The following is a 72089-nucleotide window of genomic DNA, read 5'->3' as shown; positions in this document are numbered from 1 at the left end:
AAACATAGTAAAGGCAATATACAGCAAAACTATAGCCAACATAAAACTGAATGGAGAGAAACTTAAAGCAATCCCACTGAAATCAGGGACAAGACAAGGCTGCCCACTCTCTCCATATCTCTTCAACATAGTTCTGGAAGTCCTTGCTAGAGCAATAAGACAGTTGAAGGAGATCAAGGGGATACAAATTGGAAAGGAAGAAGTCAAATTATCACTATTTGCAGATGATATGATAGTATATGTGAGTGACCCCAAAAACTCTATCAGGGAACTCCTACAGCTGATAAACACCTTCAGCAAAGTGGTCGGATACAAAATTAACTCAAAAAAATCAGTAGCCCTCCTGTATACAAAAGACAAAAAGGCTGAGAAAGAAATTAGGGAAACAACACCCTTCACAATAGCCACAAATGACATAAGGTACCTCAGAGTAACCCTAACCAAGGAAGTCAAAGACTTGTATGAAAAAAATTTCAAGTCTCTGAAGAAAGAATTAGAAGAAGATATGAGAAGATGCAAAGATCTCCCATGCTCATGGCTTGGCAAGATTAACATAGTAAAAATGGCCATCTTACCAAAAGCAATCTACAGATTCAATGCAATGCCCATCAAATTACCAACACAATTCTTTACAGACCTAGAAAGAAAAATTCTCAACTTCATATGGAATAACAAGAAACCTAGAATTGCTAAAACAATCCTCTACAATAAAAGATCTTCTGGAGGTATCTCCATCCCTGATCTTAAGTTGTACTATAGAGCAACAGTTTTAAAAACTGCATGGTACTGGCATATAAACAGAATGGTGGATCAATGGAACCAAACACAGGACCCAGAAATAAACCCACACACTTATGGACACGTGATCTTTGACAAAGAGGCCAAAACCATTCAATGGAAAAAAGATAGCATCTTCAACAAATGGTGCTGGTCCAACTGGATGTCTACATGTAGAAAAATGAAAATAGATCCATACTTATCACCCTGCACAAAACTGAAGTCCAAGTGGATCAAAGACCTCAACACATTAAACCAGACACATTAAATCGGCTTGAAAAAGAAGTGGGAAATACCCTAGAACTCATTGGTGCAGGAGAAAACTTCCTGAACAGAACACCAACAGCACAGGCTCTAAGAGCAACAATCAATAAATGGTACCTCATGAAACTGAAAAGCTTCTGCAAAGCAAAGGATACCATCATCAAAACAAAGCGACCGCCTACAGATTGGGAAAGAATCTTCACCAACCCTTTATCTGACAGAGGACTCATGTCCAGTATATATAAAGAACTAAAGAAGCTGAAAAGCAGCAAACCAAGTAATCCACTTAAAAAATGGGGAACAGACTAAACAGAGAATTCTCTGTAGAGGAATACCGAATGGCAGAGAAGCACTTAAAGAAATGCTCAACCTCACTAGCCATTAGGGAAATGCAAATCAAAACAACCCTGAGATTTCACCTTACACCCATGAGAATGGCCAAGATCAAAAACTCAGGTGACAACACATGCTGGAGAGGTTGTGGAGAAAGGGGAACCCTTCTCAACTGCTGGTGGGAATGTAAACTTGTACAACCACTCTGGAAATCAATCTGGTGCTTTCTCAGACAACTAGGAATAGTGCTTCTTCAAGATCCAGCCATACCACTCCTGGGCATATATCCAAAAGAGGTTCAAGTACACAAAAAGAACATTTGCTCAACCATATTTGTAGCAGCTTTATTTGTAATAGCCAGAAGCTGGAAACAACCCAGATGTCCCTCAACTGAAGAATGGATTCAGAAATTGTGGTACATCTACAGAATGGAATATTACTCAGCAATGAAAAAAAAAGGAAATCATGAAATTTGCAGGTAAATGGTGGGATCGGGAAAGGATCATCCTGAGTGAGTTGTCCCAGAAGCAAAAAGACACACATGGTCTATACTCACTCATATAGACATACAACATAGGACAAACCCACTAAAACCTGTGCATCTAAAGAAACTAAGCAAGAGAGAGGACCCTAACTAAAATGTCCAATCCCCATCCGGAAAGGCAAAGAGGATGGACATCAGAAGAAGAAGAAAACAGGAAACAACCTAGGAACCTACCACAGAGGGCCTCGGAAAGCCTCTGCCCTACAGACTATCAAACCAGATGCTGGGCCTGATGGGCAACTGTTGGGCAGAGTGAATGGAATTTTAGGTAAGAACTGGGAAATAGTAAGAGCTGGAGAGGACAGGGTCTCCACAAGGAGAGCAACAGAACAAGAAAATTTGAACACAGGGAACTTCCCAGAGACTCATACTCCAACCAAGGACTATTCATAGAGATAACCCAGAACCCCTGCACAGATGTAGCCCAGGGCAGTTCAGAGTCCAATTGGGTTACATAGTAATGTGAAGAGGGACTGCCTCTGACATAATCTGATTGGCCTGCTCTTTGATCACCTCCCCCTGGGGGGGAGCAGCCTTACCAGGCCATAGTAGAGGACAATGCAGCCACTTTTGATGTGAACTGATGGACTAAGATCAGAAAGGAGAGGAGAACCTCCCCTATCAGTGGACTTGGGGAGTGGCATGCATGCAGAGGGAGGAGGGTGTGTTGGATTGGGAGAGGAGGAAGGAGAGGCTTATGGGGTGATGCAGAATGAATAAAGTGTAATTGATGAAAAATTAAAAAAAAAAAAAAAAGAACATGTCTGATCGTATGCGGGTTGATGCCCCAGGTCCCTCTTCTGAGAAAAAGTATCGGAGGGGTCTGATGCTCTTTGGGTGAATGACACCTAAATGAACATCGGTACAAAGTCCCAATGTATTTCTAATATCAGAGATCAGACCTCTACTCTTGCTTGATGCGTCTAAAACAAAAAGTGGGAACTGTAGAGAGCTGCGTAATGCCGTTCCTTACAGATGGAGCTGGTTTCCGCCTTCCACCTTCCAGATGGTGAGCGCTCTCTGTCACGAACAATTCCACATTTGGCTAAGGCCGAGGATCTGGCTTGCTTCCATGTATGTGGATCTATCTGCATTGCCCACATGGCACGCTGGGGTTGGCTACCCAGAGGCTATTTAAGCTGTGGGCTGGCTTTCCCCTGGGTCAGAAAATTGTTCAAGGTTCCTGAATAAACTGCATTGAAAAAAAAAAAAAAAGAAAGAAAGAAAAATGGGGTTCAGTGCTAAACAGAAAATTCTCAACAGAGGAATATTGAATGGCAAAGAAACATTTAAAGAAATGTTCAACATCTGTAGTCATTTGGGAAATGCAAATCAAAACAACCCTAAGATTTTACCTCACACCCATCAGAATGGCTAAAATCAAAAACTCAAGGGATGATGCATGCTGGAGATGATGTGGAGAAGGGGTACCCTTCTCCATTGCTGGTGGAAATGTAGCCTTGTACAACCACTCTGGAAAGCAATCTGGCATTTTCTCAAAAATTAGGAAGAGTGCTACCTCACAGTCCAGCTATACCACTCCTAGGCATATACACAAAAGATGCCCACCATTCAATAAAGACATTTGCTCAAATATGTTCATAGCAGCTTTATTTGTAATAGCTAGAATCTGGAAACAACCTAGATATCCCTCAATGGAAGAATGAATACAGAAAGTATGGTACATTTACAGTACGGGATAATACTCAGCAATTAAAAACAAGGAAATCATGAAATTTGCAGCCAAATGGTGGGAAAAGATAATCCTGAGTGAGGTAATGCAGAAGCAGAAAGACACACATGGTGTAGCCTCACTTATAAGTGTATAAATAGCCATATAATATAGAATAAACATTCTAAAATCTATAGTCCTAAAAAAAAAAAAAACCTCAACAACAAGGAAGACCCTAGGGAAGATGCTTAATCCTCATTCAAAAGGGCAAACAAGGTAGACATCGGAAGTAGGAGAAGACAAGGAACAGGACTGGAGCCTTCCAGAGGACCTCTGAAAGACTCTACCCACTAGGGTATTGAAGGAGATAAAGAGATACTGAGACTTATAGTCAAACTTTGGGCAGAGTGCCAGAATACTAATGGAAGATTTGGGAGATAGACCTGGAGGGGACAGGAACTCCACAAGAAGACCAACAGAGACAAAATACCTGGGCCCAGCAGTTCCTGCAGAGACCCATACTCCAATTAAGGACCATGTATGGAGAGGATCTAGACTCCCTGTTTAAAGGAAGCCCATTGGCTGCTCAGCTTCTAAGTGAGTTCCCTAGTAAGGGGCACAGGGGCTGTCTCTGACATGAACTCGGTGGCTGGCACATTGATACCCTCTCCCTTGGGGGTGCAGCCTGCCATGCCACAGAGGAAGATGATGCAGCCAGCCTTGATGAGACCTGATAAGCTAGGGACAGATAGAAGGGAAGGAGGTCCTCTCCTATCAGGGGACTCGGGCAAGCACATAGGGAAAGAAGAAAAAGAAAGGTGGGTGGGACTGGGAAGAGACAACTGTGGGGAGGCCTGAAGCAGGGATACAAAGTAAATAACTTGTAATAAATAAATATAAAAATAAAATTTAAGAAACCTGTTGGGTTTAAGCATTTCGTTTTTGTATTTATCTATGTAAAATTCCTAAAATGTATTGGAGTGTGATTTGTATGACAGAACAACTTTTTTTTTTCCGTTTCAAAAAAGTGCTAAAACCAATTATTATATGTGTGCATGTATTCCATCTCCAGCAGAGGCCAGAAAAGAACTCAATCCCAAGAGACTGGATTTATCAGGTCATGGTGGCTCACAACCATCTGTAATGAGATCTGGCATCTCTTCTAGCTGAGAAGTGTATATGCAGACAGAACTTTGTATAAATAATAAATAACTCTTAATTTTTTAAGTAAAGTATTTCACATGTTTGTGAACTCTATTTTATTTAATAACCTGCAAATATAGTCAGTCTCTTTCTGTATCCCTGTTTCTCTCTCTGTCTCTTTCTGTGTCTTTGTATCTATCTTTCTCTCTTTTTAGTGCATAAATGTTTGTGTATGTGTGCTAATGCAACAGGAAAATTTTGAGACACAACATCAAGACCTTACGATTTTGGTTTATGTGTTTAAATGAAATTATGTGTCATTAACATTGTGATTTGCATTGGACTGTGATTTGAGTTTATATGTATTCCATTTGGTGAGAATTATCAAATATCTTTCTTAAGAAAAATAAATAGAACTAGTGGAACTGGTGCTTATTTTGTTTCTTCTTCAGATGCACCAAAATATTTTAATAGAAATATAATAAGAACAAAACAATAACATAGAATAACAGGACAGCTCTCTCAAGGTAAGTTAAATGTTCCTGTAGCTTTTATTTGAAGAATTTTTGATTCACTTTTCCTTTCAGTCCTTTGATGTTTGTAAGCAACCACCTCCAAGTTCACAGAGCAGATAAATCACTTTACCCTGTAGGTTTTAACTTCTTCTAAAAAGCCTTTAAGATACCATTAGTTTGGTACTGACCATCAATTTTACTTTTAGTATATATCCTAACTGAGTTTTTTCAGTAGATACTATGAGGGTTAACCTTCATATTAACATGTGGGTGTGATCTTGAAATAAAGCAAACACTCTTTCATAAAATTTTATTCAGTTGGGAGACACATGTAAGTCTTCCTGTATGTACTTGTAATTTAACTTTTAAACTTCATTGTTTAAAATTTAAACGTTTGATTGGATATTGACAAATTTGATTAGTTCTTCTACTGTAGACAAGAGTTCATTTTAAATACTATCTTCATCTTTCAGTTTTAAAATAAATATTTATTATATATTTAAATGTTTTATTTATTGATAATCTTATACAATGTGCTATTGAGATATTCATTCACCTCTCCAAAACCCTTCCATTTTCTCTCCAACCCCTTACCCACACAGATTTATGGACTCTTTTTGAAAAATAGAAAACATAAATCATAAATTCCATTTTATGTTGGCCAACTACTTCTGGGATTAGAACTGCCCTGGAGTGCAGTTCGTATACCAGGTGTCATTTCTTTGAAGAAGACCAACCTTCCCTTACCCAGCAGCAATCAAATTCATAGAGCTCATTTGTATCCACTCCCCTCCTCCAAGCTGTGATTTTTTTTTTTTTTACAGCTTGAGTCTATGCAGATTTTGTCCATGTTGTCACAGACGCTGTGAGTTTATATATGTATCTGTCTAACTGTATCCGAGAAACATTGATTTCTTGTAGTCATCACCACCTCTGGCTCTTACAATCTTTCCAACCCTTCTTTTACATTGGCCTCTGAAGTTTGAAAGGCACGGAGTGACATAGACATTCCATTTGAGGCTGAACATTTCACTGCCTCTGATTACTTGAACACTTACTAGTTATGGGTTTTTGTGTTAATTGCCATGTACTTCAAGAAGGCTGTCTGATGAGGGTTTGGTGATACACCAATCTCTGGGTTTGTAAATAAGTCATTAGGAGTAATTTTATTGCTATGCACCTTTATCAGAATAGTAGCAGATTTTCCACTCAGACCCATGATATACCTAGTTTCATGCTCTTCCTTTCATTGACAATGTCAGGTATTGGTTCCATCAAATGGTGTAAACTTTTAATAAAGTAAAAGGAAACTGTTTGGTTACCCCCATAACACTCATGACACTATTGCAACCACCATATATCTTGCTATACAGGTAGTTATTATTACTTTCAGTGTTCATAAATAGATGAGGTTCATAATGAATTTGCTCCTCTGGTAGTATGTACAATACCTTCCAACATTATGAAAGAGAGACAGGAGGGGTGAAAATTCCAGCTGATTACAAGCTAGATTTCTCCAGCATCTATGACAATGACATAAATGTGTGATTTTTTTTTCTTTAACAATATACTATATTGTCAGGTTCTGGAGGATGACCAACAGTATTGGTTATAGCCATTTTTTTTCAGTTGTTTATATGTTTATTTTTAAAAATTCTTTATTAATTACACTTTATTCACTTTGTATCCCCCCTGTGGTTCCCTCCCTCCTTCTGTTCCAATCCCTTCCTTCCTCCACCCTCTGCATGCATGCCTCTCCCCAAGTCCACTGACAAGGGAGGTCTTCTTTTCCTTCCTTCTGATCCTAGTCAATTAGGTCTCATCAGGAGTGGCTGCATTTTGGTACATCTACACAATGGAATATTACTCAGCAATAAAAAACAAGGAAATCATGAAATTTGCAAGTAAATGGTGGGATCTGGAAAAGATCATCTGGAGTGAGCTATCCCAGAAGCAGAAAGATGCACACGGTATATAATCACTCATATAGGCGATAGACAATTTGGAAATTTTGCAGGGTCTATGGGACCCAATGGACAAGAATTCAAAAGCAGGTAACTCATTTTTAGTACTTGGAGTTTTATTTATTAGAATGCAATATCTATTTGGGGTGTTAAATGCTATTAGTCTTAATATCACCTTTCATCTTTCAACATTTTCCTGTGTATGTTAAAATTATGAACCTATTAGGAAATAGTTGAAATCTGTATATTTTACTTGTTTCCAACATAATTACATACCTATTTCCCTACAAACGCTTCTAGTAATGTGATTAATAGACACATTAAAAGTTCATAAACAAGAGATGTAAAGTCTACAAAATGTTTAAAATGGCCTTGCTACCATTACTTGAAATATTTGCATTTTTATAATCTCCAGTATTATATAACCTGTGATATTTTGGCTGTTTGAAATATAGTTTCTCCTGCCAAGAGAACATTAGAATGTAAATTGGTTAATACTTTAGCCAATGTTAATATGATATGTCAAAAACGAAGAATTTGAACTCATAAGCTTTAATGGAACTCCAATATAACAGAAGATAAAGCTCAGAATTTTCTTTTTGCCCAGGTTCACATTTTGATATGATGGCATTTGCAATATATAACTTTGAGCTGGTAAGGTAAAAAAAAAATTAGTATAGATCTACAATAGAAAGCTGAGGCCCATTAATAAATAGAAGGTTGAGAAAATCATAGCCATTAGTTGTTAAGTTCATACACCATTATTTAAAACTCTGTGTGTGTCTGTGTTTTCTGGTTAAGAGAGTTGAATTCCAGACTTAGGGATGTACCATGTCTGGTTCTTATGGTGGTAGAGCTCCCCATTCTTTGGGTTGGCCCTTTAACCAAAAGAAGTTGAGATCTTCCTAGATGTTCCCATGAAGAAGCTTCTTTGTTTCCTGCTCTCTTTACATTATCCAAGTTTCATAAGTAGAGCAAACACAAAGCACTTCCCTTCCGTTTCTTTTCATCCATTTAGGAAGAAAAGAGATGAAGTACAGTTAAAAGGATGAACACAGGATGATCCTTTCCAGGTCCCACCATTTACCTGCATGCTGAGTGAGTTGTCCCAGAAGCAAAAAGACACACACGGTATATACTTACTCATATAGACATAACATAGCATACACCTACTAAAAACTGTACATCTAAAGAAAATAAGCGAGAGAGAGGACCCTGACTAAAATGCTCAATCCCCATCCTGAAAGGCAAAGAGGCTGGACATCAGAAGATGAAGAAAACAGGAAACAACCTAGGAACCTGCCATAGAGGGCCTCTGAAAGCCTCTGCCCTGCAGACAATCAAAGCAGACTCTGAGACTTATGGCCAACTGTTGGGCAGAGTGCATGGAATCTTATGTAAGAAGTGGAAAATAGTAAGAGCTGGAGAGCAACAGAACCAGAAAACTTGAACACAGGGAACTTCCCAGAGACTCATACTCCAACCAAGGACTATTCATGGAAATAACCTAGAACTCCTGCACAGATGTAGCACATGATAGTTCAGTGTCCAAGTGGGTTACATAGTAAAGGGAAGAGAGACTGCCTCTGACATAATCTGATTGGCCTGGTCTTTGATCACATTCCCCTGAGGGGGGAGCAGCCTTACCAGGCCACAGAAGAGGACAATGCAGCCACTTTTGATGAGAACTGATAGACTAAGATCAGAAAGAAGGAGAGGAGAACCTCCCCTATCAGTGGACTTAGGGAGGGGCATGCATGCAGAAAGGGGAGGAAGGGTGGGATCAGGAGGGGAGGAGGAAGGGGCTTATGGGGGGATACAAAATGAATAAAGTGTAATTAATAAAAAAAAATAAAAAAATATGCCAATTAACAGTCATAAAAGCATACTTCTATAACTGTCATCACAAATCATCTCTTTTTATGAAATTAAAATACTGAAAGTTAAAAAAATAAAAAGGATGAACACATTCTTTGCCCAGGTGAGAGCAAGAGTTGAGAGCATATCCATGTGTCTGATGGCACAGCACTTCTTTCTCTTCTGTGATGATCTGGTGTGATACAGGAAAAGGGGTTATTCTCCATTGTTCCTGTCTTTCTCAGCATTCCACAAAGTCCCCATTAGGGATTCCTCTCCCAAATCCCTCTCAGTCAGCATTCCACACAGGCATCACTAGGATCTTCTTCCTTTACCTTACCTGCTGCTCTTCAATGCTAGTGGCAGCAACTGAGGAGGAGAAAATAAACCTAGAATTTGAGGTGAACAGAACAGACTTACTCAAAACAGCATTCCCCCCGAATTCAATGAGTGGATTTTGCTTCTGTTTTATATCCTTGAACTGAAGTGACCTAGTTGTGGCATTGGGCCCACTGAAAACATCTTCATGGTGAAATAAGATTTTTTTTCCAATCAAAAATAAGAAATCATTACAGTGCCTGGAAAACCAGGAATAAAATATTTGTCAATCTGGATGTTAGATGTTTTTCTGTGGAGAAGATACAACAGGAAATTTTTAAAAAGTATTACATGAAAATTTCAATCAGCTGCATACTTATGATTAACTAACAAAAATATATTTACTGAGTTCCTAATATTTGGTGATGGAGACAATTATAAGCACATTCATAATCTATATTCAAGCACCATTTTAATTGCAATGTATTCTTCTCTCATATAATACATCCCAACTACAAATTCTCCTCTCTCATTTCCTCCCAGCTCTCATCTTCCTCCCTTCTTCCTCATCTTAACTCCAAATCTGTCTCCCATCAAAAAAGAGAAGCCCTCCAAAAGACAACCAAACACAACAAAAGAAAGTGCACTACTACAAAGCAAAAGCATTAATACTGAAGCTGAACATGGCAGTCCAACAGGAGGAAAAGAGTTCAAGGGTAGGCAAATCCCCAGATGCACACCCACTCCCACAGTTTGGAGTCCCCCCCCCACAAATCCAGCTGCACATAAAACACGAAGCTAACAGTGACAACATATATGCAGAGGACCATGCAGGACCTGTGCTTGCTGTTTCAGTCTTTGTGAGCCCATGTCAGCCTTGATTAGTTGATTGTGTGGGATATGTTCTCCTACTATTCTCCATCCCCTCTGGCATCTATAATTTTTCCTTCTAGTCTTCCACGGGATTTTCCAAGCTGCAAAAGGAGGGGTGCCATTGAGATCTCCAATTTAGACTCTTTCAGTGTAATATCTGGCTGTGAGTCTCCGCATTTGCTCTAATCTGCTATCTGAAGAAGCCTTAATGATAACAATTGGACAAGGGATTGATCTATGAATATAGCAGATTATCATTTATTTTTTTATGGGGGCATTTGGGGTGTGTGTGTGTAAACCTAGTGCAGTAGAAACTTCCTGGAGTCCACGAAGGTGATCCTAATGAGAGCTCCTATTAATGGTAGATACAGAGTCTCAACTGGCCATCTCTTGTAACCAGCCAAGACTTCCAGTGACAGGATTGCTTTGCAATTGGTCGAGTTGTTAGGTGAGGGGGTCTAGTGGAGATCCCTAACAACTGAGGTTGAGGCGATGATGATAGAGGGTTGCACTCTGCAGACTGAGAGCAGACCCCATACTCAAGGACAGCATCAGCACAACTCATTGACTATGAAGAGGGAGAGGCGATGCCTGCCTGAAGCCTTCACCCTATGTTCTAATCTTTTTAGTGCAAAAATACCAACTGAGAAACATGGACACCAACCCAGACACAAAACCTTTGACTTACAATCGTCCTGCTGGAAAAATATGCTAGGACTATGATGGCACAGAACTTACAGTAGTGGCCAAGCAATGTCTGATTTAACTTGAAGTCCATTCCAGGAGAGGGAGTTCATGACCTACACTGCCTGCATGGCTTGATAGACCAGTGACCTAATTTAGAACCAAACAGGACTGGTCAAAACAACAAAGAAATAAAGAAAACAAAACAAAACAAAAAACAATGAAATTATCCAAGCACCATTTTTAATATGACTACCCTCTGTGCTTCTGTGCTTAATTTTCAGAATTATGAAATAAAATATTGATGGATCAATTCCTTCTCAAAAATGTGTGCACATGGTGACTGAAGAGATGACTCCATTTCTGGGAGTGAGTTTTATCCTTGCTGAGGATCTGATTTGGTTTTCCAGATGCTGAGTCTCCAGCTTCAAGGGAATCTAACATCTTTCATGTCTTCCAGACCTGCATTCATGTGCACATAGTCCTTGTCACCATGACCACACACACATAATTAAAGACAATAAAAATACTTTCTAAATAAAACAAGTATTTGGTATTGATGTTATTTTTGTAGGCAAGGCATTCAAGTATTGATTAAAAATCCATTAAGTGTAAATGTATTAATATCTTTTTATAAAAAAATATTTTTATTACAGTTTATTCACTTTTTATCTCCCCTATACCTCCCAGTCCCACCCTACTTTTTCCCCACCCATGTCCCTCTCCTAGTCCATTGATAAAGGAGGTCCTCCTCCCCTTCCCTCTGATCCTAGTCTATTAGGTCTCATCAGGAGTGGCTGCATTGTCTTCTTCTGTGGACTGGTAAGGCTGCTCCCCCCTCAGGGGACAGTGATCTTATATACACTGACAATGCTTAAACATATACATTAAGGTTTGCTCCAAAAATATCTATCAGTTTTTTTTTCTATCAGTTTTTAAAGTATGTGCCAGAATTCAACAGCAGCAATGAGAAAGTTGGTTTTTATGTACAGTTGTATGATTTAGTAAGGAAAAGATGCAAGAACACAAGCAAATAAAGTAAATTAATAAAACAAGGTGTAACCTGACACATTATCATGTGTCAGCCGAGCAGAGATAAGGAACTGACAAACAATCTGGTTTCAACTTTTTTCACCAATGTTCAAAATAATAATATCCAGATTAAGTATATGAATACATACTTTGTGTGTGTGTGTGTGTTTGTGTGTGTGTGTGTTTGTGTGTGTGTGGTGGTGGTGGTGGTTTATAGAGAAAACAGACATCCAAGAGACCCAGAAATGGGGAGAGAAATTGACAGTTGAAAGCATTATTGTTCGTATGACTTAGTGTAGAGGAAAAGAATGAGGAATATAAGTCATAAACCAAACACCGACCACCTTCTTATGTTTTTGGAAAAATCAGAGTTTTATCTTATATGTACAGTTTTATTATATTATTATTATTATTATTTACAGTTTATTCACTTTGTATCGCAGTTGTAGACCCTTCTCTCATCTCCCCCTAATCTCAGGCTCCCTCCCTCTTCATTTCCTATCTCTCTCCTCTAGTCCACCAATAGGGGAAGTCTCCTCCCTTATTGTCTGACCCTAGCCTATTAGGTCTCATCAGGATTGACTGGATCCTCTTCCTCTATGAGCTGGTTAGGTCACCCTGCCAGGGGGAAGTGATCAAAGTGCAGGCAATAGAGTTCATGTGAGAGACAACCCCTGCTCCCCTTACTAGGAAACCAACATGGAGACTGAGCTGCCTATGGGCTACATCTGAGCAGGGGTTCTAGGTCCTCTCCATGCACAGTCCTTTGTTGATTCATCAGTCTCTGAAGGCCTCCCTGGGCCCAGATTTGTTGGCTTTGTTGATCTTTTTGTGGAGTTCTGTCTCTTCTGGGTCTATCTCCCCCTTCTTCCAGAAAAGTTACTACTCAGGAAAAAGAATGTCATTGTAATGAGTGGCTAGTTAAGGATTAGGGTAGAGAAACAAGGCAGATTGACATAAAGTCTTTAAATATTTAGATTTCCATTCAGAATTCTTTCTGGCCTTCACTGTTATCTAATAAAGTTGTTTCTCTATCACTTGGGTTTTGCTTTGACAAGAGAGAACACTGTCCAATGATAGACACAAAGGTTACTCATTGCCTGCATTAGAATAACAGCAATGAGTATGGATACTTGCAGATAAAGCTATGTTTCATTATTAAACAAATCGACCAAATCTTCTGATTCAGTGGCTCTCAACCTTCCTAATGCTGAGACCCATTAATAGAGTTCTTTATGTCATGGTGACCTACAGCCATAACATTACTTTGTTGATACTTTGTAACTGTAATTTTGCTACTCTTATGGATTATAAACATCTGATATGAAACCCAGCTAAAGAAGTCTAGACACATAGGTTAAGAATGACTGTCTAATGTATCAGATATGCAGTTATACAAAGAGTTGCTATATAGTTACTACTATTAATAAGGACTGCCATGCAACTCTGTGAGAAGATACCTGGTTGACATGAATCAGGAGTTCATACTTTATGTGCATTAACTCTAAGACTAAAGATTTAAAGGCTAAATCAAGAAGGATATGCATGCAGCTGTTAAGGACAATGTCAGAGAGGAATCAGGTCTGACATACATATTCAAACTGTCAGAAGAATGGAACGCTTTACCTGTGAGGTTGGTTTGTTCCGATCACTACGCTCTATAATGAACATCCTTTAGTAATCAAATTCTGTCCTGTTGTATAGAACATACACTACTGAAGAAGGTAGAGTAGTAAAGACATGATTATTATTAGAGATGGATGGGAATATAGAGGAAGGCCTGGAGTTGATATGTGATAAATATAGCTATTATAATCTGCTTCAAAGATAACTCTAGGTTCTAAGTACCAAACAGGCGCAGTGGCAGAGAACTTGTGGAGCAAGACAGAGATCCTGTATTTGACCCCTTTCATTACAAAAATAATGAAATAATGATTACAGGATAAAACTAAGATGATATAAAATAGAAAGCTAAGTCCCTTTAGTAAGTAAAGCCAGGTAGCTAAATAATATAAACAACAAAAACAAAAGACTCCCTCCGCTTGGCCTTTAGAAGCTGTTGGTGCTCTAGAAAGGTTTATTATTGAAACCAGTGGCAGACAATGTAGAGCAGAGCACAAAGCGAATATAAAATAATGGGAAGAAATGCACAGTGTGCACATCAGGGCTTTTATTTTGTTTTGATTTTAAAGTAAAGGACTGTTGGAAGCAGTATCTGCAATTTTCAGAGTAAATTATTTTGCTCCCCCTGACTTTAAACTTCACTTAGGAGTTCTAAGTCTACTTTAACAGAAAGAAAAGACAGAAAAGAAGGGTGAAGAGCCTCCTTTTAGAGGTATTCCATTAAACATTTATCTTAACATTTATAGCATTATTTGGAAGTTTTCCAAATAAAGAAAAATCTGTTCACATTTCATTATGTAGTGATTATACTATCACAAAACTATGGTCAATCAATTACATATTGAAATTGCTGTGATTTCAACATGCTACTGTTACATTCTCTAATTACTGGAGATCCATATTGGTATATGTTCAACATTTAACAATGTTGTGCTCATATATAGGATACTTTTAATTTTCCTATAGCATTTTCACAGCAGAATACTTAAGACTGAATGTTGTTGATATCGTAAAGACTTCCTCTGTTTAATGATAATGTGCTGCATTATACTATCATTCCCCAGTCCATAATTTCCCTATCTTAGATAGTTACAGTAAGCTACCATTCCACTGTGGCTTTGTAGCAGCCTTTTCAATGGTCTTGCTTCATTTGGATAAGGATGTTTACTGAAGGGGATGTGTCATTTTTCCAGTTAAAGCAATGTTTAAGTTTAGAAAACCCCATTAAGTTTGGGTAGCTAGTTGTATGTTTTATTTGGCTTAGAATGGACATATAATTAACATATTAGAAAAAAAAATAAATATTTTTTTCAGCTGAAAATATGTAGAGTTAGAAAATTTAGTGAAAATATAAAAATTTGTGTTGGATTTAGCTCAGATACCTTAAAATTTTGATATTCATATCACCCCTTGACGAAAAATAATATATATAACATTCTTTCTTATAAGACAAAACCCTTGATATTGTAGGTGGTGAGATAACTGAGCCCTGTTTTGTCCAAAGAATTTAAGAACAGAGTCTAAGAATCATTGGTCAATATATTAGCTCAACATCTACATGTAAGGAGAGCTGCAGTGAAAAATGAAACTAGTTTTCCCTTTTATTTTTACACTTAAAGTGAGATTGCATGTGAATTCTAGATTTTCAAAATGTCTCATAAAATGACAAAATACGTAAAATTCCAAACTATATACCTACCCTGTCTTCTAAATTCATTTGTGTGACATATTCGTGATTGGTAATGGTTTAGACTGAAGGACATAGCTTTATCAGATTACTCTTGCTCAACAATGGTCGATGATCTCACATATAGGAGGGGTTTTGTTTTGTTTTTAAACACACACAAACACAGGCACATATTTTATGTATGTATGCATGTATGTATCTATCTATCATCAAACTGTCCGTCTACATATATTTATAGTAAAACTATAGTATATGTAGTTTTACATTTATTATATATGTATATATATATAAAACTGAGGAGTACAATTCCATGAGTCACAGAACATATATACCGATGCAGACATATCTCTAATGCAGATGCCAAATCACTTCTTGTGGAGCGAAATATGATATGTAAAGTTTAGAGTAAGCTGCGAGTGCCCCACTTTATTCTGAATGACTATATGAATGATGTGTATAATCCAAATGCAGAGGATGATTGGTGGGCATTATAGGCAAGTGAATAGATGTAGATGTGAATAAAAGAACATCACTGGAAAAAAAACCCTTGGAAGGCATCTGGTTTATGTTTGTAGATAAAGTTATGAAAAAACATGACTACAAGAGGTCTCTTTCTTCACCTATGTTTGGCAGAAGTTGCCCCTGAAATCAGGCATTTATTCTTCTTTAACAGAGTTTTAGGATCACAGATCCCTACCTTACCTTAAGAATAACTCACCATGCAGCAGCCGCATCAGTCATCACCCTAATATGACCAGAACATCTCCTTTGCAGAGTGATAATAATTTAGCTGGCACTCTTACAAACTATGATTTTGTTGCTGTTGCTTATTTTCCATGTAGCTAAATATTTTAAAAGAAAGACTTTCCTCTAAAAGAAAGACTCATAATATTCTCTAAAAAATAGATAGAGGTACCTTAATTTGTAATTTTTGAAACTATGTAAAGGAGCAGAGAATTGTACACTTCTATTGTCCATGCTTACCTAATAACCACACAGGAGTTCATTATCTGTAGCTGCATTCACAGTTGGACCACTGTATTACAGGTTTGAGAAGGCCTGAAGTCATCAAGTAACCATAAGTTTGCTTATACCAGCTTGTTTTATGTCAGGAAGCCCACCTGCTCAGATCACTGTAGTCTTTCTATGAATGTATGTAAGGGTTCACATCTCCTGCATGTCTCTTTATCCCCGGATTCTTAATGATCTGACCAGATGGGCATCTGCTTGTTTTCTGAATAGTGATGCTCTAGAGCTTGCCTCACTGAGAGTTTTTGAAAAAGCATTTGTGATGAATTCCTTAATGAACAGTATCAGGGGATGCTAGAGTTCAGCCTGCTAATTAGTGATACAGGTTTTGGCTAGTGTTAGGTTGAAAATAATTGATTTGTGTTACAGTGCTACACTGTCACATGCTTTTACACAGGTGTTTGAGAATTTTACTGCAAAGAGGTTTTAAAATAAAAATCACCCTCTGAATCGCATCTATTTTCAAAGAAAATGAGGAAGATTGCTACTTGTACTCTTTGCATGTAAAAGATTTTTTTTCTTCTTTTAAAGTGTCGTCCACTCTCATAGCCTTAATAAATTTTTCTTGGCTGTTAAGTGTTATAAAAAATTATAACTGGGGTCAGAAAATCAGCATTAATTTTGCCATTGTCAGGATACATAATTTTGGCAAGTAATTTTAGTCACTTTGTTTTGTTTTTGTTTTTTATTTTTGATTAGAACAATGCAGCTGATCTCTAATTGATGTAATATTTTGTATTTATTTATAAAATAACATGAACTGAAAGTTTATCTGATCATTCCTTTCCTTCTATCCTATTTCCAGTAACTTTAATGATGAAGCAATATCCCCTAGTTTCCCCATTTCAATGCCCAACGCTGAATTACATTTAATGGTATTTGTGAATTAAAGCAGTTTCTAATAAAGTTTTCCTGATATGTTTCTATTACCATTTTAATTTTATTTGTAAACAATAGGCTCTACCAACATTTATTAGAGTTCATAAACATATTTGAACACTTGTGCCCTTAGACTTTTCCATTCACATCTCTGCACAGAGAACAGCTGCATTCCAAAGAGTTTTGTTACTTTATTGTAGAAGTAATTATATATGGAATAAATGTGACATGATTACGCTACTCCACATATCTGCTATAAAGAAGCTTATTTGGGGGAAGGGAAGGGGAGAGGAATTAGAGCCTTCAGGAGGAGAGGTAGAGGCAGATGACTGGCTGCAGGTGATTACTTAAGAAGTTGCAGAGGAGGACTTTGCAGCCAGGCCTGAAGATACCTCATAAGCTAAGGTCAGATGAACTCAGAAAGGGATATGGAGAAGATGAGGGAGGAAGGGTGGGAATGGGAGAGAATGAGGGAGCAGAATACAGCTGGGATACAAAGTTAATAAACTGTAACTAATATTAAAAAAATTTAATAAAAAAAAGTTGCTAGGACTCTGAAGGCAGGCTAGGAGGATCACCTGTACACTTAGAGTAACCAGACACCACATTTTCTTTCTCATTATTTAATTCATCAACTATAATAAACGGCAAATTTGATAAAGAAACAAATGTTATGCTTGTCGATGTTGGCCATTCACATATTAGAGAACAAGGATTCACTGCTGGAGAACATCTAGAAATGATCCAGGGTATGCAATAGAGGAAAAAATGCCAAATCTTGCAAAACAACAAAATCAATATGACAAAATTGTGACATATATGTATTCTTTTAATCCCTAGGGATAAGGAGTGAGACAGTAAGTACAACAGTGCATTAACATAGGTGGACTATTCTGATGTCAAATAGGAATTAACTAACAATGTCATATTTGGTAAACATGATTTAATATTTTTATATTTCCTTTACCCTCTCCCATTTCTATTTGCTTTTGAGATTCTTATACAGTGTTTCTTGATCATATTTACCCCATATACCCCATTCCTCCCAGGTTAATCCTGCCCTGTTAGTTACCCTCCCAACTTTGTATATTTTTGCAGTTTTTTTTAAACCTGTCAGTCACTGATATTTGGTGTTGTCCACATATTTTGGTTGCTTGACCTTCCACTGGAGTATGATAAACCAACTATGGACCACACCAATAAAGAAAAAAGTTCATTCACTCAGCAGCTTTATCAACAGCCAATAGACATTAGCTAAGGGTGAGACTTAGTGCCCATTCTCCCTGTTCTCTGACCTCCATTTTTGGATTGTGTCTAGCTTGAGCTTTTGCACAGGTCTTGCGGATTCTGTCTCAACTTCTATGAATTCTTTAGACTAAAAAGATACAGCCACATTTTAGTAAAAATCAATGCAAGAAAGAAGAAGAAGAAGAAGAAGAAGAAGAAGAAGAAGAAGAAGAAGAAGAAGAAGAAGAAGAAGAAGAAGTTGTTCCCAACTTGGGCTGGCTTTCACAACTCTCTGTGAAGATTTCTAAAAATAAGTATAGAAAGCCTTCTCCTTAAGAGACACTGCTAGTAGGTTGGTAGTATGTGCCAGGTAGGTGAATTTTCTATATGCTAATTCACACACAGTACCACAGGTCTAATCAGAAGGCTTTGTGTTCCAAGCCACCCAAATAAATACAAACTACTTTCTTTTTTTTTAATTTTATTTTTTTCTGATCAGTTATATTTTAACTCTGTATCCCAGCCGTGTCCTAATCCCTCATTCCCTCCCAGTCCCTCCCTACCTCCCTCATCTCCACCGTGCCCCTTTCCAAGTCCACTGATGGGGGGGACCTCCTCCCCATTCATCTGATCCTGTTTTATCAGGTATCATCAGGACTGGGTGCAAAGCCCTCCTCTGTGGCCTAACAGGAATGCTCCTCCCTTGGGGGTGGAGAGGTCAAAGAGCCAGTCATTGAGTTCCTGTTAGAAATAGTCCTTGTTCCCCTCGCTTTGGGAAACCAATTGGTTACTGAGCTACCACAGGCTACATCTGAGTGGAGGTTCTAGGTTATATCCATACATGGTCCTTGGTCGAATGTCAGTCTCTGAAAAGACCGTGTGCCCAGATATATTTGGTCCTTGTGGAGCTCCTATCCTTTCCCCATCAGACTAACTCCCCTTCTTTCTTATGATTCCCTGTACTCTGCCAAAGGTTTGGTCATGAGTCTTTGCTTTGAAAACACTGCTAGTTAGAATCTTTCAGATGTGCTCAGTAGACTCCTGTCATACGTTCAATGCACATCCCATCTGTCTTTCTAACCGAGGATTGATCATCTTACCCCATGTCAGCTCTCTTGATTATCTTTTTTAGGTGTATAGATTTCATTATGTATATCATATCTTATAGGTCTATATAAGTGAGTATATACCGTGTTTGTCTTTCTCCTTCTGGAATATTTCACTCAGAATGATCTTTTCTAGATCCCACCATTTGCCTGCAAATTTCATGATTTCCTCTTTTTTGATTGTTGAATAGTATTCCATTGTGTAAAAATACCACAATTTTTGTACCCATTCCTCCGTTGATGGACATCTGGGTTGTTTCCAGGTTCTGGCTATTACAAATAAAGCTGCTATAAACATGGTTGAGCAAGTATCCCTTTTGTGTACTTGAGCAAACTTTGGGTATATACCTAGCAGTGGTATAGCTGGGTCTTGAGGAAGCACTATTCCTAATTGTCTTAGAAAGCACCAGATAGATTTCCAGAGTGGTTGTACCAGTTTACATTTCCACCAGCAGTGGAGGAGGGTTCACCTTTCTCCACAACCTCTCCAGCATGTGTTGTCACTTGAGTTTTTCATCTTGGCCATTCCGATGGGTGTAAGGTGAAATCTCAGGGTCGTTTTGATTTGCATTTCCTTGATGGCAAATGAGGATGAGCATTTTGTTAAGTGAACAAACTACTTTCTCTGACAGTGATATGAATACCAAGGATTTCAATGACTTTGATGGATTGTAAATTTCAGGGTGCCAATCATTCCAAGAGTGATCTTTTATACTGATATTGAGCTTTCATGTTTTTAAACTATTTCGTCCTGAGTGGTATATTAAGGAAGCCCCTTTCTTGATTTCAAAGATCCTTGGCTTACTTTAGACATTGCACAGTGTCACCAAAAAACATACTAATACATGAGGGGTATGATGCAGGGAAGTGTGGTTGTGAGACACACAGCCAACAGATGCGGGGGGGGGGGGCGAACTGGGTGGGTAGAGGAACTCAGCCAGAGAAGCCAAAGGAATGCTGGGATCCTAAAAGTTATCCAGAGTTACTGTTAAGCCACACATCTCTGTTGAGACCTGTGTGATGAAACAGACCTATAGAATCCCTCCTTGCAGAAGATAATTTCACCTCATCTTTGTGATAGAAAATTCTCTAGGAGAAAAAAAGACTATCTATCTATCTATCTATCTATCTATCTATCTATCTATCTATCTATCAATCAATCTATCATCTATCTATTAAATTAGCTTACAATGGAACAGTTTTCTTTATTGCCTTTTATTTATGTATGGTTTTATTTATGAGTTTTCACTTATGTGTGCATTTATTATGTGTGTATATCTTGGTGTCATGGGTTTGCAGGCACCCTCAGGAAACAGAAGTGGGAATCTGATCTGGATCTAGGATGCAAGTAGTTTTGAAACAGTGAACTCTGCCCCTCTTGAAGAGCCACAAGAACTCTTAACCAAACCAACGAGCCAACTCTCTAACCCTCTTTTAGGACATTTTAGTGCGTTCCTACTTTTGTTTCATCCTCCCCCAGCACCCATTCTTCGTCAGCTTCTCCTCGTCCCATCTGTATTCTACTGCCCCACCACAACACGCTCTTTCTTATATTGTGTTTTGTCCCACCACATTTTTGTAAAGTTTTTTCCACCCTATCCAATGAGCTCCTATTTCCCTGCGTTCTCCTAGCATTCATCCCCCTCCAAATACACACAAACTAATACATAAGAAGCATACGTAAGCATTTACATATATAAATATACAGATTCAAAGATACATACATAAAAACGTGCATATATGCAGACATATATAGATACATAAACACATACATACATATATACATATGTACACGCCCTATACCAATTAAGATCTAGGACATATATATAAGAGAGAAAACATTTGGTATTTGTCTTTCTGAGACTCAATTTCTCACATAATGCACTATTTTACAGTGTCATTTCCCCTGCAAATCTGGTAATTTCATTGTCTTTATGACTTAATAAAATTATGCTGTGTATAGGTTTTTCATTAGCTATCTATTCTTTCAGTGACATTTCCCTGCTTCTGTGAAGAGAATGAAATAAACATAGGAATGCAAGTATCTCTGAAGTGCTGTTTGGAGTCTTTTGGGTATGGACACAGCTCAGGAGTTGTGTAGGTGAGTCACTCGGTATTTGTATATTCAGTATTTGAGAAGCGTATACACTAATTTCCATAGTGGCTGCACCACTTTAGACTCCCAAACAGCCATGAGTAGAGGTATCCTTTGAAACTGTAATTTATGTTCTTGTTGTAGAAAAAAAGACATTTTAACAGAATTTTTTTTTTTCTTTTTTAGAAAACTACACTGGGAACAGTAATAAAAAACAAAGCTGCTCGTGTTGGGGCTTCCAGTTATTTCTACAGAACTGCTTATTCTTTACAGACCTGGAAAGAAATATTCTCAACTTCACATGGAATAACAAGAAACCCAGAATTGTTAAAACAATCCTCTACAATAAAAGATCTTCTGGAGGTATCTCTATCGCTGATGTTAAGCTGTACTATAGAGCAACAGTAATAAAATCTGCATGGTAATGGCATAGAAACCGACAGGTGGATCAATGGAACTGAACAGAAGACTCAGAAATAAACCCACAAACTTATGGACACCTGATCTTTGACAAAGATGCAAAAACCATACAATGGGAAAAAGATAGCATCTTCAACAAATGGTGCTGGTCTAACTGGATGTCTACCTGTAGAAAAATGCAAATAGATCCATACTTATCACTCTGCACAAAACTAAAATCCAAGTGGATCAAAGACCTCAACATAAAACCAGACACATTAAATCGGTTAGAAGAAAAAGTGGGGAATATCCTAGAACTCATTGGTACAGGAGACAACTTCCTGAACAGAACACCAACAGAACAGGCTCTAAGATCAACAATTAATAAATGGGACCTCATGAAACTGAAAAGCTTCTGGAAAGCAAAGGACACCATCATCAAAACAAAGCGACGAAAGAATCTTCACCAACCCTTTATCTGACAGAGGGCTAATATCCAGTATATATAAAGAACTAACAAAGCTGAAAAGCAGCAAACCAAGTAATCCAATTAAAAAATGGGGAATAGAACTAAACAGAGAATTCTCTGTAGAGGAATATAGAATGGCTGAGAAACACTTAAAGAAATGCTCAACCTCATTAGCCATTAGGGAAATGGAAATTAAAAGGATACTCAGATTTTACCTTACACCCATCAAAATGGCCAAGATGAAAAACTAGAGTGACAACACATGCTGGAGAGGCTGTGGAGAAAGGGGAACCCTCCTCCCCTGCTGGTGGGAATGTAAACTTGTACAACCACTCTGTAAAGCAATCTGGTGCTTTCTCAGACAACTAGGAATAGCACTTCCTCAAGATCCAGCCATACCACTCCTAGGCATATATCCAAAAGAGGCTCAAGTACACAATAAGGACATTTGCTCAGCCATGTTTGTAGGAGCTTTATTTGTAATAGCAAGGAGCTGGAAACAGCTCAGATACCCCTCAACTGAAAAATGGGTGCAGAAATTGTGGTACATCTACACAATGGAGTATTACTCAGCAATGAAAAAAATAAAGAAATTATGGAATTTGCAGGTAAATGGTGGGACCTGGAAAGGATCATCCTGAGTGAGCTGTCCCAGAAGCAGAAAGACACACACAGTATATACTCACTCATATAGACATGTAATATAGGATAAACCTACTAAAATCTGTACATATAAAGAAGCTAATCAAGAGGGAGGACCCTGACTAAAATGCTCAATCCCCATCCTGAAAGACAAAGAGGAAGGCCATCAGAGGAAGAAGAAAACAGGAAACAAGCTAGGAACCTGCCACAGAGGGCCTCTGAAAGCCTCTGCCCTGCAGACTATCAAAACAGAAGCTGCGACTTATGGCCAGCTGCTGGGCAGTGTGCATGGCATCTTATGTAAGAAGAGGGAAATAGTAAGATCTGGAGAGGACAGGAACTCCACAAGGATAGCAACAGAACCAGAAGTTTGGACACAGGGGTCTTCCCAGTGTCCATACTCCAACCAAGTATCATGCATGGAGATAATCTAGAACCCCTGCACAGATGTAGCCCATGGCAGTTTAGTGTCCAAGTGAGTTACATAGTAATGGGAAGAGGGAATGCCTCTGACATAATCTGATTGGCCTGCTCTTTGATCACCTCCCCCTGAGGGGAGAACAGCCTTACCAGGCCACAGAAGATGTCAATGCAGCCACTCCTGATGAGATCTGATAGACTAAGATCAGAAGGAAGGAGAGGAGGACCTCCCCTATCAGTGTACTTTGTGGTGGTGGGAGGCATGCGTGAAGAAGAGGGAGGGACGGTGAGATTGGGAGGGGAGAAAGGAGGGGCTTATGAGGGATACAAAGTGAATAAAGTGTAATTAAAAAAAAAGCATCTTAGAGTTGGAGATATGAATCAGCAGGTAAAAGCTCTTGATGTACAATCCTGAGGACCTGAATTTGATCCCCCGATTCCATAGTGAGAAAAACACACTTTCAAATGTTCTTCTCTGACCTTCACATTCACACTGTGGCATACAAACATTATCATGTCTACACACACTAAAACTGTCTTAAGTAAAAAAAAAAAAAAAAAAAAAAAATCACGTTGGAGAAGAGACTCCAAATTGTAAGTTTTGAGTTAAATAAAAAGAACTATGGTTTTAATTAGCCTACTCCATGTGTGTATGGACAAGGAAACATAAAACATACAGAGTGTATAAGAATCACGAAGAGGAAATATTAATTTTCATAAGAGTACTGTCATTTAGTATACATTTTGAGAAAGCTAATTTTTTCAAGTACTACATTTTAAGCTTTTAATTCATTAATTAACAACTTAATAGCATTTTAGAAGAAAACAACATAAATATGCTTTATGAAAGTAAAACATTTCTCTTCAGTATCACATGAACAGTAAACAATTATTTCAATAAAACAAAGACATAGAATGAGATTTAGTTGCACACACACCCATTTTTTTCACTAACATAAAACATCTCTGGGGTCAGTATACTTGATCTATCTATCTTTTCAGAAAACCCTGGAATAATTTATATTAATCAGGAAGATTCAACCAAAGAAAATTTCCATTATTATGACATTGTAAATACAAGATCTATAATTTTCAAAAATTTGAAGCATGTAAACAATCTTACTGTGTGCTGTTTGTAATGTTGATAGAACTTAAAACTTCTATCACAGGGACCTTGGCTATACCTGGGATGAGTTTAGCAACATTCAATGCAAACTCAGTACATATTTTAATATGATATTTTATTCAATACATTCATGGCTTAATGAATAAAAATATAATTACTCTAATATACAAGGTTAGATTGATTTGGTTGTGTCAGCATCAAAACTTTTCATTTTATATTTTCAAGACAAACAAGATAATTCAGTTTTCTTGGAATGGTATACAACCAGTGGCTCTTCTTTAACATTACCCTCACTTTACTAAAATGCCACAAATGACCAATGAAAGCGCTGAAATGACTTGGATCAAAGTCAGTGCCATTAACACGTGTTGTATTTTGGGAGGAAGATAAATGTTAAGAGTGAATCTAAAGTTGTGTGTGTGTGTGCTCGTGCACATGTGTGTCTCACAAGTACCCAAACTTCTACACACACACACACACACACACACACACACACACACTCACTTAAATATAAAGAGAAAAAAAAAGCTTAGGTCTAGACAGTGAAGTTCTAAATGCCCTACAATATTAAAGTTGTGCTTTAGTGAGCTTAGAAATTGGTTTAGAGAATATTAAGGCAAAAAATCAATAGAAATAGATTGTTTTATATAGAGAGCGAGCATGCTATTGCCCAAAGAATTACTCATATTGTGTTCTTAACTTTTAAACAAAGTATTTTAGTATCATCAAAGCAGAAAGTACAATAAAAATATATTCCGGTCATTAAAATCTCTTGTGATTTCATGCCCTTAAACAAGTATAATTTCATAACTTATTAGGTACATCAAAATTATTCTTTCGGTGCTATGCCCTTTGAGTATATATGATAAAAATGATAACATTGATTTGTTTGAAAGGATATTTCATTATTCCTTTATTAAAGTAAAGATTTTAGCAATGTTATAATAATAATAGTAATAATAACAATAAAATTGTTGTAGAAGAAGATGATGATGATAACAAAAACAAACAAATGAAATGGTGGTTTTAGTCTCAATCCCAAAGGCTGACTTTTAGGTGCACCGGTAACATTTTGATGATTGTAAGTATTAAGTACAGGAACTTCCAGTAATTGCTTCAGGAGTAGTTTGCAGCTCTGATTGTTTCATTATTGAAGGTAATGACTTTCTATATTTTAAGATAATTTTTAAAATCTGATTTTGTCAGTTGAAAGTACTGCTGTGATAAGACTCCATGATCAAGGCAACTTATGAAAGAGTGTTTTTGGAGCTCATACTTTCAGAAGGTTAGTTAAGAGTTCACAACCATTGTGGGAAGGAACACAGCATTAGGAAGGTATGCATAATCCTGGAGCAGTAGCTGAGAATGTATATGCTAATCTACAAGTACAAGGCAGGGAGAGGTAACTGTGAAAACTGTGGGCTTCTGAAACCTTATAGTTTGGTCCCAGCGACAGCTCTTTCTATAGGCCACACCTCCTAATCCTTCCCAAACATGTCTAGAAACTGGAAACCAAGTATGAGTTTATGGACAACATTCTTATTCAATCTGCCACAGGCATGATTATATAACATTCTATTTGTCAAATACAAGGCATCGAAATATGTAGGAAGAATATCACTTGACTTCTTACATATAACGTTTTATACCCTTCCCCTTTCTTTTGATGAACCACAGTGTGGGTCTTTATGATGTTTTACCTCTTCTGTATTTTTCCTGTTGCTGATTTCCTCTTCTTTAATCCATCCTAGCTTGTGATACATTATCTAAAACCTTTCAGTGACATCTTCCCCAGTGTACTTTATATTTACCTGCAACATACCACACAGAACGAACATATGGTACCTGTTCCCTTTCACTGCTATTCCTCTGCTTGTTGTAATCCCTAACACCATCCGGCTTCTATGTGTCTGCAGAGATACAATGTGAATATAAGAGAGTGAACCAACATTTTCATCAGCTTCCCGAATTATCTGTATGAGAGACCCACATGAAAGACCAGGGTGTTCATGCTACAGATTGATACGGGTCTTTTGTGAAGAATGATGTTTACAATTATAGCTGAGTGATAGCATGTTTGTGGTCATAGGTATTATTCTCCATTCCACAAAATGAAAACCAACTGTGGGGGGCTGTGTATAGCATCTATATCTTTTGTTTAAATATAACACATCATGAATATCCTGGGAGAATTTAAATAAAATTTTAATACTTACCATTTTTATTGTTAAACTTTGTGATTTTTTAAACAACTTAACCATAGATTTATTTTCTTATCATTAATTTCAAATAATAAGCATAAAGTTTTCTGTAGTATTTCTATATATCCAAAGCAAAATTATGGAATAACCAATATACAAGATAACAAAATAATGTTAGTGGTAATACTATCTATAATTATAATTTTTTTCTAAAGTAAGCTTAAAATGTTTCACTGGTTGCTATTTCCACAACCTTTTGATGTTTTTAATAATCAAAATTTCATAAGATATATGCCCATCTCTATGGATGTAAATTGTCATCATCATAAAATCATTGGTGAAGTGGAAATTTCTGGTTTCTTTGAAAACCGAGTTTTGTCATGTGATGTTTTGCTGGAGGTTGGCTTGTGAGAAGGCACATGATGTTTTGCTCTGAGCTCTCATGTGAGAGGAGCATGACTTTGGCCAGCTGAGAAAAATCTGTGAGGCATCATGTTTTCAGTCGACATCACTGTGCTGATCTTCATGCTTCAACTCTTGACTTTCCAGAAAGAAACGTTTCAGGGAACTTCTTGGGACAATCCAACTCAGTCTTGTGGCTTTCTCTGAGTTTGTGCTGCTGCTTGGTGTCGGCCTTTGGACTGGACTGCTGGTGTCCTCACGACTGACCTTCATAATCCCCTAAAGACTCATGGGCCCTAATCAGCAAGAAGTAGATAAAAGATGTCTACAGCCCTTTTCCTTACTAATCTACCTAAGGTTGTTGGGGGGAAGGGTTGCAAGGAAGTTACTGTGCTTAATAACTCTAAATGAAGAAGGTTTGATGAAAAATGTAAGCCTACATATTGGTTTGCTTAACTTGACCTTACTCAGCTTAAAATTGCCTCCCTCTTTTTCTCCTTGTAACTTTTCTCATCCTTCCTAACGTCCTCTTGAGTCCTCTTCATTGATGTTACATTACTGAAAATTCAGTTTTGGGGAACAATTTCTATTTCAGATCAGGGAACTTACTGAGAAATGGCAAAGAGGGCACACAGAATGGATAGTTATTTATTAATTTATCATTGCTCAAATTCTTTATATCTTATTCTCAAACTATGTGCTTTATTCACACTTTGGCAGTTTCCTTGTTTGAGGTTTCTTAATTTTGTTGGCAACTTTTAAAAACTTATAAGTCATTTGAATTTTTTTCACTTAAATTGCTTTCTTTTTTACACAGTAGTGGCAGTCAGCTCCGCCAACTCTCTCCTTTGTAGGATTCCTGCTGATATTCAAGAATTTTAGGTTCATTTTCTCATCACTTCAGTTTTTAGTAAATGACTTGAATAAATACAGCCAGAAATAGCTATGCTTTTATTGATTTATTGACTCTTACAGTTAAAAGTTGATATAATGTTGACCTATTACAGTTATAAGTTGCACCTGACATGTGGCTTTTGTAAGTGTCTCACTTCCAATGTCTTTTGCACTCCTCTGGGTAGCTATAGAGAAAGAGCAAGTATTAACTCAGTAATGTCCTGATGGTTTGGAAATATTGAAACCTTCAAGGTGACTCCATCCTAGAAACATCTAATAGAGACATTTTCCTTTAAACAGAGTATATCAAACTAAGACTTAACTTGTGATTTATTATTCATCCTCATTTTGTTCCACTGACCTTGTATTTCATTAAGGAATCATCCAATAACAGAGGCAGAATCAATATATTTCTTTCCTCCAATCATAGTATTTTTGGCCTTGATGCCTAAATTCTTTCTCTAGATGATATCAGTAAATTTCATATCTAATATAGACCTCTTATTATAATTAGAATATCCATTTGGTAGAAGCCACACACTGATGTTCATTTGGTCCGTCATGTCTCACATCAACCCTTCACGTAGTAATAAGCTCCAGTTTCTGAAATTTTCTAACTCTCACCTCCAACATCATGATTTTGCTACCTCAGCTACAAGTTCCTCTGGCCCTCTGTGGCAGGCTCCTGTCCTGTTCCCTGTTTTCTCCTTCTTCTGATCTCCATCCTCTTTGCCTTTCTAAGTGAGGACTGATAATCTTACCCAGTGTCCTCCTTCTCACTTAGCTTCTTTAGGTGTACAGATTTTAGTATGTTTATCCTATATTATATGTCTAATATCCACTTATGTGTAAGTGTATACGCTGTGTGTCTTTCTGCTTCTGGGATACCTCACTCAGGATGATCTTTTCCAGTTCCCACCATTTACCTGCAAATTTCATGATTTCTTTGTTTTTTATTGCTGAGTATTATTCCATTCTGTAGACATACCACAATTTCTGTATCCATTCCTCAGTTGAGGGACATCTGGGTTGTTTCCAGGTTCTGGCTATTACAAAAAAATTTGCTACAAACATGGTTGAGCAAATGTCCTTGTTGTGTACTTGAGTGTCTTTTGGATATATAACTAGAAGGGGTATAACTAGATCTTGAGAAAGCGCTATTTCTAATTGTCTGAGAAAGTGCCAGATTGATTTCCAGAGTGGTTGTACAAGTTTACATTCTCTACCCTGCAAGGTATCAAAGCTGATGCTGAGACTTATGGCCAACCTTTGGGTAGAATGCAGGGAATCTTATAAAAGAAGTGGAAAATAGTAAGACCTAGAGAGGACAGGAGTTCCACAAGGAGAGCAACAGAACCAGAAAATCTGGACACAGGGGTCTTTTCTGAGACTGATACTCCAGACAAGGACCATTCATGGAGATAACCTAAAACCTCTGCATAGATGTAGCCCATGGCAGTTCAGGATCTAAGTGGGTTCCATAGTAAGGGATGAGACCTGATACACTAGAATCAGAAGGAAGGAGAGGAAGACCTCCCCTATCAGTGGATTGGAGGAGGGGCATGGGTGGAGAAGCGGGAGGGAAGATGGGATTGAAAGGAGAGGAGGGAGGGTGTTACAGGAGGGATACAAAGTGAATAAATTGTAATTAATAAAAATAAAAAATAAAAAATAGTTCCTTTGGGATCACAAAGCTCACCATGGCCTAAACAGACCCTTCTGGTAGAAAGGAGGGAACTGTTAATTACACTTGAAGTAGATAAGAAGCAGGACAATCTCAGGCAGCTAGGACAAATAAAAACTCTACTTGTAAACCACTCAAACGCTTTTATTCTGGTCAAAAAGTAAAGTCACGGTTATCTTGAAAAAATTCTAGAAAGCACTGAGAAAGAGGAGTAAGACTGTCTTGGTCAAACAAAAGAGACTAATGAGGATGCCAACACTCCAAACAGAGCATAATTTCTTAATATGAACTTCTCCCTGGATTTCTATCTATTTCTTACTGAATGCTTACAATATAAAAACAGAGAGAGTGACTAAAATAAACAGAGTTAGTAACCTTTGTAGAGTTGCAGTCTTGTCTTCATGCATTGAGAAAGCTTGCCTGACAGAATGAGATCACATTAGTTACTACAGATGTCTCTTTTTTTAATTTTTTATTTAACTTTTATTAATTACACTTTATTCACTTTGTATCCCCCCATAAGCCCCTCCCCTCCCGATCCCACCCTCCCCAAGTCCACTGATAAGGGAGGTCCTCCTCTCCTTCTTTCTGATCTTAGTCTATCGGTTCTCATCTTCATCAGTGTTTTGTTCTTTTTCTCCCCACCCCCCCAACAACCAAGCACCCAAACTTTCTCAAGTTCATCAGCTCTAATTATCAAACAACTTTTCTAGTCTTACCTGTAATTTTGATCTGGTTTAACACAGCTGCTCTATGTATACTGAAGGTACAAAGTTATGATGTTGAAAATTCAACAGTCATGACGAGGTCTAGTCTCGGTTGACAGCTGGCAATATTTGGGGAGGATTTAGAAGTTTTAGAAAGTGGTTCCTTTCTGAAGGATGTAGGTCACTGGAGTATTTTCTTCAGTTATTTGTCTCACCGTGGATGCTCCCTGTTGTCTCTTGCTGTTTATGGTTGTTAGGAAGTGACTCTCTTCACTCTTTCCTGCCATCCACACCTCATCCCTGAAATCAATGGAGCCAATCAACCATGAAGACCTCTGAAACTGTGAGTCAAAATAAATCTTGATTCTTTTAACACTGTTTATGCATTTTTCTGTCACTTTGGCAGAAGTTTTAACTAATAGAAATGTCAAGATTTTAAAATGAATAGGATAATCCCACCATACAAATTCAGAAAAACACTATAAACTAAATGTATAGAATGCTTGAAATGTGTTTATAATTATTTGTGTAGTTGTTTGGAAAACTTAGTCCTTGAGTGAGAGATTGGCAAACAATTGCTTAATTTAAAATAAATGGACTAATAAATGGGCTCATTTCGGCTACCAGTACAAAGTAGCTGACTGTGGAGAAACAACACTGATAAAAAAACCAGGAGGAGTTATTGTCACAATTATCTTCCTCATCAGAACAGGAGTTCCACACAGAAGATACTGCAGATCATACAGCACTATCCTAGAAAAGAGTCTCCCAGCTGAAATAGCTACATATTCCTGGGTCAATTTCAACAACAGGGACTATTAATATCACTGAAAAAGTGAAATGAGTGTCTTTCCCATTCATAATAAACCTGTGGGGGCATGTCAGCAGGTCCAGGAGAGAAGGGAAAGTGACAGTCTTATCTGAATCTTAGCTAAACACGCTAGTCATTATTCCAGGTTTTGGGGTGGATAAAAGAAGAACAGCAAAATGATATTTTCATTTCTAACAGGTAGTCTATTGTAGCATGGTGAGTAGATCAGATCTTCTGTAAAAGGCACTTAAGATAGTCTCATACTTTTACGTATATGTTTGCCAGGCGTCCAGGGAAACTATTAAAGTAGAAAAAGTTTTCTGCAGATATATTTGAAGTGTTGTACAAGCCAGTAGCATTTTATCCCATAGAAAATTCTTTTTTGTTGCATTTATTCTAATTTATAGGTTATAAATTATTATAACACACTGAATCTAAATAAACAGAAGTATGACTGGAAGGTTTTTTTTTTAATTGATTACATTAAAAAACATATGTGTTATCACCTTCTGGTTAGACCTTCAACACCCTACATTCAAGTCAATATATAATTCTCCAGATGTACTTTCTTCTGTGGGGTGGTCAATGCATTGCTGTGTAGCCTCTGAATTTCAAAGACAGAGAGGCAGTGTAGCAGTTCAATTGGGGACTCTTTGAGTAAAAGACTGAATGATTAAGCTGGTCACTTGTGAAAATATATTGATTTCATGATATCCTTTCAGGAAACGATTTTTCTTGTCTGAAACTGTATGTCAAGACATTCTATTTAGAATTTCTCCTCCTCCCAGAGGAGCACGGCACAGCTATCAACAACTGAAATGAAGAAATAACAATGAGAAAAAGGAATATTGTGCCATTGTTATAGTAGGCCTCTGACTTTTTTAAGAGAAAAATCCACAGACATGGTTTGTGTAATTTTTATGTTTGAAAGATTGTAAGGTAAATATATTTCATGTTGTTGATTGCCCATACTACTCAGAAGTACACATTGTACTATATTAAAATGGCCTTTGCCGAAGAGAAAATAAAGGGTTCCGTAATGACACGTGGTCTGGGTCATTCATGTAATCAGTGATTTAGTCAAACGAAAACCTATTGTTTAAACTCAGTGGCTAGTTTTTGTTGCAGATATTCTTGATGGCAGAATAAGTGATTTTCCTTTGTGAATACATTTTCTTTTGGAGGTAGGAAACATGAGTATTTAAAGAGAAAATTAGAAAGGAACTTTTAAGATAATGCTGAGTATTGATGAATTTAATCTCACTGTTAAAATTTTTATTTATATCTTTGTTTTTTATTTGATGACTTATTTTACAGCATGTGCTATTAAAAATCCCCTTTTATAAAATGTCCTACAATGTCCATGTTAATGTAGCATCCTGTATATTTTGCATATTTTATGTTAGTCCAAGATTCTTTTTATTTATCTCCATTTATGGGAAATGAAACATTTAAGATACTTGATTTTTCAGGTTTCTATTTATAGAACTATGTGTGCCTAATGACATAGTTCTCTAAAGTAAACAAAGAATTTCTTATGAAAGGTTAGGATCTGTATTCCTTCCTTCCTTTCTTTCTTTCTTCTCTTATTAAAAGCAGGTAAGAAATGTACTTTCAAAGGGCGCCCATGGGAATTCCCAAACAATCTAGGCTGTTACTGAGACAGTAGGTTGCTTCCCACGAGAAGATAACAAGGTCCGTTGCTGAAGACAGCGCTGACACAACACATTGAATATGGAGAAGTCAAACTGGCACATACATAGGACATCATCCCTAACTTCTAGAGTCTTCGATACAGAAACTTACCTGCACCCTACCAAAGAGAAACATAAACAACAACCCAGCCACACACTCTTCAATCTACAATGGTGTTCTCCTTTAAGAAATGCTAGGGCATTGGTGGCACAAAGCTAGTGGGAATCACCAATCGATATATTTTTTGACAATAAGGTCTACTCCAGGAGGTGGAACCCATACCAAACACTAAATTAGAATCGTATATGTGTATGTATATGTGTGAATGTCTAAATATATTAATGGCATATATATGCATATACATATATACTATATATCTATAAACATACACACATATACATATATAATATGCATATTTGCCATTTAATATATGCATGCATATATATGCTTTTAATTTAGTGTTTTTTATGGGATTCTTCATGTGTGCATGAGCTGTTCTCTTATCCTTGTGACTTCTTTTTTTTCTTATCTTTGTCTTATTATAGTTTGTTATATATTATTATTATCCCTCAGAAGCCTGTTTGTTTTATAAGGAGAGACAGAAAGGGAGTGAATCCTGATGGAAGAGAAGGTGGGAGAACCAGGAGTGGTAGAAGGAGAGGGAAATCTAATTAGTATGTTATGTGAGAAAAAAATATTTCCCATAAAATGTATTCAAAAACCATATCTATATGACATTTCCTTGTTTTTAGTCCAATTCAATATTAACTGGTGTGGAAGTAATGATTTCATCATGTGAATGAATTTAAGTTGGGTTTAAATAAAATGTCTTAAAAAATTAACATGATTAGTTCAGAAAAAATAACCCAAATACTCTTTCCCAGTTTCACTTTCTGCTTTCACAAATTAATTACTTATTGCCATCAGTTTACATTCTACTAAACTGTGTGATATTCTTTGCAATTACAAAATAAAATTAGCTTGAAATTGAGTGCTTGAATGCAGCAGTAAGATTATGGCCCACAACATTTGCTCTGATATGCAATATATTTGTTAATTTATGATATAAAATTTTTTACTGTTGGTAAGTACTACATTATACAGTGAGTTCCTGGATTTTAGAACTCAACCAGTGAAAACAAAATTCTTACCTACGAAAAGTAGTTTTCCTGTGATGCTGTTTCAAGTTCTCATCACAGGTGTAGCAATGGGTACTAAACAAGTACAGAGCAGTAGGAGTGAATTACGTTAAGTCCTTTCAAAATATCCTTGGCATTCTCTGTATTCATCTCTGCAGCTCTGCTAACCAGGAAGCAAGTTGTACTTTTTTTTTTTTTTTTTTAGAAAAAGAATAAGAGGAAATGACTATGACTATGTGCCAACAAAGAAAGTTCAATGCACATTTTAGGAATTTTAAAGAATGTCCATAAATTGATGGATGATCCATAGACATGGCTAAATTTTGTTAATGTATGGAACTGGAAAAAAAATATATCAAGTGAGTTATATATACAAGAAAACAAATGACACATTCTTCCTCGTGTGAATGCTTTTTTGGAATTAATGATTCCAAATCATTCTACTTGTGGTTCTAATGTGCATTCTACTTGGGGTTCTTCAGTAGTCAGGAAATTAAGCAGGATGCTGTAAAAGAAGAGGGATAGTTAAAAAGAGGATATATGAGAGTAAAGATGGCGAGCACCATTGAACAGTGATGAGTAAAGAAACTCATGGTTGAACAAGGTACTGAGAATAAAGAAATAAGTAATTATCCCTAAATAGTATATTTATACTATTTCCTCTAAGGTTCTGTAAATATAGTGGAAGAGGATCAGAAAGTATTTTGAAGCTAAAAGACAGGAGAAGGGCTAAAATTGCCATGTTCTAGAGGTAAAACGTAGCCATTATAATCAGGAACTCAAACCACTGGCTGATGCCTTCACTGGTCTGCCTCAAAATTTACGAGTTCTTACCCCTTAATATTGAACTACTTACTGCTAATATATTCAGGGACAAAGGGAGTTATTGCCTTCAGTTTTGTACAAACTGGTAACTCCAACAAAAGTGTGTAATATATAGCTCCTATCCAACCACCACACAGACATCCCTGGTTAAACTAAATGGGCAATTACAACAACAAAAAACAAAACAAAACAAAAGGTGTGAATCAGCACAAGTGACTTCTAGGGAGGAAGGGGAGTTCATAATGAAGGGAAGGGAACAGAGTCATCAGGCTTCACTCTAGTCATCTAGGAAGGGACAAACATAGTTTATAAAAGAGGGCAAAAGAAGTTTAAAGTTGAATGAGTCAGATTGATCAAGTTCCTTTGGTGATCTGGTCAATGTAGAGAGTAAAACTCAGAATGTGATTGACTAAAAATCTTGGAATTTCCTGTCTCCAGTTCAGGGGTTCAGTGAGGTTGATAATTCAAGGCTTTTGATTTTCTGGCTTCCGAAGCATAGTATATCTCAGAGGGGGAAGAATTCCTGCCTCTCACTTTCTCTAACTCTCATTTTCTTTGTTGCCATTCTTCTCCTCTTCATCTCATAATTTGTGTACCATCTATACATTTAGGATATTTTCATCCTGTCTCATTTTCATGTGTTGTTCTTTCTCCCTTTATAACATAATAAAATCTGATTTGAATTCATGATGTTTTCTGGTTATTATTCTAGTTTTTTGAGCTGCCATTGAAAAATTTGAAAGTGGCAACTTTTCTGAAGAGAAGATTGCAAGAGATAAACTGTAGAGTTCTGGTTTTTCCTGTAAAAGTATGAATTACATTACTTTCTGAGAATTATCTTGGAAGACAATATGTGAGCAAGAGAATAAGTGGATAAATGAGAAGGAATGACAACTAATGTTTGCAGCTCTACACTATACAGTATGAACCCCTGTTTGACAAAGGATAAATTTAAAGTCACTTCTCACACAATTTTCATCTTTCCTCCATAAATTGGAAGAAAATAGGAGGGTCATGGTTCATATAACATTTTTTCCTTGCTATTATAGCAATTTAAAAGCAAATCAAAAGTAAGGCCAGACAAGCTGACTGAGCCATTTTAAACATCCTTTGTATTTATTAAATAGAATCACAAATATCTACACACAAAGCATGATCTTTTAAGACACAGTTTGGCTAGATGCGTGGAAACATTTTGAAACTGGACAGATTAGAATCACCCCTAATAATAGACGGATGGTGTGGTGATAGGTCATGATCTTATTAAATGAGGAAAATTCCAGTAACGGTGTAAAACCAGACCCAAAATAATAATGCTATGCTTGCAAACGTGCTTTGTAGGTAAGCGACTGCTAGTGAACAGATGAGAACTCCTTGGCATTTTGCTGGAAACACTATCCTCCAAGCAGATTTCCTGTTTCTCCCTTTGAGATTTTGAGGAATGAACTGAAGAATAATGCCAGCTGCAAAAGCATTTTTAAGGGGGAGATAGAAAGACATGGAAAGGACAGGAGCTCCACAAGGAGACCAACAGTGTCAAAATATCTGAGCCCAAGGGGGGCCTGCAGGGACTGATGCTCCAACCAAGGACCATGAATGGAAAAGACTAGAACCCCTGCTCAGATGTAGCCCATAAGCAGCTCAGTCTCCAGAAGAGAATGCAGCCAGTCCCAATGAGACCTGAAAGGCTAGGGTAATAGAGTGGTCATATCAGTGGACTAGGCGAGGAACATGGGCAGAGAAGGGAGAGGGAGGGTGGGACTGGGATAAGATGAAGAAGGGGACTACAGCCTGGATACAAAGTGAAAAAATCGTAATAACTTATGAATAAATAAAAATTTAAAAATGAGATGTAAAAATTAAAATTATCTGTTTTAATTGTTGTGAAGCTATGAGGGAATCTGCTATTTCATCAGAAAAATTCAGAACTATTCTTTTAAATTTATATTTTATTTTCTTACTGATATTACTCTTTGTTCTCAAATTGTGCTTATCAGAATTTAATGATGACCATTGCTCCTAAATTTCTTCTAGTACTAAATTTCTCAAAGAGAAAATTAAGTCCCTAAAAATAAGAGTACAAGACACCCAAATTAAGTGCATTAAGGAAAATCTAAGTCAGAAGACTTAATTTTTCAAATTAATACTTTGTTTTAATCTTGTATAGTTAGGCAAATGTTGTTATAATTTTTACCCCTTTATTTTCCAAGAACCCTGTTTGCAAATGTATTTCCCAAGAAAATATAAGAATGAAAGAACGTCCATGGAGAACAATTGGTGATATAGATATAAAAGGCGTATAAACTGAAAAGATGAGAAATGAATATTTTTATGTAAGATACAAGAGAAAATATGTAGTAAGGAAAAATGTACTACCTGTGACAAACAGAGACTTCTGTCTATATTACCATGAACAGCACAGTGAATGAAATATGTTTTAGTCTTCAAGTAAGTTGGATAAAATGCAACTCAGAAAAAATATTAGTATTTATGCATGATAGTTTGCACAGAATTCATGAACCATTTTTCATTTATAGTACATCTTTTTATTCTATAAGAGCTATTTTAATAGATTTTACAGATTTATAGAATTTTTATACAATTTTAAACAGAAAAAAATTACTGTCATGATGTTTTGAGACCAGGAACCTGCAAAGACTCCTTTGAGTTTACTTTCTTTTAGCCATCTGCAGATGGGCATGTGGCCTACCCTTATGAGTTATTCTTGGAGAATAATAAATTTTCATTTTTCAAGTGCTTATAAATTGGATATTGCTTCTGGATTAGGTACGGAGGCACGTGTCTACTTCTTTCAGCTTTAGGAGTTTTCTCTGGTACAGACCTGTTTCAGGCTCTGTTCATACTGCCTCAGTCGCTGTGAGTTTATTTGTGCATTGATCCTGTTGATATTGATCCTGTGCATTCTTATTTCCTTGGTGTCCTCCATCCCCTCTAGCTCTCACGATCTTCCTGACTCCTCTTCCACAGGGATTCCAGAGCCAAAAGGACAGGAAGCAAGGTTAGTGGGTACTAGTGGATAGGTTCTCCTTATCACTAAGGATACAAGATCTCTCACACTTTACATATTCCTAGCTATGAGTCTCTGTATTTGTTCCTACCTGCTGTAGGAGGAAGCTTTTCTGAAGATGGTTGACCAAGGCACTGATTTATAAGTATAGCAGAGTCCCATTTGCAGTAATTTTATTGCTATGCTTATTTGCTTAGTTATTAGAACAGTAGTATTTGGTTATATCCTAGATTTCTAGGCTATCTAGTCTCTGGTTCTTGGTCATCTAAGTAGTGTTTGGCATGGGCTTCATATCCCGGATATTTGTCTTAAGACAAATCAGATATTGAATGCTTCCTCCCACAAGTATTGTGTCACCATTGCACGATAATATTTTGCAGGCAGATCAAACTGGTTTTAGCTGGATTGGTGTTTATGTTTCTCCTGTGGTAGCATGCAGAGAAAGAAGCTAGGCCATATGGGTAAAGGCTCTATGTAAGTGCCGGCTTGATTTCCCCATGTTCAGTGAGTATTTTCTTCAGCAATAGGGCCTTTGCATCGGTATGGAGAGAGCAAACTATAGCCATGGTACCAGATTTTGTTGTCTAGGATTCCCATGAAAACCCTTTGGCCAACCACTCACTTAGATGTAGCCTAATCCCAGTACTGGAAGCTTCATTTCGTGACATGAGATATCCACTTGGGACACTGTGTTCTGCATTACTTGTCAATTTCATTTATATGTGCATGTGTCTCTGTATTTTGTTTCTGTGGTGGTTTGAAAGAAAATGGCTCCCATAGGCTATAGGGAGCAGCACTGTTGAGAGGTGTGGCTTTCTTATTATAGGTGTGTGGTTGTTGAAGGAAGTGAATCACTGGGGACAAGAGTTGAGGTCTCAGAAGATCAAGTCTGGCCAGGGTGTCTCAGTCTTTCTTTTGCTGACTGTGGATCAAGATGTAGAACTCTCAGTTCCTTTTCTAGCATGTCTGTCCGCATTCTGCCATGCTTCTTCCCTCCATGGTGATAATAGACTAATCCTCGAACTGTAGGCCAGCCCCAATTATAGGTTTTTCTTCATAAGAGTTGCCTTGGTCATGGTATCTCTTCATAGCAATAGAAATCCTAAGACACTTTCCATGCTTCCTCTCAAATAGCCCTTAGTTTTAGAATTCTTTTTGTATCCCCTCCCTCTTCCCTCTTTTCATTCCCCTTTCTCACTCATATAATTCATTCCAACCATTCTACTCCATCCATAAACATTGATACTCTTTCTCCTTCCCAGGGAGATCTATCTACAGGATGTTATTTTAATTTTCTTGTATCTGTTGAGATGGCTTTGTGTTCATGTATGTGTCCAGGGAAAAAGTCCCATGGGCTGTTGAGAAGAAGATATATTCTTTTGTGTTTGAGTGAAATATTCTGTAAACCTTTGCTAGGTCTATTTAGATTATGTTATTTTTAGCTGCTGCATTTCTGTTTAGTTTCTGTCTTGATGACTTGTCATTGGGTGAGAGTGGTGTATTGAAATCTCTCTCTATCAATGTGTGAGTGATATATATGCTATAGTAGTGTTTCCTTTATGAACATTGGGTGCTCTTGCATTTGTTGCGTAGGTGTTAAGAATTGCAGTTTCCTTTCAGTGGAGTTTTGCTTTGATGAGTAAGTAGTGTTTTTCCCTGTCTCTTGTCAGTAATTTTTATTTTTGCTAGATATTAAAATGGCTGTACCACCTTGGTCTTAGGACTGCTACTTTCTAATACACTATTCCATCCTTTTAGCCTGAAGTGATTTCTGTTCTTAATTCTAATGTATGTTTCTTGGATTCTGAAGAAGGGTGTCCCCTTTTTTCAAAAGTATTTTGTTAGTCTGTAACTCTTTACTTGGGAATTGAGACCATTGATTAGGATGTTTTCGATGAGTCACATTTGTTGATTACAATTATTATTATTATTAAATACATTTTTACTTTTTATACTAATTACAGTTTATTCACTATGTATATCAGCTGTAGCCCCCTCCCTGATTCTCTCCCAATCCCACCCTCTCACTTTCAACTCCTCCCATGCCTCTCCGCAAGTCCACTGATATGGGAGGTCCTCCTCCCCTTTCATCTCTCTCTAGCTTATCAGGTCTTATCAGGACTGGCTGCATTGTCCTCCTCTATGGCCTGGCAGGGATGCTCAACCCTCAGGGGGGGATTGATCAAAGAGCCCACTACTGAGTTCATGTCAGAAACAGTCCCTGTTTCCCTTACTAGGTAACCCACTGGATACTCAGCTGCCATGGGCTCCATTTGAGCAGGGGTTCTAGGTTATATCCATGAATGCTCCTTGGTTGGAGTATCAATCTCAGAGAAGGCCCCTGTGCCCAAATATTTCGGTTGTGTTGCTCTCCTTGTGGAGCTCCAGTCCTCTCCTTTGCCCACTATCTTCCCCTTCTTTCATAGGATTCCCTGCACTGTGACAAAAACTTGGTTAAGACTCTTGGCATCTGCTTTGATACACTGCTGGGTAGAGTCTTTCACAGCCTCTGTGGTAGGCTCCTGTCCTGTTTCCTGTTTTTTTCCTTCTTCCAATATCCATCCTGTTTGTCGGTCTGAGTGAAGATTGATTATCTTACCCAGGGAACTCCTTCTTACTTAGCTTCTTTAGGTGTACAGATTTCAGTATATTTATTCTATATTATAGGTCTAGTATCCACTTATAAGTGCATATATACCATGTATGTCTTTCTGCTTCTGGGACACCTCACTCAGAATGATCTTTTCTAGTTCCCACTATTTCCCTGCAATTTTTATGATTTCCTTGTTTTTAATTGCTGAGTAAAATTCGTTTGTGTAAATGTACCACAATTTCTGTATCCATTCCTCCATTGAGGGACATCTGGGTTGTTTCTAGGTTCTAGCTATTACAAATAAAGCTGCTATGAACATGTTTGAATAAATGTCCTTGTTGTATACTTGAGCATATTTTGGATATATGCCTAGGAGTGGTATAACTGGATCTTGAGGAAGCAGTATTCTTAATTGTCTGAGAAAGTGCAAGATTTATTTCCAAAGTGGTTGCACAAGTAGACATTCCCACCAGCAGTGGAGGAGGGTTCACCTTTCTCCACATCCTCTCCAGCATTTATTGTCACTTGAGAGTTTGTTCTTAGCCATTCTGATGGATGTAAGTTGAAATCTCAGGGTTGTTTTGATTTGCATCTACCTGATGACTAAGGACTTTGACCATTTCTTTAAGTGTTTCTCTGCCATTCTACATTTCTCTACAGAGAATTCTCTGTTTAGCTCTGTACCCATTTTTTAAGTGGATTACTTGATTCATTGCTGTTTAACTTGTTTAGTTCTTTATATATTCTGGATATTAGACCTCTGTCAGATGTAGGGTTGGTGAAGATATTTTCCTAGTCTGTGGGCAGTCATTTCGTTTTGGTTTTGACAACATTATCCTTTGCTTTACAGAAGTTTTCAGTTTCATGAGGTCCCATTTATTGATTGTTGTTCTTAGAGCCTATGCTGTTGGTGTTCTGTTCAAGAAGTTGTCTCCTGTGCCAATGAGTTCTAGGCTCTTCCTCACTTTTTCTTCTAACTGATTTAGTTTATCTGGTTTTATGTTGAGGTCTTTTTATCAACTTGGACTTTAGTTTTGTGCAGGGTAATAAATATGAATATATTTTCATTTTTCTGCATGTAGACATCCAGTTGGACCAGCACCATTTGTTGAAGATGTTGTCTTTTTTCCATTGTATGGTTTTGACTTCTTTGTCAAAAATCAAGTATCCGTAGTTATGTGGGTTTATTTCTGGGTCTTCTTTTAGGTTCTACAGATCCACCATTCTGTTTCTATGCCAATACCATGAAGATTTTATTATTATTGCTCTGTAGTAGAGCTTGAGATTGGGATGGAGATACCTCCAGATGATCTGTTGTTTGACAGGATCGTTTTGTCAATTCTGGAATTTTGTTTTTCCATATGAAGTTAAGAATTGTTCTTTCAAGTACTGTAAAGAATTCTGTTGGTATTTTGATGGCAATTGCATTGAATCTGAAAATTGTTTTTGGTAGGATGGCCATTTTTACTATGTTAATCCTACCGATTCATAAGCACAGGAGATCTTTCTATCTTCTGATATCTTCTTCATTACTTTCTTGAGAGATTTGAAGTTTTTTTTTTTCTTTTATCTTTTTCTTTTTTTAAACAGGCCTTTCACTTGCTTGGTTAGAGCCACACCAAGGTACTTTATATTACTAGTGGCTATTGTGAAAGGTGTTGTTTGCCTAATTTCTTTTTCAGCCCTTTTTTCTTTGGTATTCAGAAGGGCTTCTGATTTTTTTATTTTTTTATTTTTGTGTCTAGCCATTTGCAGAAGGTGTTTATCAGCTGAAGGTGTTCTCTGGTTGAATTTTTTGGGTTGCCCATGTATACTATCATATCATCTGTGGATAGTGATGCTTTGACTTCTTTATTTCTGACTTGTATCCTCTTGATCTCCTTTAGTTGTCTTATTGCTCTAGCTAGGACTTCAAGTAGTATGTTGAAGAGATACAGAGAAAGTGGGCAGCCTTGCCTTGTCCATGATTTCAATAAGATTGATTTAATTTTCTTTCTGTTTAGTTTGATGTTGGCTATAGGCTTGCTGTATATTGTCTTTACTATGTTTAGATAGGTGCCTTGTATCCCTGATCTCTCCAAGACTTTAAACATGAATGGGTGTTGGATTTTGTCAAGTGCTTTTTCAACATCTAAGAAGATGATCATTTGTTTTTTCTTCTTCAGTTTGTTTATGGGATGGATTACATTGATGGATTTCCATATATTGTACCACCCCTGCATGCCTGGAATGAAGCCTACTTGGTATACTCCATTTGGTTGTTTCTGCTTCTTTTTTACTCTAGGGCTTCCAGGTGAGCCATTAAATAGCTTGTTTGAGATGTTTCTTGAAGGCACTTATTGCTATGAATTTTCCTCATAACATGGCTTTCATTGTGTCCCATAGTTTGGGCATGTTTTGCTTTCATTTTCATTGAATTCTAGGAAGTCTTTGATTTCTTTCTTTGTTTCTTTCTTAACCCAGCTGTCATTGAGTAGCAAGTTGTTCAGTTTCCATGTGTGTGTTGGCTTTTTGCTGTTTCTGTTGCTGAGGTCCAGCTTTAGTCCATGGATGGTGGTCAGATTGGATACAAGGGATTATTTCAAATTTCTTGTGTCCTTTGAGGCTTGCTTTGTGACCAACTATATTGCCTATCTTAGAGAAGGTTCCATGAGTTGCTGAAAAGAAGGTATACTCCTTTGAATTTTGGTAAAAATTTATGTAGACATCTATTAGGTCCATTTGATTTAAGATCTCTGTAAGTGCCTTTATTTCCCTATTTAACTTCTGTCTAGACGATCTGTCCCTTGGTGAGATTGGAGTGTTCAAGTTTCCCAGTATTAAGGTGTTGGGATCAATATGTTATTTCAGCTTTAATAATGTTTCATTTACAAGTGTAGGTGGTCTTGTATTTGGAGCATAGATGTTCAGAATTGTGATGTCCTCCTGGTGGATTTTTCCTTTGATGAGAATGAAGTGCCCTTCCTCATCTTTTTTGATTAATTTTGGTTGAAAGTCTATTTTATTAGACATTAGGATAGCTACCCCAGGTTGTTTTCTGGATCCATTTGCGTGAGAAACTTTTTTCCAGCCCTTTACTCTGAGGTAGTGTTTATCTTTGTTGCAGAGGTGTGTACTAGAGAGTGTAGATGCCTGGAATGTGGGAAAAGGGGTAGTGGGAGGGTTTGCAGGCACTATTGCTGTTTCGCTAGTACAATGAGCATGCACAGATTCCCTGAATACTGTCGTGCCTTCAGGTATTTAGCTCTGTCTGGGTTCCAGGAGTTGTTTGCTTAGACTCAAGTGGTAAACCCACAGAACAGGGTCTTCAATGTTGAGGACATTGTCCCAAGTATCCCTGTGTTGCCTACAGTGGGTGTGTGGGTGGGAGAGATACAATGTCTGGCTGCTGGCTTAGAGGGACCCTGGATCTGGGGCTCTGCAGGCACTCAATTGAAGGGGCACTCACTCTCTAGTAGGTCTAATCAGAAAGCACAGGGGTTCCTCCTATTTTCTACTCTCAGATTGGGCCTGCTGGGGCAAATGCAGGTGTAGTCAGCTCAGTGGTGCTCCAGCTGCAGAATTTAGGCTGTTACAGCGGCCCACTGTGAGTCCAGTCACAGCAGCAGAACTGGGAGGCCAGTACTGATGCCCCCTGGGAAGTTATGAGAAGTCCCTGCAGTGGTCCACAGATCTTGGTGGCCTGGTGGGCCTGGTGGGCCTGGTTGACCTAGATGTCGAGTACAACTGTCTGGCTGCCACTGAGGGACTGGGTGGCTGGCACAGTCACTGGTGGAAAGGCCCTGCGGAGCTATACAGCTTTTGGATCTGGGACCTGGAAGGCTGGTAGAGGATCTGGGACCTGGAAGGCTGGTACAGCTGGCAGCTGCTGCTGCTGAGGAACTAGGAGGCTCACCTCTGCTGTCACAGTCCCCAGGCAAGGGGTTCTGGTCTATGAGACATGGGAACTGTGGACTGGCTCTGCTGAGGAGGAGGGATGCCCAACAAGGGGAAGTGCAGGGGGATTGAATTTTCACCACTCTCCACGCACAGAGAAGTCTGTGGGTGATCTGCATCTAAATGGTCTCAGCTCATTTGTTGTCCCCTCTGGACAAAGAAGCCTCAATGTTGATGTTCTGGCTTCAGCCACCCCTCCATTCAACATCAGTGGCTTCAATGTTGAGGACACTGTCCCAAGAATCCTATGTTGCCTACAGTGGGTGTGTAGGTAGGAGAGATCCAATGTCTGGCTGCTGGCTTAGAGGGACCCTGGATCTGGGGCTCTGCAGGCACTCACTTGAAGGGGCACTTACTCCCTTCCCCAGTCCACTGATAGTGGAGGACCTCCTTCCCTTTCACCTGACCCTAGCCTATCAGATCTTATCAGGACAGTCTTTTATAATCTTCCTCTGTGGCCTGGTCAGGCTGCCCCTTCCTCAGGGGGAGGTGATCAAAGAACCAGACACTGAGTTTATATCAGAGACAGACCTTGCTTCCCTTAACAGTAGCAAGTGTAAGCATCTTAGTAGCTAGTAGTGAGCATGTAGAATTGAGTAGCACTGCAAGAGTCCAGTAACCAAAGACTGAGAGATGCATGGTGGGTGCCCATGAAGGTGTATTAGACTACAGGAGACAGAGAGACTAAGAGGACAATTACTGAGTAGACAATGAGAAATCAGGAGAAGGGAGAGAAGGAGTCTTTCCATTTGGCATATGCCTAGGCAGATGTGGCAAGCCTCAGGAGCCAGAGATAGATATTCAGAGATGCCTTGAATCTCAGTGGAAAGGTATAGCAGGTGGAGGGAAGAAGTAGCTTGTTGTGGGTATTAATATTTACTATTGAATTATCTTTTAGTTAATCAGCGGTTATTCCTAATCCAGCTGAATATCCACATCACCACACAGAGACTAGTTTATTTGATTAACCTAGAACACAATGTTGGGCAATAGTTGCTCCATCCTAAACCTCCAAGCCTGCATAGTTTCCTACCATTCAGATTTTACACATTATACTTGCCTTTTGTCATATCTTAGGTCCGATACATCCTTCTTCCTGATTCAAATACCCTCCTCATAGTTCCAAGCCTTGGCCTGCTGACCTCTGCTCCTCCTTCCTACTTCCTCTCTTCTGCTTCCTCTCTGTCCCCTCCAGAACAGTATGTCTCACCCTATTCTCTCTATTGCTCAGCATTGGAGCTGGTTGTTTAACTGACAATATAAAGAACAAATGGTGGCATGTTTACACAAACTTGAGACAGGCGATGCTTAGAACAAGCATCCCAATACAATGTCTGGATTGAAAGCAGATAGTGGGGTAGAGACATCAGCATTTGAATGAACAAGGGTAAATTGTATGCATTCCAAAAGAACATTATATCTACAGTGGCTGAAGAGCCAGATTGTAGAATTTGGAGTCAAACAAGATGAGTGACAGAAACTCACAGACAAATGATCTGTCTATACTCTGGGAGAGTCAAATCAGCAGCCTAGTTCAGATTGGAAAGCCTGAGCTCTTTTAGAAGAGGGTTCATAATATACTCTTCCCAGTTTTCAAGCAACAGATGAATGGAGTGGAGTTTTCCACAGTATGGTTGAGTAGAAGGTTTTTATTATAGATATTTAGGAGAGAGAAGCAAGAAGAGTTTGGAACAGACCTGGGAAAGAAAGTAGTAGACTAGACAAGGCCAGCAGAATGGACCAGACCCTGATGGGGAAGAACAAAAAAGCAAGAAGAAAGGCAAGAGACAAGGAGACAAGCAGACTTAGAGAGTATGTGGCTAAAATGTCACGGTTATATAGGAATGACAAGCTGGGAGAAGTTTGGGGTAGGGGTGAGAGGAGAAGAGGTGAGAGGAATCACATGCAGTGAGTGTGCCTGGACACCAGCAACTGCTTTTTTTTAATTAATTACACTTTATTCACTTTGTATCCCCCCATAAGCCCCTCCCTCCTCCCCTCCCGATCCCACCTTCCCTTCCCCTTCTTCATGCATGCCTCTCCCCAAGTCCACTGATAGGGGAGATCCTCTTCTCCTTCCTTCTGATCTTAGTCTATCAGATCTCATCAGGAGTGGCTGCATTATCATCTTCTGTGGTCTGGTAAGGCTGCTCCCCCCTCAGGGGGAGGTGATCAAAGAGCAGGCCAATCAGATTATGTCAGAGGCAGTCCCTCTTCCTATTACTATGTAATCCACTTGGGCACTAAACTGCCATGTGCTACTTCTGTGCAGGGGTTCTAGGTTATCTCCATGAATAGTCCGTGGTGGGAGTATTAGTCTCTGGGAAGTTTCCTGTGTTCAAATTTTCTGGTTCTGTTGTTCTCCTTGTGGGGTTCCTGTCCTCTCCAGCTCTTACTATCTCCCACTTCTTACATAAGATTCCATGCACTCTGCCCAACAGTTGGCCATAAGTCTCAGCGTCTGCTTTGATAGTCTGCAGGGCAGAGGCTTTCAGAGGCCCTCTGTGGCAGGTTCCTAGGTTGTTTCCTGTTTTCTTCCTCTTCTGATGTCCATCCTCTTTGGCTTTCAGGATGGGGATTGAGTGTTTTAGTCAGGGTCCTCTCTCTTGATTAGTTTCTTTAGATGTACATATTTTACTAGGTTTATCCTATGTTATATGTCTATATGAGTGAGTATATACCATGTGTGTCTTTCTGCTTCTGGGACAGCTCACTCAGGATGATCTTTTCCAGTTCTCACCATTTACCTGCAAATTTCATGATTTTCTTATTTTTCATTGCTGAGTAATACTCCATTGTGTAGATGTACCACAATTTCTGCATCCATTCTTCAGTTGAGGGGCATCTGGGCTGTTTCCAGCTTCTGGCTATTACAAATAAAGCTGCTACAAACATGGTTGAGCAAATGTCCTTATTGTGTACTTGAACCTCTTTTGGATATATGCCTAGGAGTGGTATGGCTGGATCTTGAGAAAGCATGTCTGAGAAAATGCCGGATTGATTTCCAGAGTGGTTGTACCAGTTTACATTCCCACCATTAGGGAAGGAGGGTTCCCCTTTCTCCACAACCTCTCCAGCATGTGTTGTCACTAGAGTTTTTCATCTTGGCAATTCTGATGGGTATAATGTGAAATCTCAGGGTCGTTTTGATTTTCATTTCCCTAATGGCTAATGAAGTCCCCAACTGCTTTTATATGCTAATAGCCACCTCTGTTAGTCATTTACTCTGGATTCCCCTTCCCCCTCATCTGACACCTAGGTGTATAATTTTTGACATACTGTGGAATTTTGTTTTGTTAATATTTCACAAAAGAATTTTATATCTGTCTACATATTCAAACTGTAACTAGAATTCTGTTTTATCGAAAACCCTGTGTCTTTTGGAATAAAATGACTTATGTCTGTGATATCCATGTTAAAGCAAACTTGTGTCATAGCGTGTGCTTTTTAGGTGAAAGTATTTCATTAGTAGTCTAGATTAGTCATAAGGGTGTAAAGGGAAATAATTTTTTCCAATTATTTGAAAAGCAGAATCAGCTCCATATGCTGTATGTAATCAGTTGAACTTAGTTCTTGTTACTGTTTTAAGTATGAAACTCAAAGAAATTCTTATAAAATACTAGTTTATTTGGTCACATTCAGAGTTAATTCGTTATTATTGGTCTTCCTTTTTAAGCTACTCCTTACATAGTAATTGGGAAGGAGCTCTACATAACTGAACTATCTTCGAAAATCATTGCTTCTTTGTTGACATAAAATATTTTGACATTTTTTACTGTTAGAGAAAAAAGTTATGGTTGTTTTTGGTTATAAGAAAATTTATATAGTACTCTAAAATATAATGTTGCTAATGTTATAACCAAGAAAGTTAATTTGTATTTATTAAAAACAAAACCATTAGAAAATATAAGGGTTTGGAACTCCAGTGGATTCTTCTTATTTTATAAAATTAACAATAATTGCCCACTGCTATCAAATTAAATTAGAAAAAAAAATTAAGTTGCCCAATTTTACATAGTAAGTTAAGCAATTAGGTTCTTAAACTCAGCCCAACTATTCCCAAAAGTCATGACACTTGGAAAGGAGCCAGATGGCCCATTAGAGAACAATTTAACCCACACTAACACTACTGTGGAATTATAGTGGATGAGCCACAGAGTTAATGAGGTCAGGTAGCATTTTCAACAGTGAACATTAAATTACAATTTAGTATGTTTTAGTACTTTCTAATGTTTCTTAACCTCCATGCATCATTTTGTATGCTCCATGCATTATTTTAGAGCACTTAACATAAGCAAAACTATGTATTTATGATCCAAAGCGTGTGAGGAATTACTATGCTAAACAACTGCATTCTTGAGATGTTGTCCTTAATTTCACATGTTATTACAAACATGGAAGGTGGCTACTACTTTCTTTGGACTCCCAGATGTTGGTGAGCAGATATGCTGCAGTGATGTGCACATTCTAATTTTCCTTAGTTTGGCTAAGACATGAAGCACGCAGAATTCAGTGTGTTATTATGCAAATCTAAACAGTATTTTCTTCTTTGAGAATTATATATAAAAAAAAATTGAACCTTGGACTATTGCCTGAATTTTCCATATTAAGCTAAAATAATTTAGAAAATGATTGTGAGTACTAGTGATTAACTGGATTTAATTTCTAGCCTTATATTTGCTTATTACCACAATAATTATTTGGTAATTATCCTAAATTTTCCAATCATAATTCATCACCTTTCAGTTATTTTCTTCCTGAGTCAACATAAATATCATTAATTATTCAGTAATTCAATATTGGATAGACAACTTTGATACTGAACTTATCAAAATATTAAAGGCAAAGTTGGAATTTTTGATTGAGATAGGGAGTTGTGTTTCTTGACATTTAATAATCATAAGTGTTTAATTAAAATGGGGTGTGTGAGATATATGGTTGTTTGGATTGTATTTGTGTTCTAATTATAATCGTTTTATAATGATAATTAAACTTGCAAAGATATTATAGAATTAAATATATTTTAATGAATCTTTGAATATGTTTTTCTTTCAATTGCCTCTCTCTCTCTCTCTCTCTCTCTCTCTCTCTCTCTCTCTCTCTGTGTGTGTGTGTGTGTGTGCATATGCAACTGAATTTAGTTTTCTGCAGTGGCCGGAAGATAATTCGATTCCTTGGATCTGGAGTTATGGTCAGCTGTGAGCCACCAGACATGGATACTGGGAAGAAACTTGGGTACTCTACAAGAGCAGTATACGTTCTTAACTCCTGAGCCATCTTTCCAGTGCCCCAATTTTCATATATTTTTCTCTGTAAAGGAGAAAATAAAAGCATTTGGACCAAGTGTAGTAGTAATAGATGATAGTACAGGTAAAAAGTCTTTGTCAAAAGATAATTCAGAAATCTTCTTTGCAACATTATTGCAAGTAAACCCATCAAACACCTTATTGCCCAGAAAATTCTGGACTCTTGATTTCTTACTTACTACTGTCAACACAAACTATGTAAATGACACAGGCTTCTGTGGAAGGCCTCTGAACTGATTATAACTAGAGGTGGAATGAAATGGTTTATATTTGCACAGTGTTATCATCTGGGAATAACACAACAACCAATTGATAAATCCTACATGAATTTAAAAAAACAATTTATTATTAGGTATATATCTTTTAGTCCTTCCTTTTAATGAGTTATCATTCAGTATGTGTTATTCTTAGAGATTTAAAAGCCAAAATACCCAATCAGATGTTTCAGGAGCCATTGTTGTCCAATACTGCTGTGTTCATCGATGAAATGGCACAGAATTCTGTTCCTTGCCTATCAGAGCTTTTTGAAGTTATGACCTCATGACTCCAAACTCTGCCTTATGCTCACATCACTCTCACCTCTTCTCTTTCAACGCTTCCTCTGCTCTTTTTAGTGAAGATATAACTGCACTCATGCTTCACATAAAAGAGAATTACATGCCAGTCCTAAAACTCTCACTTTTTCACCTACTACATCCTTTTTTCTCAGTGAAGAGCCATCACTTGATTCAGGCAATAGTACATCAATGTCCTTGGTGGCTGTAGGCTATAACTGCCCAGGTATGACACGGCTGAGGAAGCAGCTACTTGACATGGTTCCAGCTGCGAGGGCACTGCAGCCCTGGAGAAAACATCTCTGGAACACCAGCCTACCAACGGTGTTGTGTTTTTCCTCTATGTCTGCCTGCTTTGTTTCTTACTGTGACTCCATCTTTTTTTCTCTAATTCAACCCTAGTCACTGCAACTGGTAAGATTTCTAGGGAAAATGGGAATGAAGGAAATGGCTCAGAAACAACCACTATGGCGGAAGCATTCCTCTTGGCTGTAAAGGAAGTGAACTCTGAATTACATGAATAAGAAATTGAATTCATAGAGGCTTTCTGTGCTAATTGTTCCCTGAAAAACTTTAGTCAGCTTATAGATATCAAACAGTATCAGAAACTGAGTTCCCACTCAGTCCCCAGATTGTTGCAGTCAGAAAGAAATTAGACCCTAGAGAAACTACTGGCTTCATACTAACTTTAGAAAGACTTGGTCTCCTGGACATGACTCCTTGGCATATGATGAGGAGATTACAGGAGCTTTGTATAGTATGAGAGGAAGGGGTTAGAGATCCTCTGAAAGATCACTCCTATTACAGAAGATGTCTAGAAAGGGCTCAGAAAGAACCTCCTCAGCTACTAACAGCAGCGAAGAATTAAGATTAGTCCAGTTGGTTTAGCACCTTTTTGTTCTTATGCCACTTACTGTAAGAGCAAGATTTTTCCCAGATGACATATGATGTGGAGGTTTGTCTGAGAAAAGCACTGAGTAATGATTAAATATGGCTGCTTGCTTGCCATGTAATTACTGTACCATGTACGCAGAGACAGCTTGCTTTATTCTGTTCTGTGAGTTTTGGAGTACAACCATTATCCCATGTATGTAGAGTACCGTTTGCTAGACTCTCTTTATTCTCATGTGGAGGTCTTTGGGGGAAATGCCAATAATCGGGAAAAAGACAAAAAAGTTTTTGATAATTTAGAAAAAATGTATATGGAAATGATTTAACAATAAAAAAACGGGGATTAACTCTCTACTCTAAGAAAACAAGAAAGAAAAAGAAGAGAAAAAAATGAGCAGATATCAGAGAAATGGCCTTTCAAGAACAGTCTCTTGAAATGAGTCGTCATCAGCTGCTCCCTGTGTAATGTGATTTTCTATCACACTGATCCATTCCTCCCAATCTCCAGACCCACAATTGGCTGAGGCTGATCCCCAGCAGATACTACTTATCCTATATTATTACTTTCATACTATTGTTAGTCCTCTGAGGCAGTTGTTTGTATTTGATTTTTAAACCATATAAAATTAAATGTGGTAACATAAGGATCTATTTGTATCTTATTTACTAAAGAATTTTAGCTTTTTTTTTCTTTTTTCTTTCTTTTTTTGTATATTAATTAGTTTATTCACTTTGTATCCCAGCTGTAGCCCCCTCTCTCATTCCCTCCCAATCCCACCCTCCTTTCCTCATCTCCTCCCATGCCCCTCTCCTTCCATCTTACTCTAGCCTATCAGGTCTCATCAGGACTAGCTTCATTGTCTTCCTCTGTGGCCTGGAAAGGCTGCTTCCCCACCCCCCTCAGAGGGAGGTGGTCAAAGAGCTAGCCACTGAGTTCATGTCCCTATTCCCTTTACTAGGAAACCGACTTGGATACTGAGCTGCCAAGGGCAACATCTGACCAGGGGTTCTAGCTTATATCCATGAATGGTCTTTGGTTGGAATATCAGTCTCAGAAAAGAGGAATGGATTTAGAAATTGGGGTACATTACAAGACAGAATACTACTCAGCATTTAAAAACAAAGAAATCATGAAATTTTTAGCTCTTTAAAAAAAAAAACAAATTTTATTTACCTTTATTTTATATGCATTGGTATTTTGCCTCATGTCTATGTGAATAAAGTTCAGATCTTGGAATTACAGACATTTGTAAGTTTTCATGTAGGTGGTGATATTTGAACCAAGTCCTCTCGAAAAGCAGTCAGTACCCTTAACTGCAGAGCCATCTCTCCAGGTCAAGGATTTTAGCTCTTAAGGATACACAAATATGCGGACTTAAATTAATGTATCTTTTTTTTGCATAACTGGGATATGTTTCAATAAACCCCATTTTTTGTTTAATTTTTAGGGACAGGATCCTGATAATATAGTTTGTGTTGTCCTCTGTAATAATCTGTGCAAGGTATTGCCAATGTGAAAGATTTGAAAATTCAGAACACAAGTAAAAGAAAATAAAAGTCTGTCACCAATCTCTATTGTTCAAACCCAAGCTTTTATTGGCAATAGCTGCACGTATTTAAGTTGGCATGGAAACACATGATACTCTTTACTCTCATTTCTGGACACAGTTCAGAACTTGAACTTGGGTTAACAATAAAAGGACAACTGTAAAACACTCTTATAACAGCATGAATAATGTAGGTATGACTAGAAGTTAATAAATTCACACAAAGTACATATCCAAAGGTAATCTTTGACTCAAATATGAATGCTGCAAACAGAAAATTATACTTCCTTTTTCCCAAGACTAACCTAGGGTGATACAGGCACATGTCAGATTACTAGTCTGGAAAACATTTAAGACTCTTGGCTCTAATGGGCATCTAGAGAATCTACATCATATGTTGAATTCTGAGCATTTTATATTTTCATAATTTTATCGTTTTGCTGTAGATTGTTTTGTCATCCATTGTGAAAGATGGAATACTAATAACATGGCTTTCTCTATTTACCTTGAAATTTCTTGGAAGAGAACATGATTGACCCACATGAGGTTAAATAATGAAGTATTATGACCAAGAGGATATAGACTTTGTGTCTATTCCTATTCTGGTTGCTGTAGGAATAATAAAAGAAACAGGATTGAACTGGTCAGACCACCTAACCAGTGGCCCCTTCCAACTATATTATATTACCTAAACACAGTCACCTATAAATCTTAGCATGTTAAGGTTTGACCTCCATAATTTTTCCATGACGAATCACAGCCTTGACCCACTGACTGTCCTACTCTGGTCTTTAGGTGATTAGAAGGTATTAGACCACAAAACCCAAAGGTTCATTTCTTTGGGTTGATCTTTTTTTCCTTGATAATTGATAAACAAACAGAATTTAGGTGTTTTTGCTAACAAGTTATCAACAAATGATTCCTGTGTACAATGCTGTAAGGTTGCTGGGAATACTATGTTACTGGTAGTTGTTGTGTGGTCTCTGAAAAGAAGATAAGGGCTATATGGAACAGGCAGGGAGACCATTCTTGTTCTTTATCCCCACCACACTGAGTCACCTCGCTCTCAGATAGGGTTCTTTTGCACTTCAAGCATCCCACCAGTGTCACTGGCTTGGCTCCCATGCTATGGTAACATCCAAAGCACAGCCCAAGATTGACAGTGCATATTTGTGCATCTGGGATGATGAGATGATTAAACTATAAAACTATTTCTTAATTATTAAATTGCCAGTATAACCCTTTGACATTGCAAGTTTATTTTTAATGCTGCCTGTAATTTTATTTTCAACTCTTACATGGAAATGTAAATAGGACTAGAGGAAAATGAGCAAGCATGACTTCTGTGTGGTTTCCATTTTTGCATATTACAAGGATGGGATTATGATGACTCTAGGAAGGCAGTAAAAGATTATCTGCTTAATACAAGAATCAAATTTTAAACCTATGATCAGAGTCAGAGGTAGAGAGGGTTTCTGTGTGAATAAGCAGCTTCACCAGCTCCTACTCACTGCTGTGTTTTCTCACTATGTGTTTCCTTTCCTCAGTCCCAGTTTTGATTTGTAAGATTCATAAAGGTTTTTAGTGTTAATGTAACCTTGGGAAAATTTCTGCTTTATAGCATTGAGTTTAAATATCAGATCCACTCTCAGAAATCTTTTTGGAAATGGAGACTGAATTTCCTCAACAACATTATGATGTAGATAATTTTTTTTAAATTATCAAGTTATTTTATGAGCGATGTATCCAGTGCTCAATAATTTAGTATCATTGTTCAACAATTTTTAATATCCTATAAAGTTATCACAAGTTCCCTGTATTTTGCATTTTATTTGCATCAATAATGATTGCCATAATCTTGAGCTTTGATTTTAGTAACTTATCAATGCACAATACAATTTAAATTTTAAAATTGTTACCAAAATAGATCATCCTGTCAACTCTAAGCACCTGGTTTAAAGCCCATAATATTTCATTTAGGTTTTGTATGTTACTACATAATCAGAAATTGTCTACAAATCAATTCAATAAAAAAATTCAGGTTTATATATTTTTATATACTAACTATAACTATAAAATCAAAGAGGTTAGAAAACCTATATGTCATCATAACTACATGTTAAGCAGCTACATAAAATATTGCTCCATCCACAAATTTTTCTGTGGAAGATCAATGACAGGAGCTCAAAAAGCTTGGCAAATCTATGGCTTTAATTAGTAATCAATAATCATGATAAAAACAATAATAAGTATCATTCACGGCTATCCTTTCCAAAAGTATGTGGTATAGAAATGGAGAGAATAAAAGAACAGATAAGCAGGGTTGCTCTTGTAGAAGACAGTAGGCAGTGCCCAGGCATTGTTTGCACATACACAGCTAGAAAGGAAGAAAAATAAGCAGTCAGTTACTGTGTGAGAAGAGGAGCCTATTAAATTACCAGGAATTCTGAAACTTTTTTCTCATGTCAGTAATTGTCCATTCACTTATCAGTGATATTTGGACAGTTAAAATAGCATTAAGCAGTGTTCAGATGACAGCTAATTCACATTTTCTTGTTTTTCATAAAAGAACATACAAAATATTCCTTATGAAATGTTTATCTCTTTTCTTAATTTATAGCAATCCAAATAGTTTTAAAACACACTGTGGATATTATTTATTCTTTCTACCTGTTTATTATTTCAATACACTCAGTTTAATGCACAGAATACAATATGCTTCATAGCATCACAGGAGCAACTGTTTTTCTGATTTGAAATATTTTAAAGTCTTATTACTAAATTAATAATTCCCATTTGTAGAAAATTAGAAATGAGAGAAAATACAGAAGAAGATGTAGTTTTTTTTTGTTTGTTTTTTGTTTTTTTTAATATTCTAAAGATATAATAAAGGAGCAGCCTTCCTAGGCCACAAAGGAGGACATTGCAGCCAATCCTGATGAAACCGGATAAGCTAGGGTCAGATGGAAGGGGAGGAGGACCTCACCTATCAGTGGACTTAGAAAGGGGCAGGGAGGAGAGGAGGGATGGAGGGCGAGATTGGGAATGAATGAGGGAGAGGGCTACAGCTGGGGTAAAAAGTAAATAAACTGTAATTAATGTTTTTTTTTTTTTTTCAATGCAGTTTATTCAGGGACATTGAACAATCCTCGGACCCCGGGGAAAGCCAGCCCACAGCTTAAATAGCCTCTGGGTAGCCAACCCAGGCGTGGCACGGGGGCAATGCAGATAGGTCCACATACATGGAAGCAAGCCAGATCCTCGGCCTTAGCCAAATGTGGAGTTGTTCGCTGTAATTAATGTTAAAAAGTAAAAATTAAAAAAGTTATAATAAATGAAAATTTTTATATATTAGTCCAGACTGCTTTCAAATGAATTTCCCTTTATTGTCAATGCTTTGTATCTATATTTTCCACATTGTCTTCCAGTTGGGGTTAGCCTAGTGTTGAGAAATCTTATGAAAGCAACTGTCAAGTATTTAATATCAGTCAAATATGATACACTTCTTTCAAATAGCATTAAAATTCTATACAGCAGACTTCTTAAACCCTTTACCAGTTTAAAAATATGACTTCTTCTGCCTTAGTCATTATCCTGACATTTTACTAGGTGTTGAACATATTTATTTATTTGGTATTATCAGTTTTTCAGTAGTTGGACAAAGAATAACAGCGAATGACATTTTTTAAAATTTTTTATTTAACTTTTATTAATTACACTTTATTCCTTTTGTATCTCCCCATAAGCCCCTCCCTCCTCCCCTCCCAGCCCCACCCTCCCCCCCTTTCTGCATGCATGCCTCTCCCCAAGTCCACTGATAGGGGAGGTCCTCCTCTCCTTCTTTCTGATCTTTTTTTTTTTTTTTTTTGTTCTTCTCAATGCAGTTTATTCAGGAACCTTGAACAATCTTCTGACCCTGGGAAAAGCCAGCCCACAGCTTAAAATAGCCTCTGGGTAGCCAACCCCAGCCTGCCTCCTGGGCAATGCAGATAGGTCCACATACATGGAAGCAAGCCAGATTCTCAGCCTTAGCCAAATGTGGAGTTGTTTGTGACAGAGAGCACTCACCATCGGGAAGGTGGAAGGCGGAAACCAGCTCATCTTTAAGGCATGGCATTACGCAGCTCTCTACAGTTCCCCCTTTTTGTTTTAGACACATCAGGCAAGAGTAGAGGTCTGATCTCTGATATTAGAAATAAATTGGGACTTTGTACTAATGTTCATTTAGGTGTCATCCACCCAAAGAGCATCAGACCTGTCTGATACCTTTTTCTCAGAGGCGGGACCTGGGGCATCAACTGGCATGCAATCAGACATGCTCTTCTCTGGGTCGAAAGCAGCTGACCCTGAGTGCAGTGCTTAGCCTCACATCCTGAGCGTAACATTTTAGCTTTTTATGGTAGCCAACCATGCTTGGGGAGACTGTCCTGCTTCAGTGGCTGTAAAGGCCTGAATGATCATGGCTGCATTACGCTCTTGTGAGACTCTAATCTTGCATATACACCATAGGCAAACCAAGGAGACCAACACCAGAAGGCCTGCTAACGCTCCCATGCCTGCCCATTCCTTCAGATGATTCATGGCTGCAGCAATCCATGATGATAATCCTGTGGCTAGTCCTGTGTCCACTCTGGTAGAATTTGCCTTAACAATGGCCACTCTCAGCTGCTCCATCATAGTATCGAATTCTTCAGTCCAATTACCTAAAATATAGCTAGACAATTGTTTAGACAGATTTGCAGCATGGGAAAAATTCTCATATTGTATGCTAGTGACACAAAGTCCAGCATACTTCCATTGACAGCCAAGTTGAGCGATTTGCCATAGGGTATCAATTTGCTCCTGCACGAGGTCAATCCTCTGATTGAACACCATCAAGTCTCCTTTTAGTTGAGCATTAATTCCTTTTTGTATATCTAAAGCATGAGCTACATTGGCTAAAAGATTATTTAGGGTCTGAGCAGTCTGCATAGTATGACTCATGGCTAATGCCGTGGTGGTAGCTCCAACAGCCGCCAATGAGATGGCAGTAACAATGGCGGCTGTAATTCCAAGATCCCTCTTCTGTCAGAAGAGAGTCATAGCGTGAGGGGTATCAACGGGCACTGGCACCCAGTGAGGCATGCGAGTAACCAGGGTATACCTAAATTCACTAGCATTCCAGCATTGGGCAAAAAAGCAAGTATCATTACCACAATTAATTGGCTCTATCTGGCTAACAATATTTTTAAATGATTAAATTTTAAAAGGGTCCTTGAGTTTTAAAAATGTTGACTTTTTAAGGACTATTAGACCCATAGTTTCTTTTTTTTTTAATTTAACTTAATTTATTTTTTTATTCCTAGTAAGTTTATTTTGTTTTGTCTTTTTTTTTTTCAATGCAGTTTATTCAGGAACATTGAACAATCCTCGGACCCCAGGGAAAGCCAGCCCACAGCTTAAATAGCCTCTGGGTAGCCTAAGGTAACATGAGTTCTTGGGGGCAAGGATAGGCTGTGGTTCAACCTATGAGTCAGTGTGTTGAGTTGACAAGGGGTTGACTTGGGATGGTTAAGTTTAACTGTCAACTTGATACTTGGGAAAAGAGAAACTCAAGTGAGGAATTGCCTCCATTCAATATACACTGGGCATGTCTGTGTTTTAACAATCACTGAGTGATGTATGAGTACCCCGCCCGTGATACTATTCCTATGCCATAGAAGAAAGGTGCCTGAACAAGCCAGCTACTAGGCAGTGCTCTCCCATAATCTCTGTTTCAGATATTTATACAGGATCTTCCTTAATCCCTGACCTATATTTTCTTGATGGTGGATTGTAACTCATAAACCAATAAATCCTTTCCTCCTGTGAATTGGTATTGGTGGGTCTTTATCATATAGCAACAGGGAAATAAACTGGATCAGACAAGGTGAAAGAACAAAGGCAGAGTGCATGACAAGAATCAACAGAATGTCTGCCAAATGCCTGTGATGGGGTCTATATTGCTAAAAATGACTTTAGGTGGTATGGATCAAAAGTAAAAAGAGGACTTTAAGATTTTATCATTAAACTTTAAAACAACAACACAAAGATTGAAAAGGCAGTGGAGTTTATAAACTATTTCTTCAAGTATGCAGAAGTACCAATGTATTTCTACAAAATGACTCAGAGTGCAGATAAACACACAACAGTTTCCCTCAGGCCTTTCGTATCCTCAGGAAAAGTGTCTAGATGCAGGACTTATTCTTTGGGGGCTGTGAAGTACACTCTATGTCCTATCAGTTTTCTCAATTTCAGAAATATATGTAGCACGTTTTTATTTTCACCTGTCACCATTTCTTTTTTCTATAAAGCTGTCATTTTAAGTCCTGAGCCTATTTGCAGTCACCCCTCTCTGAATGCTAATCACTATTCTCTACTTTGACTCATCATGCTTTGTGAACGGCAAATTATTAAGTTTGCTAGTGGAAAACTGAATGGTGTGAAATTAAATGGTTTACTCTCTGAATAGTTTTAAATCTACGTAAATACTTTAAAATTAATAAGGTCCCATTTCTAACAAGGAAATAGGGGTAATAACTTCCTAACCCTGTACATGCTCACATTTGATAAAAGCTGCACTCGTTGTGTTGATGGTCTTCAGCCAGTTATTAAGGCTGAGACTTTTATTAATACATCATTAACATATAGAAAATATTAAAACAGAGTTTTTGCTGATGTCACTTTTTTATTTTTTGATACCTTCATTATTCAAGTGAATGTTTAAATATCTGAGGTTTTGGCATGGTCTGTCATGCAAATGATTTGTCATTTTGGAAAAACAGAATTTCAGAACTGGGAATTCCAGTCAACATTTTCATCTCATTCAAGAAAAGACTAAACATCATACACATGAATAGTATCTGGTGGCTAATAAAGAGTTCTCGTAAGTACTTCACCCAATCCAAAGAATTTTGAGAAAAGGTTTGTTCACTGCATTTACGTATAAGAATGATTGACACCGCCAATTGTGTGCTTTGCCTGTGATAAAGTTCTGAGTCTCCTCGTGTATTGGAAATTATGTGGGTCACAGACTGGCCACTGTGAGAGCTAATGCATGATAGGAAAATTCTTAAACATCTGTCAGCTGGTGTTATTAGTAAAACAAGCGGTTTCTGCCCACCAGAACTATTTACAGAGTACAATAGCTTCAACAGGAAATTATCTAAAACAACACTTGTTCTATATTATTAAATATCTCCAATGTCCTTCTTCATTGTAAACATGTGCACACCTGAAAATTAAGAACTTTTGAATTATCAAATTACACTAAGTCATGACATGAAATATTAACAAAATTGATTTTAGTGCTTGACAAGTTTTCTTTCACAGAGCTAATTTCACCTCCTCAGGAATATGGAAAAACAACTGTTTCAAGGTGAATGGATTCTAAATTGTGTCTTTTGTTCTTGTAGACATCAGAAACTGCTTAGTAAGATTTCTAAGTACTCTACTATTCGGGGTTAGCCCTAAGAAGATGGAGAGACAGCCCATTTGGTTAAGAATGATTACTGCTCTTGCAGAAGACTTGAGTTTGATTCCTAGCCCCCAAACTGCAGCTCATAATCATCTATAACTCCAGTTCCAGGGGACCTGATGCATCTTCTGACCTTCATGATCTCCTGCATTCATGCAGAGCATATTCATACACACAGACACAAATATATGAGATGAAATAAAAATGTTTTTTAAAAGTTTGTTCTTAAAATAGTTGAAGTGAGACAAATGTCTCAGCACCTATAACTGCATGTATACATTTGCTACTACAGACTAAGTGTGTCACCAAATAGAACAGAATTCCATAACAGAAATAGAGAGGCTGGTATTACCAATAGTAATAAACATTACAATGCTGGAATTGCGATTGTAAGAAAGAAAATTCACATTTTTTCTTTTAGCATTGTATATTATTTTTTCTAATATTTACACTGACATTAATATTAATTAATATAATTCATTGATATAATTAGAAGAATCATTGGGCAACGACAGCTTTTTCTAAACTTTTATGGTAATACAAGCATTGCATAATTTTGACTTTTATTTCTTCTAAATTAGAATTAATTTAGATTGCAGAAAGAGTAAAAGAAGACAAAGGAGTGATCTGACTTGTTGCCAATCATTGATATTGTCTTTGGTTCCTGAGAAGAAATGTAAAATGTATTAAGAAGGTTTTAAATCATATGCCTCCAAACTTTGACCTTTCAGAAAATCTCTCTAAAACTCTTTAATATTTATAGCAAACATGTATTCATTATCATTTTTTAAATCTAAGTTGTATTTGGGAACTAAACACCTGAAAGATGTTTTTAAGTTTTCTTTAGTTGGAATTTGATATTAAAATCTGTTAGGAGAATATATATAATTGTTCTAACATAGTCTAAATACAACATTTCATGGATACCAACAATAAATTCTGAATTAGTCTACATATTTTGAAGAGACAGTGAGAGATATACAGATACAGAGACAGGAATGGGCAGAGAGATAGAAATAGTAGATAGGTAGGTAGGTAGATAGATTTATTGATTGATAGAGAAATAGATAACATTGAGATAGATAGAAAATGTTAGATGAGATGAGATAGATAGATAGATAGATAGATAGATAGATAGATAATAACGTATAGCAGGGAGAAGGGCCAAGGACAGTGGCACCCACTTCTCTAAAGAAGAATTCTCTGTGACAAGATGAACAAGGTCTCCATTTGCAGGACAGGGTTTTCAATGAAAGCTGGCTAAGAAAGGATGAGCACACATTAATCTGCCAGCACATGTATAGCATAATTACCAACGACAGCTTTTTCTAAACCTTTATGGTAATACAAGCATTGCATAATTTTGACTTTTATTTCTTCTAAATACTTAAAACAAGAACTGTTTGAACAAAGAACTTTGCTCATTCTATTTTAGGCCAATATTATAAAGAATTTCATAATAGCTAGAAAATTTAAAGTGAAATTAGGAAAGTTATTAGCAATTTTCACTGCATTTTGCTGCATATATGAATTTTAAGATATTTCTTCTCTCTTCCACTCAATCAAGATAAATAGAAAAATCAGTTTCAATTTGTAGACTTTAGAATACTAAATATCACCTCTTGGTAGAGCAGTGATCACATTTTCGTGAAGAAACAGCTAAAATAAACACTCCAGAAATATAATGTATTCTAATTCACATAATACCTACAGAATTAATCCTTTATGTGAGGATTCAGAGGTAGAGACTTAAAGTTCTTTAGGTGGCTGTTTGGCCATGAGCCATGATTTGTCCCATAAGTTTGTTTGTTTATTTATTTATTTATTTATTTAAATCTGGAAATGGCTGGAGTGGGGTAACTTAACATTAAACCTTCCCTTGGCTCTGTTGAACTATATGAAATGCCAACAGGTTAAGTATAGTTTTTTTCTTGGTAAAGAAACTTTTTTGAAATGACTGCTTAGCATAAATAAGTCTTCCAAAACCGCACAGGGGAATATATGAAGAATGTCAGCCTAGTGGTCCAAGCTAGCGGGATATATGGGAAATCTTTCTTTCTCAGTACATACTTAGTTGAACTTCATAGTTATTTGATAATTTATTATTTTATGATTAATAAATAATTTTTATTGAAAAATAGATTCTTCTCTTATATAGTACATCCCAACTATAATTCCCTCTCCACCCACTCCTCCTAGATACCCCTACCACCTATATTTCAGTTTCCATCTATTTTCTTTCAGGAAAAATCAAGAGACTACAATAGAACAGGATAAAACAAGATACAGTACAAAGCTTTCATTTCAAGCTTTGACAAGGCAACCCAACATGAGAAAAAAAGAGTCCCAAGAGCAGGCAAAAGAGTCATAGATAAAGGTTGTATTAGTTAAGGTTTCTATTGCTGAAAGAAACAAAAACAAAAACACCATAACCAAAAAGCGATTTGGGGAGGAAAGGGTTATACTTCCACACATTTTTTTTCCATCACCATAGGAAGCCAGGACAAAAAACAAAACAAAACAAAACAAAACAAAACAACCCACACACAAGCAGGGTAGGAACCTGAAAGAAGGAAATGATGCAGAGGACATAAAGATGCTGCTTACTGGTTTGCTTTCACTGGCCTGCTCAGCGTGATTTCTTATAGAACCCAGGACCACCTGCCCAGGAATGGTACCACACTGAGCAGAGCCCTGCACCATTGAACACTAATTGATAAAATGCCCTTCAGCTGGATAACACGGAGGCATTTCCTCAACTGAGGCTCCTTCCTCTCTGATGGTGCTTTCTTTTATCTATTTATTTATCTATTTTTTATTTATTACAATTCAGTCACTTTATATACTAATTGTAGCCCCCTCTCTCATCTCCTGGTGCCTCTACCCTCTCCCCTACTTCTCATTTCCATCCCCTAGTTCACTGAAAAGGGGTGTCCTCTTCCTTTGTTATCTGACATTAGCCTGTCAGGTTTTATCAGGACTGCCTGAAACCTCTTCCTCTGTGGCCTGGAAAGGTCACCCCACCAGAGAGAAGTGATCAAAGAGCAGGCAACCAAGTGTACGTCAGATTCAGTCCCCTTTCTCGGGAACCCATATGGAGACGGAGTTGCATATGGGCTACATCTGAGCAGGGGTTCTAGGACCTCTCCTTGCATGGTGCTTGGTACATCAGTCTCTGCAGAGCCCCCTACACCCAGATTTTTGGGCTTTGTTGTCTCCTTGTGGAGCTTCTCTCTCCTCCTGGTCCTTCTATCCCCAACCCAACCCCCTTCTTCCTTAAGAATCCTTGCCTTCTGCCCAAAGTTTGCCTGTGAGTCTCTGCATCTGCTTTGAACCCTTTTTGGGTGGACCCTTTCAGAAGATATTGAGCATTTCTTAAAGTGTTTCTTAGCCATTTGATATCCTTCGGTTGAGAATTCTATGCTTAGCTCTGTATCCAGTTTTTAAAATGAATTATTGAGGGTTTTTTTTTTTGGTGTTTAATTTTTTGAGTTTTTCTTTTTTTTAGGTTCTCGATATTATCCCTTTGTGAAATGTAAGGTTGGTAAAGATCTTTTCACAGTCTGTAGGCTGTCATTTTGTTCTGTATACAGTGTCCTTTGCCTTACAAAAGCTTTTCAGTTTAATGAGGTTCCATGAAATTGTTGATCTTAGAGTCAGAGCTATTGGTGTTCTGTTCAGGAAGTTGTCTCCTGTGAGAATGAATTCAAGGCTTTTCCCTAGTTTTTCTTTTAACAATTTTAGTGTGTCTGGTTTTATGTTTAGGTCTTTGATCCACTTGGACTTTAATTTTGTGCAGGGTGATATAAATACCAGTCTATTTGCATTTTTCTACATGTAGACATCCAATTAGACCAGCAACATTTGTTGAAGAGGCTATCTTTATTTCCCTTGTATGGATTTGGCTTCTTTGTAAAAAATCAGGTGTCCTTAGGTGTATGGATTCATTTCTGGGTCTTTGATTCCATTCCATTGATCAACCCGTCTGTTTCTATGCCCGTAACACGCAGTTTTATTACTCTTGTGAAGTGGAAATTTCTGGTTTATTTGAAGACTCTGTTTTGTCATGTGATGTTTTGCTACAAGATGGGCACATGATGTTTTGCTCGAGTTTGACTGATGAGAGTACAAATGATGTTTTGCTGTGAACTCTCACATGCGAGGGATGTGCCTTTGGCCTCCTGAGAACATCTGTGGGCGAACTCTGAAGAGAGGTGATATGTAGAAGTCCATGGACAGTGAAGCATCACTTTTTGGATCAGCATCACTTTGCTGCTTTTTGTGCTTCAACATTTAACTTTGCAGAAAGGGATATTCCAGAGAACTTTTTGCGGCAATTCAACTGAGTGTTGTGGCTTTTGCTGACTTATCCCGATATCTGAATCCTGTTGCTGCTTGGTGTTGACCTTCAGACTGGACTCCTGGAATTGAGTTTGGTAATCCCCTAAAGACCCATTGACCCTAATCAGCAGGAAGTAGATAAAAAGAGTCTAGAGCCCTTTTTCCTACTAATCTCCTACCAAAATTTGAGGCAGGGATGGTGGTAGAGATATTTAAATAATGTACATTTGGTGAAATATCTAAGCCTATGCTGTTGCTTTATAGAACAGCTTGAGATCAGGGATGGAGATACCTCCAGACGATCTGTTGTTGTACAGGATTGTTTTAGCTATTCTGGGTTTTTTTGTTTTTCCATAAGAAGTTTAGAATTGTTCTTTCAATGTAAAGAATTATGTTGGTATTCTGATGGAAATTACAATGAATCTGTAGATTGCTTTAGGTATGACTGTTTTTATTATGTTAATCCTACAGATCCATGAGCATGAGAGATCTTTCCATATTCTGATGATATCTTCTTCAATTTCTTTTCTCAGGGACTTGATTTTTTTTCTCTTCATACAAGTCTTTCACTTGCTTGGTTAGAGTTACACAAGATACACTATGTTTTTTGTGGCTATTGTGAAGATTGTTGTTTCCCTAATTTCTTTCTCAGATTGTTTGTCTTTTGTATACAGGAGGGCTATTGATTTTTTGTTTTTTGGAGTTAATTTTGTATCAGCTACTTAGATGAACATGTTTGTCAGCTGTAGGAGTTCCCTAGAATAATTTTTGGGGTCACTCGTGTATACTGTCATAACATCTGTGAATAGTCACACTTTGACTTCTTTCTACCCTATTTGTATCCCCATGATCTCCTTTAGCTGTCTTATTGCTTTAGCTAGGACATAAATTACAATGTTGAAGAGATATAGAGAGAATGGGCATGCTGATGATTTTAACATGTGTCAAGTTAACACACAAAACTGGCCAATACACAATATGATTGCAGTTTCAGCCTCTGTGAATGAATATGAGCCATGTGTAGTTGATTTGATGGGTCATATTCTCCCTGGTGCTTTCTGACTCCTACCATCTTTCCTCTCCACTCTTCCACTGAGTTCCCTGATATCCAGGAGAATGACACAATTTAAACTTTCAGTTTAGGCCTTCAATTTAGACTCTTTCCACATACTATCTGGCCATGGGTTCCTGTACCCATTCACTTTTGCTGCAGAGAAAGTATTCTATTTTCCCTTACCAGGGAGCACCATTACTAATTTTAAGTTGAACTACAGAGCTATAGTAATAAAAATGTACATGGTATTGACATAAAAGACATGTTGATCGGCAGGCAAGGATGTGGAGAAAGGGGAACCCTGCTCCATTGATGGAGGGAAGGTAAACATGTACAACCAATATCAATCTGGCACTTTCTCAGACACTTGGGAATAGTGCTACCTCAAGATCCAGCTATAGCACTCCTAGGCATATATCCAAAAGACGTTCAAGTATACATCAAGGACATTTGTTCAACCATGTTTGTAGCAGCTTTATTTGTAATAGCCAGAACCTGGAAATAACCCAAATATCCCTCAATTAAGGAATGGATACAGAAATTGTGGTACGTTTACACAATGGCATGCTGCTCAGCAATTAAAAACAAGGAAAACATAAAATTTACTGGCAAATTGTGAGAATTAGAGAAGATCATTCTGAGTGAGGTATCCCAGAAGCAGAAAAATACACATGGTATATGCTCACTTATAAGTGGATATTAGCCATATAATATCTGATCATCATACTAAAATCTGTACACCTAAAGAAGCTAATCAAGCAGGAGAACCCTGAGTAAGATGCTCAATCTTCATTCAAAAAAGCAAATGGGATAGACATTGGAAGAAGGTGAAAGTAAGGAACAAGGCAGGAGTCTACCACACAGCACCTCTGAAAGACTACCCACAGGGTATTAAAGCAGATCCTGAAGTCTCAGGATAGCCAAACTGTGGGCAGAGTGCAGGAAATCTTATGAAAGAAGGGAGAAAAAGAAAAACCTGGAAGGGCCTGGAGATCTACAAGGAGAACAATAGAACCAATAAATCTGGGCCTAGGTTCTTTTCTGAGACTGACACCCCATCCAAGGACCATTCATGGAGATATCCTTGACCCCCTGTACAGAGGTAGCCCGTGGCAGCTCAGTCTCTAAATGGGCCCTCTAGTAAGGGGAGCAGGGGCTGTCTCTGACACGAACTTAATGGTTAGTTCTTTGATCACCTCCTCCTGAGCAGTGAGTATCATGGCCAGGCCATAGAGGAAGACTATGAAAGACAGTCCTTATGAGACCTGATAGGCTATGGTCAGATGGAAGGGGAGGAGGTCCTCCCCTATCAATGCACTGGGGAAGGGGCATGGAAGAAGATTAGGGAGGGAGGGGAAATGGGGTTAGGAGGGGAAGAGGGTGAGATTACAGCTGGGATACAAAGTGAATAAATTGTAACAAACAAAATATTATATTAAAAAAGACATTTTGATCAATGTAATCAAATTGAAGACCTAGACATAAATTCACACACCTATGGACACCTGATTTTTTATTAAGAAGTAAAACAAAAATACCTACTGGAAAATAGAAAATATTTTCAACAAATGGTACTGATCATACTGGATATCTGCACGTAGAAGAATGCAAAAAGAACCATATTTATTACCCTGCAAAAACCCAAGTACAAGTGAATCAAAGACCTCAGCATTAACCAGACATACTGAGTATGATAGAAAAGAAAGTGGGAATATACCTAGCAGTGGTATAGCTGGGTCTTGAGGAAGCACTATTCCTAATTGTCTTAGAAAGCGCCAGGTAGCTTTCCAGAGTGGTTGTACCAGTTTACATTCCCACCAGCAGTGGAGGAGGGTTCCCCTTTCTCCACAACCTCTCCAGCATGTGTTGTTGCTTGAGTTTTTCATCTTGGCCATTCTCATGGGTGTAAGGTGATATCTCAGGGTCGTTTTGATTTGCATTTTCCTGATGGCTAATGAGGATGAGCATTTCTTTAAGTGTTTTTCTGCCGTTCGATATTCCTCTGTCGAGAATTCTCTGTTTAGCTCTTTTCACCATTTTTTAATTGGATTACTTGGTTTGCTGCTTTTCAGCTTCTTTAGTTCTTTGTATATACTGGATATTAATCCTCTGTCAGATAAAGGGTTAGTGAAGATTCTTTCCCAATCTGTAGGCAGTCGTTTTGTTTTGATGACGGTGTCCTTTGCTTTACAGATATATACAGTTATATACCCAAAGTTTGCTCAAGTACACAAAAGGGATACTTGCTCAACCATGTTTATAGCAGCTTTACTTGTAATAGCCAGTACCTGGAAACAACCCAGATGTCCATCAATGGAGGAATGGGTACAGAAATTGTGGTATTTTTACACAATAGAATACTACTCAGGAAACAAAAAGGAGGAAATCATGAAATTTGCAGGCAAATGGTGGGATCTAGAAAAGATCATTCTGAGTGAAATATCCCAGAAGGAGAAAGACAAACATGGTATGTACTCACTTATATAGACTTATAAGATATGATAAACATAATGAAATCTATACACCTAAAAAAGATAATCAAGAGAGCTGACATGGGGTAAGATGATCAATCCTCGTTTAGAAAGACAGATGGGATGTGCATTGAACGTATGACAGGAGTCTACTTAGCGCATCTGAAAGACTAACTAGCAGTGTTTTCAAAGCAAAGACTCATGACCAAACCTTTGACAGAATACAGGGAATCATAAGAAAGAAGGGGAGTTAGTCTGATGGGGAAAGGATAGGAGCTCCACAAGGACCAAATATATCTGGGCACAGGGTCTTTTCTGAGACTGACATTCAACCAAGGACCATGTATGGATATAACCTAGAACCTCCACTCAGATGTAGCCTGTGGTAGCTCAGTAACCAATTGGTTTCCCAAAGTGAGGGGAACAAGGACTATTTCTAACAGGAACGCAATGACTGGCTCTTTGGTCTCCCCACCCCCAAAGGGAGGAGCAGTCCTGTTAGGCCACAGAGGAGGGCTTTGCAGCCAGTCCTGAAGATACCTGATAAAACAGGATCAGATGAATGGGGAGGAGGTCCCCCCCTATCAGTGGACTTGGAAAGGGGCACGGTGGAGATGAGGGAGGGAGGGAGGGACAGGGAGGGAATGAGGGATTGGGACAAGGCTGGGATACAGAGTTAATAAAATGTAACTGATAAAAAAAATGAAATTAAAAAAAAAGAAAAGAAAGTGGGAAACAGCCTTGAATACATTGACATAAGAGACAATTTCTTGAAACAGAACACTGATGGTGCAGGCACTAAGGTAAAAAAATAATAATAAATGATACATCATGAAACTGAAAACTTTTTGAAAGCAAAGGAAGGACACCATCAATTCCGCAAAGGGACAGCCTACAGAATGCGAAAAGATTGTGACCAACTCCACATCAGGTAAAGGACCAATTTACAAAATACATAAAGAATAGAAGAAACTAGATATTAAAATACTAAATAACTCAATTAAAATGGGGGCCACATCTAAGAGAGAATTCTCAATATAGGAATCCCAAATGACAGAGAAACACTTAAGTAATGCTCCTTAAACTTAATCGTCAGGGAAATGTGAATTCAAACTTCTTTGAGGTTCCATCTTACAACTTTCACAATGGCTAAGATCAACTAAACAAGTGACACCTCATGCTGGCATGGGTATGGAGCAAAGCAAACACTTGCCTGTTGCTGGTTGGAGTACAAACTTGTTCAGCCATTGTGGAAACCAATATTCCTCAGCTAATTGGAATTAATCTACCTCAAGACCTAGCTATACCACTCTTGGGCATATAGTCAAAGGATGTTCCAACCTACCACAAGGACAATTGCTCAGCTATGTTCAATGTGGTTCTATTCATTATAGCCAGAACCTGTAAATAATCTATATGTCTCTCAGCTGAAGAATTAATTTTTAAAAATGTGGTACATTTACACAATGGAGTATTACTCAGCTGTTAAAAAAAATGGCATAAGAAAGTTTGCAGGCAAATGCATGCAACTAGAGAAAAATCATCCTGAGTGAGATAACCCAGACCCAGAAAGACACATATGACTCATAAGTGGATATTAGCTGTTAAGTAATGATAATCAAGCTACAATCCACAGACTTAGAGTGGTTAGGTAAAAAGGAGGGCAATAGGGGGGAAGCATGTTATTTTATTTTGTTTTATTAATTAATTTATTCATTTACTTTACATCCCCTCTCAGCTCTTCTCTCAGTTCTTCTCCCAACTGCCACCTCTCCCACCTCTACTCCTCCTCCCTTTCTTTTCAGAAAAGGGATGCATCCCATGGATATCAACCAGCCTTGGCATATCAAGTTGCAGTAAGACTAGGTACATCTTCTCCTATTGACACTAGATGAGGCAGCCCGGCTAGGGTAAAGAGTCCCAAAGGTAGGCAACAGAGGGAGACAGCCCCTGCTCCTGCTGTTAAGAGTACTACATGAAGGTGCATACCAAAACAATATCAATAAATTGATAGCAAACATCAAATTAAATCAAGAGAAACTAAAGCAATTCCATTAAAATCAGTGACAAAACAAGACTGTCCAATCTCTTTATATCTATACAATATAGATATGAATTTTTAGCTAGAGCAATAAGACAACTAATGGAGATAAAGGGATTACAAATTGGAAAAGAAGAAATCAAAGTATCACTATTTGCAGATGATATGATAGTATGTATAAGTGACCCCAAAATTCTACCAGAGGACTCCACACTTGATAAACACCTTCAGCAAAGTGGCTGGATACAAATTAACTAAAAAGATCAGTAGCCCTACTTTAAACAAGTGGTAAACAAGCTGAGATAGAAATTAGGGAAAAATACCCTTCACATAGCTACAAATAATATAACATATTTTAGTGAAACTCTAACCAAGCAAGTGAAAGGTCTGTATGACAGGAATTTCAAGTCTTTGAAGAAAGAAAACTGGAGAAGATATTAGAAGAGGGAAATATCTCCCATGATCTTGTCTAGGTAGGATTAACAAAGCAAAAATGGTCATCTTCTCTAAGCAAACTATGGATTCATTCCCATCAAAATCCCAATGCCGTTCTTTACAGACCTTGGAAAAACATTCAACTTCATTTGGAAAAACCAAAAACCCAGGCTAGCTAAAACAATCCTGTCGATGTTACTTTATTCTTACATGTGAAGTTTCATCATTTATTTGAGCTGCTTCTTGACAGACATTCTAAAAATTTTCTCTAGGTGTTCTGAAGGCAAAGACCATGCTGTGAACTGTATTTCTGCTTTTCTTTTAAGCCCAAGTCCAAAATATTTTTAATCTCTTTATTAGGGTCTGTCCAAAAGACCTAATATGTCATAGATTAGGGAAGTGACTTATTACAGAAGTATAGACCAAGAAACAGGAATTCCAACTGAATGTCTAGACACAAACCTCAAGAGAAGTCTAGAAGCTGCTTGAACCACAGTGGACTTCTGGAACACACCAATGTGTTTTCTCAGGGAGGGATCAAGGCTTTTGACCTCAAGACAATCATAGTCTTGAGGTAAGCAGAAGTGAACTAAAGATATAATATATTCTCCCAAAGTCTCTGTTCTTGCAACATATGATGCAGCTTGTCCAAGAAGGATTCACAGAAGTTGTTAGCTGAGAAATATGTATGGCAGGAAATCACCAGGATTCAGCAGAAGCCATGCTCAGTGTTACATAGGAATGTGAATCTTTCTGGTGTGTCTCAGTTACAATTCTATTGCTATGAAGAGACACCATGACTAAAACAACTTATAAACAGACATTTAATTGGGACATGCTTACAGTTTCGGAGTTGAAGTTCATGATCATCAGGCTCGGGATTGTAAGGCCGCACAAGCAGGCATGCTGTCAGAACAGCAGCTGAGAATTCACATCTGACCTGGAGTTGGAATCAGAGACTGAGACTGGGCATGACATGTTTCAGTGACACTCAGTGACAAATCTTCAATAAGGCCATGCATCCTAATTCTTCATAAGCATTCTGTAAACTGGGCAACAAGCAGTCAAATATATGAGCCTATGTGGCCATCGTTCATATTACCACAATTTGTGACTTCAAAGTTGGTCACAAAATCAAGCATGTAAGTAGGAGGGGAACTGGGAAGAGCTATTTGGTACTATTGGGAAAGAGATAAAAGAGGAAAATGGCGAGACTTGATCAGAGAATGGTATGTATTTTGCATGAAATATATATTTCAAAAGATAATATATACTATATATAATATATGAATATCAGATATAAATTTAAATTAATAAGTACTTGATAAGTTTTCACTATCCTTTTTATTTTTCCAGATACT

This window comes from Meriones unguiculatus, chromosome 20 (genome assembly GCF_030254825.1).
Source record: "Meriones unguiculatus strain TT.TT164.6M chromosome 20, Bangor_MerUng_6.1, whole genome shotgun sequence".
Classification (NCBI taxonomy): Eukaryota; Metazoa; Chordata; class Mammalia; order Rodentia; family Muridae; genus Meriones; species Meriones unguiculatus.
The sequence above is the reverse complement of the archived record's forward strand: the minus strand, read 5'-3'. Positions refer to the sequence as shown.